The sequence below is a fragment of the Typha latifolia genome, chromosome 12 (assembly GCF_019914945.1).
Source record: "Typha latifolia isolate L0001 chromosome 12, TyphaL0001v2, whole genome shotgun sequence".
Classification (NCBI taxonomy): domain Eukaryota; kingdom Viridiplantae; phylum Streptophyta; class Magnoliopsida; order Poales; family Typhaceae; genus Typha; species Typha latifolia.
The window spans coordinates 232,944-300,117 of record NC_133097.1 but is presented as its reverse complement, the minus strand read 5'-3'; the positions used below and the strand labels follow the sequence as shown (position 1 = coordinate 300,117).

Here is a 67,174-nt window from a genome sequence, read left to right as displayed (position 1 = left end):
TTCTTTACTCTTTTCCATTTAAGTTTTTTTTTAATTTCAAATTATGTCTTTTGACCTGCATATGATGAAACCTATTTGTTGTAATGAGGATTTTCAACTAAGAACTAGGGGTAACCATGCAGAATTTTAAATTTAAAGTATAGATTTGGTTAGCATGCCTCGAAGAAAGTAGGGATGCCAGAATTTGATTTCAGTTTTTAAATATTATAACTATAAATTACTTTTACTAAGACGTAGTTTTTTGTGTTAACAATTATCTAAATGGTCTAGCTGGAGTTTTAACAACAGAATGAAGAAAAAGCTTCATGTTCTTCGGCTTAGTTGAAAATATCAGCAACATGAATTAGATGGAGAAAGATATGATAATTTAAATAACATAGAAGCAGGAAAGATGGGTAAGAAGCGATCAAACACTCTAAGTTACTGAGCCTCAATTATAGGTTGTCAACTAAGACCTATTCATGCCTCATGTACAAGAAAATAAAAGGCAGATTCACTATGAATCTCATTGGAAAGTCCTCTTGTCCTTGTTTTCTTTTACCAAGTTAAAGGGAAAAAAGGACATCAAAAGAACAAAAAGGAAACGAAAGAATTTATTTGAATGATTGCTTAGAATCAAGAATTTCTCTTCTATATAAGAGCAGCATCTTTCATTGAGGAACTCCTTTGATTTTCTTTATATTCTTCATTTTGTGACAACTGACAAGATCTTGATCTTTTATATAAGGGAGGTATCTTTGGCTTTCTAATTTTAGGAGGGTCTCCCTTTGAAATTGTCCTCGGAATATGCCTGCCCTCTTGCTCTACTTTATCATAACCATGGACTTATTCCTTCTTTTTCTCTATTTACCGAATGACTAGAATGTTATTGTGTTGGAAGTTGTTAAATTGCAAAAAGCTCCTTCAAATGGAAAAGTGAATCCAATATTACATGAAAATATTTAGTGCTTTATAGTCATTTAAGAGGGTGAAGTATATACTTATTAAATCATGTCCACATCAAGCAGTAGATTTCTCCAGGAAGCAACATCAAGAGCTGATTTTGGTAGTGCAGATTTTTTGCACTTCTTTTTACTTCTTTTCTAAGTAACCCTTCAAATTGATGGACATTATATGCTTTCTTCTCATGGTTCTTAGTATCAAAATAATGCATTATGACAAATTAGCTTGTACTATTATATGCATATGTTTGTGTATAAGTCCTCTATATGCGTATGTTTGTCTATAAGTCCTTTATATCTAGCTACTCACATCTTTTTCTATGCAAGTCCATACTGACCTTCATGAATGCTTTTCATATATTTCCTTTCATTCAGGAATGATAAGATCTATGACAATGCTAGACTTATTAGATTGTTAGATTGATAGAAGTTAGAAAGCTGTATTTTTTGAACACGAGGACTTAATACAAATACAATTATGTAAATTATATAGGCAACGTGCATGAGCTATCTCTTATTGGTTCAACCAGACCAAGAAGGTTTGAGCCAATGGAGAACACCTATTGACAATTTTGAAACTTATTCTTTCCAGCACAATAGGATTGCAAGCAAAAGTCAATTGAACAAACTTACTTTTTAACCTCTGTTTCATTTTCATTTTCATTTTTTATTTACAAATGGTTTGAGTATACACATTTCGAATGACCAAAAATAAGTCTTAGAAGCTTGTAAGTGTTGGAATTTGGATTTCTTTAAGAACGCCCCTCATTATATAATCGTCCAAGAGAAAACTTTTAATTAGTAGAAGATCGTTTAATGAGTCTTTGCCTGCATCTACTGGTTGATACTGCTTCTCTTTTACTGCTTCTCTCTGTAGAACCATATTGTTAAACAAACTTCTACTATCTTTGGAGGATTACAATATGAGGCACAAGTCTTTTTCATGAATAAAGAAAGATGAATGTGCACTCTTGTTTATTTGATTTATAGGTTAATTTATATCTACTCATTATAGATTAGAGTGATGTATTTAGATGTTATTTATTTGTGCACCTCCACTTATGGCAAATTTCCAATATGATCAAGTATTTGATAGGTCTAAAGTCATAAGGTTTGCTATGTGCTATAATATTTTAGTTCCAAGACACTAGTAACATGCTCAGGAATACAAGATCATTTTGAGAACTTTTATTCTATTTGTGTGTGGAAATTATTTTTATAAAGTATGTCGTTACCTCTTTGGTGCCACTACCTACTTTCTCACAACATATTAGATTGACACATTTTCATGTTGATATAGTTCGTACTTCGTAGCACAATTCTGAATAAGTTTTATATGTCAATTCCTTTTAAGATAAATATGTTTCTACTTTTTAAATATCTATTTTTTTTAATTATGTGTGCTTCTCAGTATATACTTGTTATTGCACATATGTTATTTCTAGATAATCTGACTTTATGCCTTCTATCTTTGAACAGCATCACTGTTTTCTTCTTTGCCAAAGAAGGTTTTGATTGTAACTTGACAGCAATGAAGGAAAATTTACTTGAACCAGTCACAGTATCTTTCAAGGAAGGCCTGGGTCAAAAGTTTAGGCAACCATCTGGAACTGGAATAGATTTCTCATTGTTTGAGCCTTCTGAATTGATCAAGGAAGGAGAAATGGAGGAGTATCCTCTTGCAGTAAAAGCAGAAGCATCTCCATCCAACAATCAAGGGTTGGAAGGTGAACAGAAGATAGGAACTCCAAACTCACAAATTACACAGGCTGTGTTTGAAAAGAAAGAGTGTGGTGATTACCAAGTGCGTGTGGTAAAGCAGATTCTCTGGGTAAATGGAACTAGATATGAACTGCAAGAAATCTATGGAATAGGCAACTCTGTTGACGGCGATATCGATGGCACTGATCCTGGGAAAGAATGTGTTATTTGCCTTTCAGAACCAAGAGATACAACTGTCCTCCCATGCCGACATATGGTAAGTTTTAATTTTTATGCTTTGTTCTTATCTTACCAGTTATCCGTGTTAATATTTTGCTCGCCTGAGATGGAACAAGCCAAAACTTATTGAAAATTAAGTTTGAAACTCATTGATCAAGGCTGGAACATGCAAGATTATTGATTGTGAGTTTTGCTTCAGTCCACGATTGACTAAAACCGATCTATTCCAGCTCAAGTTTTTCATTTTTTCTAGTGGTCAAATTCAAAATTGAAACCAACTGAAACTGAAAATGAAACTTCTAACTGTTACATATGGTCAAAATTGTTTGTACTCCTTTTATACTGATCTCCGTGTTAGTAAATAGTTTTCTTATCAGTAGCTCTGTAGCTTTTAATTGTCTCATGCAATGGATTCGTTAAATTACTAAATTCATTTGTTTTAGCTACACTAGTGTATCTTTAGCTACTTAGGTTTTTATATTATATTAATGAGGGTTCACTCTTGGAATTCCAGAGAGGTGTTGTATAGTTTGACGTTAAGGCTTGCCAACATGAGCATGATGGCATATTGTAAGTCCTAAAATAAAACATCCACCTCCAAATCACATGCCTTCCATGTGGAACAATCCATGTGATTCTCACATGACTAGTCAGTACAATGTTTATCATAAAGTATCAAAGAAAGATCTAAAAAATACCATAACAGTCCAAACAAATATAATTCAAATCACAAAGTACTACAAACTTCAGCAAGCCTCCAGAGATACATGTCAATATACAAAACCCAAAACATAGAATTCCTCGCAGAAGCTAAGTCCAAATAGGAAAAAATAGAACAAATAAACTATAGTAGAGAAATAAATTAGCTATCCTCGATATCTGCATCTTCCTCCTCTAACTTTGAAATGTTTTCACCAAAGGGTGATGAACATACAACCCAGCAAATATAATCCAATAATAATTTATGAATAATGTAAATGTATTTATGAATATTCTAATGCATACTTATAATTAACAACATATTAGAATAAACATGTCCAATATAATTTGCAATGAACTTTTTACATAATCATCAGATACAAAATGCATAATAGTATCATAACTAAAATCAGCTCCTCATTTCATCAAGATAAGCTCATATAGATCGTAAATAATTATATCCCAACATACTCATACAGAACCATACTTTACATAGCAAACATATAAACGATAATGAATAGTCATCTAGCGGTAAACCATCTGTATATGCCTGACGACATTGCATATGATCGATTGTCTGTGGCTATCAAACTAAGGAATCCAGTTGTAAGCCCATATCCTATCTCCATCATATCGCTCTACTAAATTATTATGTACAACAGAATAATTACTTATAATAAAATCATCGCTCAATTAACTCTCTGACCTTATGTCATTGGGTACCGCTGGAACTATAACTCTACCTTATAATCATCTTTCTACTATCATTATAGTCTAACTTCCAAACAAGACAGTGTGATCACTTGAATGTTACACATGCTAATGACCTTAGACTGCTAATATAATAATATTATATGGTGCACTCCACTTTTAACCTCAAGCTAAGTGAGTGGATGACATTGTCTAGTCGAGACTTGACTAATAATGATATGTGCAAGTGGTGCAAATATTTTTAATCATACAATTTATGTCATAGTCATCAATGTTTACACATATATCATAGATGAATGCATAAAAGTATGTCATGCAAAAGATAAACAAAATTAATAATGAATAAGCAGTAAAATTCATGTGCAAATAACATGTTGTAATAAATATATGGAAATCATATGATTAAATATTTACACTACCCATAGATTAATATAAGAACTAACTCGCTTGAATTATATCCGAATTGCTATAAACTCTCCTCAAATATCGAGCTTCTCCAATATCTCAAGCTCCTCCTCACACGGTATCGAATCTACCAAATTTATAGAAGTAATTATGCATATGAAGTGAAATGGTAACCTAAATAATTAATTTAACCTATTACCTATCATTACAGTTTTTCAGGTTGCGTTGCTTGAAAGACTTGATATCGTATAGTCTAATAATCCTAAAGGAAAGCTCTAGAAGGATGAAAGGAAAGAAAGAATTACATAAATCATTAATAAAATATAATATTAAGAATAAAGTGAACTCAAGGTGTAACTGAATATTATTTAAATTCAATGATAACGATCTAATAATCTATTTATATTTAAATGGAAAGTAATGATGGTTGAAATCATGTAGTTAAGTTATGTAACAGTTAGATTGCTTGTGAAAAAAATAAATGTTCCAGCAGTCGAAAGAACTAATCTCGGGATTAAAAGTTCGAACGGTCCTTCAAACGTTCGAATGCCAATTCCTGAGAGTAAAAGAAGCTTTAAGGCAATCGAACACAAAATTCTTGAGAGCAGAAGAAGCTTTAAGGTGTTCGAACGGCCCCTCCAAGCGTTCAAATGGCTCCTCCAAGCGGTCGAATGCAAATTCTTGAAAGCAGAAGGAGCGTTGAGGCATTTCAACGGCCTTGCGGGTGTTCGAACGCCTGACGTTGAGGAGCCCAAGTCTAAGTTTAATTAAGTATTTTTTGCTTATGTTGGGCAGTAAAACTCAAGCTTAATCGATCCTATCGTGTCTTGTTAATGCTAGGGAGCCACCTATAAATATTCGTAGTGCACTCCTGGTTAGTCATCTTTAAATTAATCAAATCTTTGAGGCCATATTTTTCCTTCTTCCTTGCTTGACTGGACTCGGCCGTGGTAGCCCTAGCACCACTTAGAGCTATCGCCGCTACCTTTCCCTTCATCTAGCAGCACCACTTGGCTCTAAGGAACGACCCCACTTTTTTTATCCCTTTCTTATCGATTATATCGATTTCCTCCATTGCCATCTCCACCACCTTATCACAACCCTAGGCCGATCACCACCAATCCCGTTTAGCCTTCCCTTTCCACAATCCACTTTTATAGATTTGTTTTCCATTCCGAATCTATCTCAACCTAAAGCCACTCGACCATTTAACTGTTTGATCTTAACTTTGGACATCCGCGATAACACTAACTTTTTGCTCGAGAGTCAGAATCTAATTCCGTCTTCGGATTTGGGCTCGTAAAGATCGTGAAGGTAGGAAGGTGATCGTTACAAGTTAATTTATATAATAATACATTTATGTAAAAATATGATAATTAAGTAGAATATGGTTAACACTCTATTATTATTATTATTATAATAATAAGTTAGGATTAAAATAAAATAAACACAGTTTGAATATATTTACCTATATAAATTGATATGGTTAAGATACATAACACTAACATAAATTAATTTTGTGAACAAGTGAGCGGCCTAAATAGAATATAACTAAGTATTTATAATAAGAATGCATTAATTTAGTAATATAATAGAATAAGATTAGGTTAGAATTTAGATATTGCAAAATATTATATTTATAAATATTTTAATAATTTAAGTTAATCTAGTGATCACCCAACATAAAATTAAAATATAAATAATCAAGATAAATAAATAGTTTGAATTATTTTGACATAAGATATATGATTAGGTCCTAATAGAATGCTAAGAGAAAATAATCTACTACTAATTATATTTAACCATAGAGGAAGCCTTAATTGAGTTTGGCTTAACATTATTATCTTTTTGGTTTAGACCAAAGTGGCCCAACACCTAATGCGTTTCTTCTCCTTCCATAGAGGAAGGAGAGCAGATGTCAAGCTCCATGGTTAATGGCCATGGAGCTATCCTACTCATGAACCCAAGCAACGAGAACCCCTATAAGAGGTACCATTGGGTTCGGTGGAAGTTGGGAAGAATAATGACTCACCGGCAAAGAGTGAGGTTGACTTACTCTGATGAGGTTCCAATGATGTGCACATTGTGTCGAGCATCTTCCGATGAAGAGAAACAAAGAGAGGAGAGATGGTAGTGGGAGGGAGGTAGAGAAATAGAGATCGAGGAATGAGAAAGAGAAAAGTTTTGGTAAATTAGGTAAAATTTGGCTAGTAATTGATGACGGTTTCGTCGAGGTCGGTATTACGTGCCGAAAAAGCCAGTATCATGAAGGTGAGAGGAAGATGAGGGGGAGACTTGCACATGCAAGGCATGTGCACACATATTTTTTAAGAATAATTTGTGAGTGTTACATAAAAGCAGCCTGTTGAAACTACTGGGAATAAGTGCTGCATGCACCTTGCCCTCTTTCTTCCCGGACCCTGCATTAGTGGATTTTCATCTACTTGGACACACTTGGTGCTGAGAATTTATGCTTACATTAATATTAATGCTACACTGTGAGATGGTGAGTACGTGGTCCTCTTCTTTGTGAAATAGTTTGTCTTTTCTTTTTCCAGTACCAATGGATGCGGGTTAAGTAGGTATAGCAAGGTTGAGGAGTGTGTTGTAGTAGACTTAGCGCATGCAATGCACTTGATCCTGGTTATCATGACTCTTTAGTTGGGGGGTATTGTCATGCCTATCTAACACACTTCTGTTTTAATGTCGTGTTATATGTGGGAGATTTCCTTTACCATATTTGTCCCTGTAGCACTTTCTTCATTCCTTCTATCTCTAATTGTCTGTCTTCCAATTAGGTTTCTGTTACATCCTTTCAGTTCCATTTCCAACTTGTCTTTGTATTTTTTATGCTCTGCATTTAGTTTGGGTTGAATTATACATTTAAGTTCATATTTAGTAAGCAAAGTGAGTGGCAACATTTGCACCTACATGCAGCTGTGTTCTTGTTATGTGAGCCTCCCCACGATGCATTTGCAAGTTTGATTCTAACACATTCTTGTACACAAATTCACAACCATGTATGAGTAGGACGTGTGGTTGAATCCTGATACCGTGTTATTTGCATATTCTAATACCAAGTTGTTAGTAGCTTTGGTCATGAATCTAGTAATAGAGTGATGGATTACAATTGTGGAGAAAGAAAGTGGGATTGCAAGGGAAATCTATGATGACTACAATAAGATAATTGGGTTTTTGGAGGAACCCTAACCTCCTATGAGATGCTTTGAGGGATCTCTTCCTCCTGGATGATATTCTCAAATATTGCCTGCCTCATATTCATTGCAGCAGTCCATTATATAGGGATTACAGAGGAAAGAATATATAAGGTAACTTAGAAATGAGCAAGATAAGGAAAACAAAGTTAATCATACTAGGGCATAAAGAAACCCAAGGAAATCAAATAAGCAAATTATCTAGGTAATCATATTGCATGTAACATACCGATACTCCCCATATTTTAGTTGTTGAACATCATCTTGGAAATGTGATTTCCTTGTCCAACAATGTTGTCTTTGTTTGGTAATCTAATATTGTTTTATAGTACCTTTCAAATATTAGTCTTTCTAACATCTGTCTCATAGGGTAGTATGACAGTGTGACACTTATACGACACATTTGCAGCTATTATTTTTATTTCTAATGTTTTGAATCGACCACGTTGATAACCATGTTCTGACTAATTTTACATAATACTCCATATTTTGTGAATTCTCATGCAATTTGTTATTTTTCAGAATGTGACAGTTGTGTCATATGAGTACAAGTGTTGACGTATTTGCTGGTTTTGATGCAGTGTATGTGCAGTGAATGTGCGAAGGTGTTAAGGTTCCAAACCAACCGGTGCCCAATATGCCGGCAGCCTGTGGAGCGGCTATTGGAAATCAAGGTCAACAACAAAGCTGAGGAGCATCAAGAGGCATAGCGGTGGTCAAAACGTGTGCCTCTCAAGAGTTAATACTTACTCTTCTGAAGGCTGTCTTAACTCTTAATAAGCAGACGGTGGTGACACATGATTCATTATATAAAGTTTATGATTGTATTAGCGTTGGCCATAATTGTTTGCTACTTTGGGCAGTGTTACATGCTGAGAGAGCTTTCTGCAACCTGGATGTATATTCTGCACATCAGTTAGCAATTGGCAGATTCTTCCGTTTAGAAAACCTTGTAAAACAAAACAAGTATATAGTTTCCTCTCTCAGTTGGTGGTAGTTCTTCATCATGTGTGCAGGTCTCAAGCATCAACTGCAACTTTGTGTATAAAACATTGCTGACGATGGTTGCTACTATCAAAAGGCTTTATGTAGTCTCTTCATCGCGATAAGGTTTAAGTACACCTCTACTCATTTCACAGACATCGTACTGCTATTGTAATTGACTCCTTTTATTAGGTGTTTCTTCGTTCACAAGGTAATATTCTGATTGTATTCTATTTCTTTTACTAAATTTTTTTTTTTAATTTTTAATTTTAGGTGAGCATGAGCATCCTCGATAATTGACTTTGTATTTAAAAGTAGGTTCTGCTGACCTCGAGACTTTCTCAAAAGAAAATTCAATGACGAGAGAAAAATAGGTTTTGCTTAAAATTAATTTCTTGATAATATGTGTGTGTATATATATATATATATATATTTATATTCTTTTTCGAAAAAAAGGTCCAGGTTTTGAGACCTAAAATTTTCGACTTGATGCTGTATCTACGTGTGAGGATATCGAATTGGGTCAGAGCCCAATTCGAAATCCGTGGCGGTTTTGTGAATTCCCCCTCTCTTGCCCTCTATAGCCTCTAGCCTCCAGGCTTTAGGCTCTAGTGGGGTTAATCCGACCCGTTATCGTTACTGATCCGGTGGTTTGGATACGGATGAAGAAACCCCACCCCCCCCCCAAAATCCGACCCTGATATGGATGCGGGTTTAATCTGACCTGACTCGTTAATCGTTATCCACCCAGATCGATTAAGAATGGAATAAAAAGAAGAAGAAACCCTTACCCAACTAGACCTGACTACGAATCTACGAATACGGATGCAGAAAGGGATCTTAGATACGGGTCGGGTAGATTTTATCGGATACAGCTTGACCCGCATGCTATGTACATAGTAAATATTATAAACCTTACCCCCCGCCCACCTCGACCCATTAACCCGTCTCTCTCGAGTCTCGACCCCCCCCCCCCCCCCCCCGCGGGACCCTCCCTCTCACTTCTTCAGTCCATCTTCCATCTCTCTCGACCCTCGCTCTCTCCGACTCCCTCTTCAGTCTTCACCCGCCGCCTCCATCTCTCTCCGACGACTACCCCTGCAGCCCTGCAGTACAGGAACCGTGATAGGGTATCTTGGCAGCGAAGTGATTCTTCTAGTTCATCTTCTTGACAAAATTATATAGAACAATGAATACGAAGAATAGGTTTAGACTTCTAAAATGATAAGTGATGGTCATTTTCTTACAATTGAGTTTTTTGCTATGTTAATTCTTTCTGCATATCAAGATAATTCTTATGAAATGGTGATACGTGAGTAACGATGATGATAATTATAAATTTTTGTGCGACAAATGTTATCTCATTTAGGCGTGCATTTTTAACAACTTTTCTAGAGTATCATTAGCAATTTTTCTACCTATGCTTTCAATCAGATCTACCGGTTTGATTATTTGAAAAAAAACAAACTTTTGTTCTTCTGTTTTAGTTTCCTGCCTTACTTCATGTTCTAATTTTTAACATCCATATAGCAAGTAATTATTGAGGGGCTTAGCAACAATGAACCAATCAATATGTTTGTAGTTATTTCTGTGCACTCATAATCTGCAAGCTTACTATGTAAAATGTTGATTCATTCATATTCACGTAATTCTGAATCAAATGGATGTGGGATTAAATTATTTAGCAGAGCACCTCCTGGCATAACGTTTAATACTGTAGATTTGTTATCCAAATGCAATTACCTTATCCATCACTGCCTATAAATCAGATTTGTTTCTGACTTGATCAATTGATTTAAGCTTGACTATATTAACAGATTAAAATTCTCTACCCCAAAAGAAGCTGGGAATTCTACCTGGGGAGGATATTGGTGAGAAATCAAAGAACGTTCATGATTCTGTTTCACATTCACATTCTACAAGCCCATCCAATAAGAGTGTGGTCCTGAAAATTGGTATAACTTCATTGACCATGTTCATCACAATCCGGATTGTAGTTTAGACACCAACTTCGATCGGTTGTGATAGATGCGAATGATTTCGTTGGTTTTGCAAGAGGAGCAAGCGAACACAGCAGCTAAGAGAGAATAAGAAACTAAGAAGAAGTTCTGGAACTGAAAAGGACCAGGGGGAGAGAAATAACTTCCTTCACTTTCTAGAGTAATGCAGGTTAGTCTAGAGTTATTTGGTACTTCCATATTTATATTTATATTTTCTTTTATTTTACTAGAAGATTAGGGCTCATTTGTCCAAATATTTTTGTAATGGTTGATTGTGTGGTGTATGATGCAATATTCTTTTTAAGTATGTATTTGTTTGACGATTCTAGATTTCATGAAGGATGCAATTACTCAAGACTATGTGGTGTAATTTGTAAAACCTCTTAATGATCATCAAACAATTGTGTGCATTTGCCCCTTTATCCTTTTATGACCAGAAATTTGTTTAGAACACTAATCGAGTAATCGGTTAAGATATGATTTGTATTCATATCCGGTTAAGATCCGATCGATATACGGGAATTATCCATATCCGTTTAGTTATGATATGGTTTTAGTTTTTATTATCCATCCAATATCCATATCCAAATTCATACCTGGAGCAAAAAAATATGTATCTAGATGTGGGTTGCGCTCTATTTGATCAGTATTTGATCCGTTTTCACCTCTATCTCTTCCTCTTCTCAACCTTCTCTGGCCACCATTGGGGCTGCATCTCTTCCCTTCTTCTCCAATGCTGACCTTTCCTTCCAAATTTTCTTTATTTATCAAGAAGATTCTGACACGTCTCTTAAAATCCCGTTGGTTTTACCTAAATTAAGCAACTCATTTCATGATTCGCAGTTAAGATGCTATTCATGGCAGAAAAAATGTTTGTTTTCTGTTTTTTTGTTTTTTTGTTTCATTTTGTTGTTTAGTTTCTTAAAAATTGGATTTTCTTTTCCTATCCTTTCAAGGTCTGATGTCTGACAAAGTTGTGGAGCAATTATACGGCTTTCTCTCCAAACTGTCTCCTGACATTCTGAGTCGATGTTTAGAACCTGGGGCAGATTTTACGGGTATTACTAATGTTGCAAATTTGCTCTTTGGGGAATTGCAAAAGCAGTTAGAGCAATTACTTTCCCCTGCCGGTATTGTAGCATCTGCAGGGGTTGATGGGCTTTCTCCGAAGGGAGCTATTTTGCTCTTGAGATGCTGTATAAGTTTACTTCAACTTCTCATGTTTGACCTTAGCCTTGTCGTGGAGAAATGTGAGATATTGTTGGCAGTGCTCAGAAGGTTGCATTCCCGCGATCTAAGTGGAACAGGTCCGACGGGTAATACCATGCTACCTCCCTTTTCTACTGCTGTTCTTGAGGTAATTTTCTTGTTTTGTTTTCTCTTTCATCGGTCAGCAAATTGTAAAATCTGGCATTATTTCTATGATCTTTGTAAGTCTCATTATTATTTAACTTTATAAATAGACTAGTATGATTATGAATATGGTTCACTAATCATATGAGGTCAACTAAGAAAGAAAGATGAAAAGAAAGACATAATGTGCATACTTATGTTATATATTTCTCCTTAGGTTTTGAAAGGACTTTAGTGAACACAACATACTTGCTAGAAAAGAAATGAGAATATGTTCTTTTTTCTTTTTCCCTCAGTGATTTCTCCCTAATGAAGCGAACTATTTATTTTCTCATATCACTTAATGTTGTTGGACATGGCTGGGAATAAACCCGGATACAAACAAAAGCTTCATTTGCGGTGTAATACATACGGTTGGACTGAATCCTTGTTTGGGGGATACTGTCATGCCTATCTAACATACTTCTGCTTCAAGTCGAGTTCTATAGCTTGCACCATATTTTTTAGCCTTCGTGTCTAGGCTTAAGCTGAGAAGCTTTGAGGGGGCAAGAGGCTATTTAAATTTTGAAATGGAGAAGGAGATCCTATGTAGGCTTAAGCTGGGTGATTAGACCATGTAGAGTCCTTGAAACTATGCAAAAACATCTCTGTCCACTGGCCAAGAAAGGAAAGAATACAGAAGAAAAATCACTATTTGCAGTATATAGCGTCTTTCCTTTTTCCTCCGTGAAGGGGTTGTTGAGGATGGGATGTACTCATTGGTGACTATATAGCGGAGAGTCGGCGATTAATACTATTGCGATTGCATGCTATATGTACATGCTTATAGCATGGGTATTTCATATTTGCAGAGTTTTAATTAATTTTGAAATTCTTATGAGTTATGAATGAAACCTCTTTCAGGTTTTCATTGAGGGATTTTTGGTGCATCCTCAATTGCAAAGGTTATTTATGGTGACTGATAAAGTCTCTTGTACAACAGAGAAGCTTTTTGCATCTTCTGGATCTGATGGTGATCTTTATGTCATTCAGGAGATAATTTCAAGTTATTTTCTTTTATCAGTCTATAATGATTGGACATTCAACAGATTTATCAATTCACTTTTTTGGTCAAAGGAGGCTAATAGTGAAATCCCTGAAATTAGTATGGACGCAGCCTTGACATTGCTTGGTGCTGGCATCATGTTTTCATTACCAAGTATTCTCCAAGCACATCTAATTTTATTAGCTTCTAGATGCATTGGTATCCAAAGTCCTAAAAACAGTTGGAGATTAGACAAAGTCGCCCTCAGTCGTTCTATTTTGGCATTTGAATGTTCAGTTAATCTCTATTTAGGCTATTTGTCAACTTTAGATTCTGTTGATAATTTCACTGGAGGCAAGGGCCATTCAACTTATTGTGCAAAGCAATTACCTTTTGGTTCTTGTATCCAAGTAGTTGCTTGTAGCAAGCTCGATTACCAGATTGAGAAATTAGTTTCTTTTTGTCAGTCACACTCTCATGATGAGCTATCTGGAAATGAAGCAGATGTCTTAAGCAATTCTGTTGCTTACATAAAAGAGAATCAACATATTATACATGAAAAGTTCAGGCAGGAGACCTCTTTTATTTTGGAGTGCATGATATCGAGCTTTCTATCTCAGGAAATTGGAAACAGCAAATTACATGAAAATGGGGATGCAATTCCTCAAGAGATGATTTGTCTTGCTGCTGCACTGAAGCTAATGAGTGCCTCTCTGCTGCAAATTTTATCTGACTTGAGGGAAATTAGATGCTTAAGAGGAAGGAAAACATCAAAAGATGGTGACCTTTTCAAGGCATTTGATTTTATATCAGGAATTGTTCGTCGTTTTGAAAAATATGAATCAAAGCAAATAGTCCAAAAGAATTTCATCGATGTGTTGGGAAAAGGACCTTTTAGGCATAAGGAATCAATGCTAATGTTATCACATTTTGCAAGTCTGCTAGTATATAGTTTCAGAATGAGGCTTGGGTTTCTACAGAAAGGCTGCATTTTTATGATGATGACATTGATGAATCTTATTATTTTTGAAGAAAACAGTTTAGATGCATTTAGTCTGTTCCTTAGCAATTGGAAATACACTGTACACTGTGCGAGTCCCCAACAGGAAAATCCAATGGTAACATGCTCATTTTTTAAAGTGTGATTTCTATCTTTTATCTTGTTTTTATAATAAATTTATGGTTTTCCCGTTGACCTAGAAACTTTCTATACAGGGTTTATTTACAAGATCTAGTGTCATAATAGCATCAAACATGCAAAAATTACAAAAGCTTTATTTGAGAGATGAATTTAAATGCCTCATCTATGAGGATCAAAGGTATGAAACTTTGAATGCAAAATCTTTTGTGCCATATTATATGGATTGACTCAACTATCGTGCTCTACTTCTTTTACCTATTTAATAAGCATGGCTTATATATAAGCTTTTAGTACTTCCTTTTTTTGAAATGCTTTAACTTTATTGGACATCGTAACTTAGCTTTCTTCTTTCTTTACTCCTTAATTTAAGGTGCTGTCTCGTATTCAGTTATTACTGGTGAATAAGTGACTCTGTTTATTCTTCTCTGCAGATGGGGTATCCTATATTTTGGTTAGTGCTGTTGGATAAGTTATACCATATATGTAGGTGTCTATATACATTTCCATGTCTATAACACACACACAGATATATATTCACATGCATATATTTTCCACATGTAAAATATATAGATATATGGTTGCAAGGTTGGGTTTGGGTGAGTCTGGAAGAGTCTTATTGACAGATAAAATATTCCTATTGGCAAATTGGTGTTAGGGTTTGAGATCAAGCAATCGGATCTTTAAGAGTTATCTGCTTCATCTAAAATATCTATTTAAGAAAAAGAATTCTCCTTGGAACTCTTTTGTCCAAGAGAAGTTTAGGTGGTTTATTGGTTCCAATGCAAACGATTTATTTTTGGGGGCATTGGAAAGTTCTACTTTTTACTTGTATATTTTATATAAAATCATAATAATCAGTTTCTCTAATTTACATGTCATACTACCATACATTTTAGTCAACTTATTGGTATTTTTGTTTCGAGTTTAATTGATAAATAATAAGACACTTTAGAACATATAGTTGTTAATATCTGAATAATGAAATCTATTTACTGGTGTGGAGGTTTAACCTTACTGATAACACTCTAGAACCTTAATACTTGTTAATTATCATCATCCTTTTTTCTCTTCTGTTAATTTTTGTTGCTTTCTTTCTTTTTATCAGGCACCTAAAATTGTGTTACGAGTTGTCTTGCAACATTGATAATTTTGATATATATATTTAGATCATGAGTTAGTAAAGAAACCTATAATTACATTACTTTACCATAAGAATCATCCTGCCAGGTGTAATATTCAAAAGAAAAAAAAAAGAGGAGAAAGGCCGCACGTGCCTGCACTGTTCACTTGCTTCTCCTTTTTGGAGATGGAAAGGGAGCAATTTCCCCCAATCCTTTTGTCGGTGAGAAATTGCCATAAAATCCGGCTTCTTCCCCTATTTAATACTTACAAATTCTCTCTTCGAGAATGATCTTTCCCTTCTTTTTTTTTTTTTTTTTTCTCTTCTCCCTCGTTCTTTTTTTACCTTGCTGAGTGTTACCACTGACAAAGGCAATCATTGAGGCACCGTTGGAGTGAGCAAATAACACCAAAAAAAATGTAGGTGAATCTTCTTCCGCTCCTTATGATTAATTTCAATTTAATGAGTAATTTGTGGTGTACCTCGCCTCATCGTCATTCTGGCCAACGGCCCGTTGTTGTTGTCTATCGTTTGCAACCCTCTGATGAGGTTGCCCTCTTCGTGGGGAGTCCGTAGATGCCTATGGTTGTTATTTTAGTATCCTTGTTGGATGGAATAAACTTCACCAAGGCCAATGATCGTTGAGGGTGGGCTTCTCATGCCGGTCATTTCAATTGGCAAACCTCCACCTCGTGTGAGATACGTCGAGCCTATGGATTCCTCTGATGTGGACTTGGTGGGTCGTCGATGAAGGAGATCACCGACATCCTCTTCCTTTGCCCAATGAGGTTAGGGATGACGACATGATTGGGATCTAAAGATCCCAACTTATAAGTAGTCTCACCTAAACCCAACTTTGGGTTTAGGTTAACCAAGTCTGGGTCAGGGTAGGCCCGACACGTATTTTAGTTAGGTTTGGGCCTTTGCCCAACTTGATTTTTGATTTAGGTGGCTTGCAGGCTTGCAATCCATGTTTATGTCTTTGGGCTTTAGTTTTGGTCCATATTCTTTTTAGTATTAAATCCAGAATTTTGGTTTATTGATGACTTTAAGTATGTATTTATTAGAGTAAAGGTCGAAGGTTTTTGGATTGGAATTTTTAAATAAATTTTGAGTTTCATTATATTATAAAGTTGGATAATTAGTTAAGGTTTTGTGTATCTCAAGCCTATTGGGATACATGGTTGGTAATAATTTTTATTTCGGATCGTGGCACCAGGGCTTGCCTATATATATTGATACTTAGCCATCAACTGTGATAAATATTGCTTTTCCTCAAAGATGATAGGAAGTGAAGACCTACAAAGAATTTGGTCATACAACTTTATTACATGTAAATATGTACTTGTGGATGCTTGATGTTGATGGGAGGTAGGCACTGAGTCAATATTTTTGTTACGATCTGACTATGTGGTTTAAGTTGAGTTAAATCGAGTCGAGTCAAGTTAGTTAATTAGATTTGATTATTATTTTGAATTTCAAATAAAGTAGATAATCTACATATAGATTTGATCTACTAGGAGTTTACTCCAATAAATTGGAGTGGTCATGTGTTGATTATTATTGTGGAACGAAAATTGAGTTTAGTTATTTTATTATCTCATCTTTATCATTTATCGTTGTTGTTAGATTGTTTTTATCTTTCTAAAAATAGATCGTAAATGTAGAACTCATCTAAGCTTCCAAACCTTGGCTACCATCCTCCACTACGAGCTATTCTATTATACGGCCGTCCGCCATCACCCTTGGTCATCTGTCACATTTCGATGACGACCGTAATATCGGATATTTACCGATCTGTCCCATTCTTACTTAGTTCCATTATTTTATTTTTAACTTTTCATTATAATAATTTTTGATTTATGTGAAATTAGAACCATTAAATTTGCAACTCATGAGATTACCATCACAAAAATTCTTATAATTTTCTGACGTCCATATCGGTCTAGATCTGGTTCATAACGATTTTACTAAAAAATAAATTATGGAAATAAACACATAGATAAAGTTAAACCACATATAGAGAGCATTGCCTTTGGAGCGTCCTTTTAGCTAGTTTTTTTCTCAATGGAATCATTGTGAGTAAGAATGAAAGTGTACAACACTATAACCTCATTTTTGATCATCATGAAGTTGTTCTTAGTACTCAGTGATTATATGATATACTTTCTCAAAAGAGCAGTGCTCTCAAGATTAAGATCTTAACCTGAATTATAATTTTAAAGGACATTACTCCCTGTAATCATTGGAGAACTATGCCTAATCACCTTTGGAATTTGTACAATGGGTCTAATAGCTATAAGCTATTTGCCCGAATACAAGAAAGAGATCCAGCTAAGCATCTTTTTTATGATAATAGGTCAAATTTATTGTCCAAGTTAATGACACTTAAATATTATGCTCTACATTATTTTCTTAGATACCATTCTAGGTTTGTAACTCCTTGTTTCTGATCTCTGCTTTGTTGGTGAATGGCAAATGAACTGGTAAAATTGTTGAAGATTTTGAAATTTTAAGTATCTTATGGGTCAGTAAGATGTCAATATCTCTTTCTGTCTACTAGATTATTAGATTAACAATCTTGGGTTATAATAAATGTGTTTCCATACTGACAGAAAATTTTATAGGGAAATGCATGAGGATACTTTTGGACTGCTTTTCTATTTGAAAATTTCATGTGGTGCATTGCTAGTCTTAGACATACAATTAAATTTGCAGGATAGAAGTACAATCTCGGGAGTCGACACTCTCTTTAGCTGCTGCTGAGGATGTAGAGATGCATCCGTCCTGCACAAATGAAGCTGAAATTTGCAACGGTCAGGTTCTTATTGAGTGCTTTCCAGAATTTAACAGAGATCCTTCAGAGTGGGATGATGTAGTGGACTTCATTGAATGCAAACGTGGGAAGGATTATTCAAGTTGGCTGAAGAAGAAACAGAGATTCAGGCAGTGGCATAAGAAAAAAAAGCTTGAGAAGGACAAGGGTAAAAGGAAGTGGAAGCAGGTTCATCTAAATTGAGGTCCGCTAAGAAAATGGGCCAATAAAAGTTACATTGAGACTGACATCATGTATGTCTATCAATTTCTGCTAAACCTTTTCTAGTGGCTTTGTTGGTTATCTGGTGTAATATTCACGACTCTGATGAAATCACTTATATTTGGGGAATTTGAAAAGTTGAATCTGAAATGAGTTTCAGAAGAGGTGGAAAGAGGCAATCTGAGTCACAGTATTATTTGCATACAGCATAACACTGGAAGCTATAGATTCTCTTCCTGTCTTGTACTTGATGGCAGATTCTCTCATAGGAGCATATCCTATTGGACGGAACAGTTGATGATTGGCTGTGAGTTCTATATTTGTAAATGTTTCACTTGAGATACATGCTTGTAATTTGGTATATGTGTTATTCTTTCTGCTTTCACTAGTCTAGGAGAGAGTTTTATCCGAGTATGGGAGAAGAATGTAGTTCCTTGTGTATGGCTGGGCTCAACAATTGGGAGTTGGAATTGCTTTCTATCTCATATAAATGTGCCAAATTTGTTCCATTGTGAAATAAATTGCAGTTCCATGGCGTACATTACGTTCCACAAAAGTATTTCAATCTCCCATTTCTTACATCTCAAATAATTATTTGTTTGCAATCCCTTAAAATAAGTTAGTTATTTGTTTTGCTTTTTCTCACTGTTGAAGCTCTCTTGTCTTTTTCTTTGAGAGGTCTTTACCAACCTCCACTTTCCATGAAGTAATGGAGACCGCTACTAACTATGAAGTCTGGGATGTTGACACCCTACCATCAATCGTCTCTACCAACATCTCACCAACCATTCCTCCTTGGCATTTAGACATTTTGTGTATGAATGTATTATGAAAATTTAAATTATATACAGAGATAGCTATGCTCATTTGTTATATCGGTATAATTTATTATAAATATTTCTTTGTAAATCAATACAGTGTTTAATAATTATAAGTTGAAAAGAAAGGTTAGAAAATAATTAAAATATTCTTTATAGTTAAAAAATGAGGAGAAAAGAGAGAAGAGAGGGTGTTCCTTAGTCCTGGGTCGTTTTGTAGGCCAATTTCCTTAGTTTAGATGACATCTGCGTCTTTTAAGGATCATGATCAAATCTGATAAGATGCCTAATGTCACTTAATCATTGAGTTACTTTAGTTCTCGATTGGAGAGGGACTTAACAAAGTTTCTGTTCGCTTATTTATTTTTTTAAATTAAGTTAGCCGAGAGGCCAGAATCTATAGGTCATTGTAGAAAGCAAAAGGAACAACACATTGATATAAAGATGAGATGTGGTGAATTTTATTTTATTATTCTTTTTCTATAAAGAGGAATGTAGCTTTACGTACAAAATTATCAAACATATATAGACCTCTATATTTTTTATTTTTAAATGACTTAACTATATATACAAAATATTTATAGGTGGGTTGTATAGATTGAGAGGAGATCCGCAGTGAAATTATTGGCATGCACATGAATAGAAATAAATAAATAAATAACTAAAATAATTGATGGAGACTTGACAAGTAAACCTTATCGTCATGTGCACACTAAGGACTTCTTTATTAATTAATTAATTAATTTTAATATATCTATGTTTGTAATTTGCTGAGAGAGTCGATGTTGACTCTTGAATGGTTCGGTGAGATCTATTGAGTTTTGAATGTGTTAGAAAATATGGTAAAATTATTTTCAGAATAGTGTTAAGATATTATTTTGAGAGCATTCTTTATTCCTAGCATTTGGTGATACTATCTCTTATTTACTCTCTCATATTTCACACGTAAATTTGTCGGTAATAATTAGGATCGATTCTTGTTATAATGTTGCATGATCACTTATATTTATATATATAATAGATAGGAAATTTAATTGGAACAATTATACTTAGATCCTCCTAATATATATGTTATGAACCGACGTGATTTGATCCGAAACAGTTCTAGACTCGATTAGGCTTGTAACTTTCGAGGGGATCTACAAAAAATCTAACTAATGGATCTTTTTGAATTTGAGATATGTTGTCGCTTTTGAAAAGAACTTTCCAACGAATTTAAGATCATGGGATTTGGACAATTAGATCTTGAGATATCGATCAAATAGTGGTCGAAGGTCAATTAGACCCTAGCTTGATAGCTCTTTAATGGCTAGATAGATGCTAAGTTAATTCCCTAGTGTGAAAGATAAGAAGTTGTACACTAGATCACTACATAATCTAACAGGACCCACACATGCCACAATAAACCATCAAGATACAACTAAAACGACTAATACAAGAGTACACTATGATTCAACCTGTATTATACAATTTATCGTCTAATACAAAAGAGTACAAATATCAAATACTGATACAACTTAATTCCTATATAAACTATCATCTATACCGTCTCGCATCTATAGCTTACCTCATCATCGCTCTAAAATATCTTCTCAAGATATCTCAAGTTGCTATCACAGACCACATATCTGAAAAGGTTAGAAAAGAAATAAAGAGAGTCATGAGCAAAAGCCTCAGTGAATATACCTTACCCCGAATCAGTGATGCCAAACAGAGAGTAAATCATGTACTGGATAATATGAATCAGAAAGAGCATCATGTCATGAATGAGTATATGAATGTTCCTCAATAATACATAAATAAAAAATAGATAACATGTCATGTCATAACTAATAAAATATATAATTATCGACAATGTATAAATAAATCTCTATGTCATACCATTATCATAACTCTCTCTCAAATATAACACATATGATGCATGTCGATCATGATCATGCTATGATATCAAATGCAACCACTTATGATGCATATTAACTATTCGATAATCAGGTATAACAGATGATAATAAAATCATATGCATTTTTCAACATCACGATTATCACCGACATCTCGGTATAATATCATCATACTAGACTACTACTGTGTACAGTCAACACCCGGTACCCGATCTCAACATCATGTCCGAAGGCTCAAAGCATATTCCACGACCCGCAAGAGTATCTCAAATATAATCATACCTCGCCACTCGCTAGGGTATCAACATCCATCCAGACCGGGCACCCACATAGTTGATAAAAACCTCGTGAGGATAACTCGCTACATATGCCCTAGCAAACGGCATGTGTCCGATTGTCTGTGCGCATAGACTCTACTGACCTCGGACATGGGCCACGAGATATCGCATATCAACGACCATAAATCATCACTCTAGGCACCCCTAACCCTGGCGCCTATTCGGGTATCCTCATGCTTTCTATCAACTATCCTATCAATCACATTTTATGTTTTTCTTCTAAATGCCAGATCACATGCATATATATAGTACGATAACAAGTCAATGCATAACATGAATTTAGGTGGAACATGAATCAAGAGGAAAATGATGCAATGTAGACTCCAACCATGTATCTAACACATGCATACTCCTACTAGTCTACCACATGCACACTCATACTAGAAGATCATCTTCATATAAAATCACAACAGTATAATTATCTCTAATCATCTCTATTTATCATCATCATACTCATATTCAAGATCAGCCTAATTCTATGCATGATAAAAATATGCTCGACTGTAATCATCTCTAGATAAAGTCATATAATCATGCTGGAGGCCAAAACATGCATGTACATAATATATAATATAATCTAATTTGAGAAAGGTGTTTATGGGATACACTCCAATCAGAAGACGCAAACCACGTATCCCTTACATTTGCCAATCAATCGAGTGACACTCATCGCTAGCAAAATCCATGGGGTATCAAATAAGGGGGTTTTGGGATCTAAAAATATTTAAATAGCAAAAAGTTAGTCGTTCATCTAATTAAAATTCGTTCATGTAAAATATGATGATTTATTAGATTTTAAAATTTCGACTTATCTTTATAACTAGCTAGATTTTTAATTATAAATAAAAATAGAAGTATAGATAAGAGTCTAATTATAATTAAATTATATCTTGATTAATTAGGGACTATGTAGTCATTACTTTATAAAATAATAAATAAATACTTAAGCCTATTATTTTATTTGTTACAAAATAATAATGTATAATAAATTATTAGAATTATTTAAAATGTATCTCATGAGAATATTAGTATATAAATTTGATAATTATAATTTACAAATATATATATATATATATATTAATCTAATAGAGATATAAATAAATAAATAAATATGAGTATTACCTATATTTATACCTAATTAACCATTGATTATACAAATTATAATTAATACTAATCTTATTGAAGAATATATATTATTATTAAAATAATTAATGTCTAAATAATCTATTCGCATTAATTAAGACAAAAATACTTAAATAAATAAATAAAAATAATGATGATGGGCTTGGTCCAGCACTGGCCTGCTACAGTGCTGGGTCGAGCCTAGTACTATTGCAAGAAAAAGAAGAGAAGAAGCAACTAAGGAAGAAGAAGAAGAAGAGAAGAGAAGAGAAGAAGAGACGAAGAGAAGGAGGAGGAGGGAGGGAAGTGCGGACCCGGGCCGAGGGGAAGGGCACTGGTCGTTGGTGGCCATCCAGCGGCTGGCCTCTCGTCGGCGGCTTGGCTCCGGCGAGTTCGAGCCCAAGGGCAAGAGAAAGGGAACTAGAGAGAGAGAGAGAGAGGAAGAGAGAGAGAGAGGGGGAGAGAGAGGCGGTGGGAGGGGTTGGCGGTGGCTGCGGCGGCGCTAGGGCCCGCCGCAGTCAGTTGGCCACAGCCGGTTGGCTGCGGCGACATGAGGGGCCAGCCACGTTGTGCCCATGCAAAGATTAATATTTTTATTTTTATTTACTTTTAAGGATAGGTTGTTACAAAAAGGACGACAATAGCCAGAGATAGTTAAGAAGAACATAATGGTACAACGCCAATTTTAATTATCAGATTCTACCTCAGTTATGATTTCCTCCATATATATTTATAGTGACTAATTCTAAGGACTCATCAACTAAGTTAAATAATTCTAACAAACCAACAATTTTTGTCACGGTACGTTTGAATGCACCCGATCGCATTTGAACGCATAAATATAGTTCTTTGTTGTTGCGAATGCGTGTAGGTGTTCGAATGATTGCGTTCGAACGCAGTTCTTAGCGTTCAAATGCCCCTTTGGTAAAAGGCCTTATTCTCTCAAGCAAACATAAACTAGATAAATAGGTTAATCTCAATTAATGTAACGCCGCGAGTGGATCTAATTTAACCGAATTATATCGGTGTCAAAATACCATCCCAAGAAGATAATAGTATTTTGATAAAAATAAAATTAATCTCTTTTTCCTTTTTAAGGGTAAAGAGGTTGCTGATGTGATTTGCGCACAATAATTTATAAATAAAAAAATAATAAAAATCAATGAGTGCTTAAGATATTTTCAGTAGACACGTGGTGAAAGATAGTAATTCACGAGGTCTAAATGTAATTAATCTAAATTTATTTTTAGCTTTAGGTGAAGTTGACCCCGCTTGCCACTTGGGCATGGGTTTGGGTTATCCCATTCCCAGCCCCCATCTCAAACTCGGCGTCGTTTACTTTTTACCTCCTAAGACGCCGCCGACATCGGCGTGAAAGAGAAAAAAAGAAAAAGAAAAGGACATGTGACAGTAAGTAAGTAATAAAAGTACGCGGATTTAATTGGAGGGCAGGCGCCCACGACAACCCATGATTTTGTCTCATCATTTGACCTTTCGAACAGAAAAGAGAAGAGAAGAGAAGAGAAGAGAAGAGGAGAAAAAAGGGTAAGAAACCTCCTTTTCTGATCTCGGAGACAGGAAAAGGAGGAAGGATGATGGATAGTAGCACGGCTTCCTCCGCCGAGCAGCAACCTCTGCAACAAACTCCAGCTCCTGTGAGTAAGCTATCTCGATTTCTGTTTTTTTTTTCCTCTCTAAAGTCCAATCTTTCTGGATCTGGCTTTGGATTCCTTCTTGACAATTTCGAGTTGGGTTGCTCTTGGTTTCTTCATTTTTAATATTTGGGTCTTTGTTTTTGGTCCTGAATTTTGCGTTGACCTTGCCTTCTTATTTCCGTCTGTTGTCAGATCTTTTAGTATGGCTTTGGCTTTGGATAACCCATGGACTGGGTTGGAGTGATTGCGATGCTTGTTTCTAATGCCAATCGTTCCTTGTATTCTTGTGTGCTACTGGGCCTGAATTTGTTGTTGTGTTTGAAGTGGTTGAAGTGAAATTGAGCTTCCTAGCTTGTTGAACAATTTTAATTTGACGGTTTCTTAAATTCTTCACACTTTAAGCGTGCAGGAAATTGTTACCTTAGACGAGCTGAGGCAGATTGTGCATTACAAAGGAACTCATGTTCTACTCGTTTCTTGCTTTTGACTTTAATAAGAAAAGGATCTGCGTTCTTCTATGACAGATCTCTCGACAAAATCATATAGTTTTGTCATTAGGAGGGGTAAAACTTGAAATGCAAAGACTTATTCTGATTCATAACTTACGGGAGTTTATGTCAAGTGGTGGATCTGTTTTCCTATTAGTTCCCTTTGCAGAGGTTCTTTTGTCTATAGACCTGATCAAATACTTACAGTTTTCGAATCTTGTTCGATGCTTGATGCCATACTCAATGAACTCTCTCCCTATCTCGATTCCAAGGCAAACTTGTCAATCTGCATCTTAAGATAAAATCATAATTATCCTGGCCATATATTTCTTTTCTTTTCTTTCTTTGGTCTCTCAAATCAGATTGCACCACATTCCTTGGGAGTTCCTTCTCAGTTCTGAAAGTATATGATGGTATATCATGTGTTAAATTTTGAATTATAACATAACTATAATAATCAACCTCATTCCAATATTGTGTCTTGACCGAGTTTATGAGTTATTACTTTCCAATCAGCAGTTAAAGATTTCCATCGCTAAATTTTAGGGAGTTTTGTTGCAAAAGAAGTGGATATAAGCAGTAAATGACGACCCATAGATAAGCCAGTTTGATAAAGCCTTCTAGATGCATTTCGTTCTCTGTTTTTTTCCTGGCTAATTTAATAAAGCTCACCCAGAAAGGTCAACTCCTACTACACAATCAGAATGACTGGCTATTAAACAAATGCAACTAAGCTTGCCGAGCCCTTTCCTGAATTAATAAATCTGATTTTATCTCCGTCAAATTTTCTTTCTGGTTTTCTTTTCCTTTATCATCATGACTTGCAAAAATTGATCTTTTGAATTAATCCAGATCTCTGATTGAATTCATAACTGGGTTCTTATCTAAATGTTTGGTTCAATCTAGAGCCTGAGCTTAAGGTTTGGCTGGCCAAGTCTATAACCCAGTTTTAGGTTTTTCATCGCTCTTATGTGGTTTTTGTCTTTCATTTGATGAACTTTAATAGTGTGACACCCATCCTGGTTTAGATTGAATTTGGGCAGCAGATTTATGGCTGGTTGATTTCTTGCTTGGAGTGGTGATCAGCCCATAGGAAGGAAACATTGGGCTTACCTCATTGCATGGTTTGCATCTATTGAGAAACATTAGAATTGTGACCAGTCCAAACAGAGAATCAGTACCTCACCTCCTATTTACCTCATTGTGTCTTTCTTGTCTAACGCTTTTTCAAGCCTTCTCATCCTTTATTTCATTATCAAATCAAGGTCTTACATTGGTTGCTTTTATAAAGAACACATTTCAGATCCAACAATGTCTAAATTTAGCTTTCCATATGTAGTGCATGGCATCAGATTTTTATGGGTCAGTATTTTCGAAACAAAATATTCTACTAAATCAACAAGTAAATAATGATTGACATTATGCTATAATCATCTATTAATTAACTTTCGGGCAATCTTATCATGTATACTTCAATGTAGACAAGGACCTCACATATGTAAAAGTTAAACATTACAGCTGTGGAAGGTATTTGGTATCAATGAAACTCTTTTGATGTTCTTGTTGATAACGACTTTGTCTGATCCTTAACTGTAGGTTGCTCCTGGAAAAGGATTTACTAAAACCTGCAAATGCCTTGCTGTGGTTCTTGTTGGAGGATATGCTTTGCTCCAAGTTTCTCCTTCAGCTATCAATTATCTTGCACTTATCCCTGCAAGGTAGCCTTCGGAGCTTCATTTATTTTTCTTTATTTAAAGAGTAGAGGCCATGTGTAAACACACTACATGTTATTTATATGTATCTCTTTGTATGTATAGAGAAGTTAATAGAAAAGGGGACATACAGAACCCATGCATACTCACTGCAAGATAAATCTACATGGATGCTCCTCAATTAAACATATATAGAAGGGGACAAATATATAGAAAGATCATTTATCCAGTGACACCTAAAGAAGCAAACATACGATGCTCTTTAAGTCTATAAAATGATATTTCTTTCATTCAGATGCAAGTACTGTGAGCATAATAGTAATTACGGAGTTTGCAACTTGGCACTTATTGGAGTTCTGTTGATCCTGTAGGACTATTCCATTCGTGTGGAATCTCATCACTGCTGGCTACCTTGAGCAAGTTCTTCCAGGGGTTGGTTATATTCTTATTAATTAGTAGCTTACTATTCTCTAATATCAGTACATTGAAAATGTTTTTCAGTCTCTTTTTAAAATTGCATGTCCTGTGTATAATATTGCTCTCGTATGTGGTTTTTAAGTAGATTTCTTGTTGTACATTATTATGGTTACCATTTTAATATCCTTTAAGAATAGGAAGAAACAAGATTAAGAAATTTATTGGGGCTTTCCATAGACATTACAAATGGAATCTTATATAACATGCTCACCGTCCCTAATTATTATTTTGTTCCACATTTTATATCCTTAAGGTTTTCTTTGACCATCTTTAGTTGGTCCTTCATAATTATCTATGAAAGTGATGAAGATAGACAGACCTTTGACGAGTGGTTACTCTTGGCTATGCCGATGGCACAATGTCAGTGCAACTGGCACTTTTGAGTTTTGACCATTGTTGTCTTTTGAACCCTATTAGATTAAAAAGGGTACATTGAAGTTAAATATACGATCTCTTAATTACTATATCTGGCAAATGAAACTATTTTGTGGATTCATCTCTTACAGCATTATGTTGACTATTTCTCCATGCAGTATTGGTGTAAACTGCTGCGGTAATGTTTTAACTGCAACCTATTCATTTGAACTTTTATGAATTCAAAGGTGAAATTGGTAGATTCATTTGAGATAAATCATTGATGTATAAATTTTCATGATCTTTCTGGATTAGCCACCAAACAGAAGAGCTGTCAAGAAGATATTACATTACTTCCAACATGAGCAACAAAACTATTGTTGACCACTATGATTACTGATCACCAATCAATTGGTTGATAGATGCTGGCATAGTCCTCGGTCCTTTATATAGGTAGGGACAGTAATGGACAATATGGGAAGAATTCAAAATTGTCCATAATAGCTCAAATAAAGCTTTTGATAAGATATGTTGGCAACAAGGCTCATTTAGTAGTAGACAAGACTTATATAATTTTTTGTGGGCTTATTTCCAACCTACATATACAATCAGAACTCAGAAGAGCTTCTCAAAGAGATCAAGTTATAGAGGTGATAGTTTTCCCACGATGCCACATGCCTCTCTCAAAATGATTCAATTAGAAGCCCTAAAGCTTGTACATGTTTAGGCCATACTGAAATTCTAGGCCTCTTTGGGCTTGACTTTCTCATGTAAATACAACACACTAACATTACCATATAAAGGAAGCATAGATTCCCTTGGTTAAATAGTAAATACAACACACTAACATTAGCATATAAAGGAAGCATAGATTCCCTTGGTTAAATAGTAAATACAACACACTAATATTACCATATAAAGGAAGCATAGATTCCCTTGGTTATCTCTTTCAGTTTAGTTCATTTACTTTATGGTGTATTCTTATTCTGCTTGTTCTATGTGTGTGTGTGTAGTGTCATGAGGTGATAGTAATAGTACCTTTGAAATTGCAGGCTATTGGCAGCTCGCTTGGTCTTCTTTTCTGTGGAAAAGATCTGGAACCAGTATGGGGTCGCAGAGAGTTCTTGAAGTTTGTTATATTGACCAATTTTCTTACTTCGATATGCGCCTTTTCTACTGCAATAGCACTGTACTACATAACAAGGAAGGAGAGCTTCCTGTAAGTAATGAAGTTGTTCAATCTATTAACTGTTGCAGCATATTCCTTCTTCACCAAGTTATTGGATCTGACTTATGACTTGTTTTTTTTTAATTCTGTGATGTCATCTGGATCTGATATTGAGATGCTGGATATCGAACAGTTAAATTAACATGGCATGATATTTGAAAATGGATATTTCAGTACTGAGTATCAGAGTACATATTTGATCAGTATTTTGTTTGTAAGGACACAATAGTTCAACTGATGGACAAGAGTGCCCACTGCATGAGGCTCCTGCCAATGCAGGGTATGAGGACCGATAGATATATGCAGCCTTAACCCCATCAGTGGGGAGTTTGTTGCCATGGCTTGAATCCTAATCACCTGTTTCCACTTGGATGTAAGGTGGAAAGTGAAACCCTTGGTGCACTCTACTTAGGTTCAAGTGCTCAGCTGATATGGAATCAAGCTTCTAAGTTCTAATCCTTTATTGCATACATAGGTGAAAAGAATTTCTTGCAAGTGACATGCAAAATTTAACAGTTGCTACAATTGCATCATGTGATTATAGTACCGTTTTTGATATGGAAGGTTCTTTATAATGTTAAGCCTTATCTCAGTCTTGATTTTCTTCTCTAGATCTCTCTGTGACTACTACAGTAAAATAAAAATATCTCTCAAGATATTGCTGCTGAATAATTTAAACAAGACTTTTTATATATTTTTTTCTTTGAATTGTGTTATACTTTTTCACTTAATGCTCTTAGAGATTGACTGTACATCAGAAGAAGTAACTGTATACTCATCCAGATTTCCTTTTGCTTTATTCTTTTTTGACAGATATACACCTCTTTCTGGCTTCCATGGGGTTCTTGCAGGACTTCTGGTGGGCCTGAAGCAAGTACTACCAAATCTTGAGCTGCCAATGTGTTTTTTCTGGAAGATCAAAGCAAAGGTATGTGTTCATTATAAGCATGAGGATTTGCATTGTTATCTAAAGAATTTGGTGATGTTGGAATCTTGTTTTGCCCTTTTCCAGTGGATGCCACTTTTTGTCGGAGTGTTCTCGTTAGTTATGGCCTTCATTGTACCAGATTCCATAAATTTTCTTCCAACTTTACTATCTGGCATGTATGTAAGTTGGATTTACTTGCGTTTCTTTCAAAGAAATCCGAGAACTGATCTTAAGGGAGATCCAAGTGATGAGTTCTCCTTTGCTAGCTTCTTCCCTGAATTTATGAGGTGATATTTTCCCATCGTTCTGCAATAATAAAGCACATTTGAAACTGGTAAGTTGAATCATGCTAACTTAGTTAAAATTGCAGGCCAGTCATGGAACCCATCGCCTCAGTGTTTCACCGTATTCTATGTGGAAGATCTACAGCTTCTACCGAATTTGGCCATCTTAAGTTGCCTGTTTCAGATCCTCTTGTAGCATCTAAGGAGAGGTACATCCCTTTGTTTTCTTTTATTCGTTGATGTCATTCTTCCGCAGAACTGCAGAAAACATTCTGATCTTAATCACTTTGAACTTTATTATGGCTTTCTGACCATGAATGGTCAATAAGTTCTTATTGCTATCAAACATAATTTTTGTATTTCCTAGGGGTTGGCAATTTTTTTTCTTGTCTTACCTAATATTAGAATAACTGCAATCATGCCAAGTGTGTAGCGCAATCATAATTTTTTTGTTCATCCTAGGGCTGTAATCGAGCCAAGATCTGTTCAAGCTTCGTTCGAACTAATTTCAAGGTCAAGTTATATGATCAAGCTTGCTTGTTTTTTCTCATTTTGAGCTTACTAAAGTTCAAGCCTAAATGAGCTGCTCGGTGAACAAAATCACATATATTTCAAGCGAAGCCTAATTCAAGCCCAAGTTAGATCAAGCTTGATGTCAGGAGAGATGGATATCTAGATCTTGATCTAATGGTTCTATACTATGAATAGCCTTATTGAGTTGATCCTGCTTGTGATCATGCTCGGCTTGAAATTAGTTTCAAGCATACACTAATGACTCAAGCTTGGCTCATTTACAAACAAACTGACCTTGATCGCTGACGTCGAGCTGGCTTGGTAGACTCGACATGTGAAAAGAGGACTTGTAGACATGTTTAGCAGCATAGGATGATTTAGGCAGAATTATTTAACAATACGTATAAGTGGGGACAAAATAATTAGGTAGTTTTGTGGTACATCTTACTGGAAAACCTATGCATCCATCAGGTGGGATGATGTGTTATAATAAAAGGCTAATTACCCTGGAATAAACATCTTCCTGTTGTTTAACTTTAATCGGATGCTCTTGTTAATTTTCTCCTGCCATTATGATGTTATTTATCTGTTCTTCTTCAACTATTGCAGTGAGATGGAACAAAGATCAGCAGCTGAGAAATCTGCTGCCACAGGAAGCATGGAAGCTATGTCACGCGGGGATGCTGCAACTGATGTTTGAAGCTCTTCAAGATCTGAAAATTACAACATTCATGATGATAGCATTCATTCAGTTACTGTGCAATGACCTAGTCAATATGCACTAGCAAATTTGTTGGACTGCTTTTGTTTCATAACTAAATTATAGGCTTGAGATGAGATTGAAACCAGCACTTCATATATAGTGCAGAAAATGTTGTCGTGGTACAATTTTTTAATTTTTATGTAACTTTCTATGAATGAAATCATGTACGACTTCTTTCATAAAAAAGAAAAGAAAAGAAAAGAAATCATGTACGACAAATCCCTGTGTTCATTGTAACAAAAAATGGTATCAATTTTGGCCAAGCACCACTTTGAACTCAGTTTCGGTACACTTACCATCTCTAGTTGGTGCTTTCTGGTGAGTTGCTGCTTCTACTGAGGTCAGATCCTTTTCTTGCTTTTGTTAACGACTCTTTATCGATGTGACTAGCAAACCTCTTATGCCCTGTCCTCTTAGGCCATATGATGTACATATTTTATATGGATTTTTAGTATTATGTTAAAAGAGTTATCCATATTTTATTACTAACGAGTCAAAACAGTATAGTGATTTAAAATTAGATAGTGTTTGGATGACCTTTGAAAATTATATAAATTTTCGTCCAATAAATTAAATATATATATAAATTAGCTTTTAAAAAACTAGTTTTCGGCAAATTATTACTTACGAAACTAGACTATGCAAAAAACTTTTCAATTTACTCTCACTGTTTGTCATTCGTATCACCAATCATTTTTAAAAAAGAACATTCACTTCTTTCTCAATATATATATATATATATATATATATATATATTATTTTGGATTTGGTTCATTGGAGACGAATAAATCAAAAGGATGATCACAGGATGTTCGCAATTTTATCAATTTATTTGATTATCAATCAGATAAATATCCTTGCCATACATCGATTCTAATAGGTACATCATATGTTAAAGAAAAATTCTTGAAGGTCATGAAAGTCAGTGCAAATGTCAGTTTCCAATAGACGCTCACATTTTCCATGCCCTTGTGATTTTTTTAAAAGAGAAATATTCTTCTAGAGGTGTTGTAATTGAACAGCAAGTTGCAATATTTTTTAAAAGAGAAATATTCTTCATAATATTAGGGGTGTGTTGTACAAGAAATGCTTCAATGTAGTGGTGAGAAGCAATTACTAAAATGGCATAAGATTATGTGCGGAGGCCAATAATCACTGCACAAATATTTTTCATATTTTAATGTAAAAATTACTTTAAAAAATCTTTATCCTTTTGAATACATTAAAAAGTGTAAATTTATTTATTTTTACTGTAGGATTGTATTGATGATACACGTGTCCCTATATCAATATCACCAGAAGACTAAAAACTTTTTCATTATAAAAGAACACTATCACAAAATATAATTGTAACATATCATTTTAATCTATGCTTTGTTTATTTAAGAGCTGGATGGGAGGGTTCTGCATCTAATGCTAAAAGTTTACAACTTCATTGGATCAAGATTTTAGTGTTCCACGAGACAAATATTATCTAGTTAATGCAGATTATAATAACACACTAAATTTTATTACTTTATATAGAGAAGTGTGCTATCATTTGCAAGAACAAGGAAGAACTCAAGCAAAACCTAGAGACTACAAATAATTATTCAATCTTTGGCATGCATCTCTTCATAACCATCTTGAACGCATTATTAGTATCTTAAACATATGCCTTCCAATACTAAAAGTGGCTACCTTTCACCAAATTAATTAAACAAAGAGATATTACTACTACAGTCTATGTGTTATACAATTTTATTAGAATTTTTAATGAGGATATGAGATGACTAAATAATTTTATTACTCAAATGAATGAACACAAGATCATTGATGTTATAAAAGGTGATGAAAACTATGGAGAAGATGCTGATAGCATGAATAATCAACCGCACTATAGGGGCAATCAAAAGAAATAAAATAGTTCATCAAATGTGGAATGGATATTGTAATTTAAGAAAAACTCGTATTACAATATAAACAATGTAATCACATGTACATATGCTTGTGTTTAGCTTTTCCTAATTCAACAAATTTTACTATATATGCCTATGCACGAGTGTAATTTATCTAATAGGAAAATTTGTATATAATACCCTGCCTTTTAGCTAAATTTGTATTTACACCCTACGTTTTTAATATTTGTAGATCGAGCCCTATGGTTTATTGTTTTCCTCACTAGATCTTCCATTAGATTTGGGAAAAGTAATAGTGTAAAGCATTTGGTTTTATACTACGCAGATAGGGAAAAGTAATGTTGTAAAGCATCTTTCCTACTATCATATTTTTTTTATATAGTTCCTACATACTATATTTAAGGATGACATATTTCTTGCTGTCAAGTTGTAGAGCATTTGATTTTATATGATTCTTTTATTAATTGTATTTCTTGTATGATCCCCATAGAGTAATTAAATATTTATTTCTGTTATCTCTGTAGTCTATATACAGTAAATAATTTGTTAATTGTATTTCATATGTGGTCTCTCTACAGAAGTTTGTTAATTGTATTTCTTGTATGATCCCCATAGAGCAATTAAATATCTATTTCTATTAAATATTTCTTTGTGATCCCTATAAAGTAAAGTAGTTTGTTAATTGTATTTCATGTGTAGTCCCAACACAACACAATAAATTATTCTCTTACTATTAAATAGTTTGCTTATTCTTGGTCATGAGTTTCATTTCAAATGGAAAATGATGTTTCGACTATACGGCTCCACTATGGTGGATCATGGAAAATAAATCGAAGTACTTTACAATTTAAATATGTTAATGGGAGACAAATGACATTCATTGTAGAGCGAGACTACATAAATTTCATAGATCTATTGGATTATATTTTTAATTAAACAAAGATGGATAGGCAAGTTGCCTTACGTATATGTTATAGGAGATCGGGTCCAAGGGAAGCATATAATGCTATATTTTCAGACCATGATGTTCTTAAAATGATTAATTTATATAAATCTGAAGATCATATTGATATGTTTGTAGTTGGTATTGAGGTCCGTGACACAAATTCATCAAAAGCTAGATGATGTTAGAGATAATGCTGGAGATAATATTGAAGATAATGTTAGAGAAACAAATATTGCAGGTATTTTGGGAGATGATGTTGAATTTCCCACAAGTGCTTCACAATGCTCTACTAGTAGTGATAGTGATGAAAATGCTGCTATAAATGAGGAAGAAGTTGATAATATTTTATCTTCTAAGGATGATGTTGAACAATTTAGAATCCATGTAACAACCCAATCCCAAAAAAAAAAAAAAATTCATGGGCACGACGCGACCGGCCACACTGTGGCCGGCCTCGTGCCCATGCCAGCTGCTCATGCAGCTTGGTGGGGCGCCACGCGCCTGCGGCCGCTGCCGCAGCCAACCGGCTGCGGCCAGCTGGCGACGGTGGGCCCCGGCGTCGCCACTACTCCTCCACCGCCTCTCTCTCTCTCTCTCTCTCTCTCTCTCTCTCTCTCTCTCTCTCTCCCACCCTCTCACTCTACTCTCTCTCTCTATACCGGCACCTTCCCTAGAGCCGCCGCCGCTGCCGGTGAGATCTCTCACTCCCCTTCTCTTTCCTTCTCTCTCTCTCTCTCTCTCTCTCTCTCTCTCTCTCTCTCTCTCTCTCTCTCTCTCTCTCCCGAGGTTGGGATCGTCGGAGCCGAGCCGCCGGCGAGAGGTCGGCCGCTGGCTGGTCAGCAACGGCCGGTGCCCTCCCCGCCGGCCCGGGCCCGCAACCTCCTCCCTCACCTCCTCTCTTTCTTCTCTTCCTCTTCTCTTCTTCTTCTTCTTCTTCTTCTTTCTTTCTTTCTTTCTTTCTTTCTTTTTCTCCTTCTTCCTCAGCTCCACTCTTTCCTTCTGCACAGTGTTGGGCTCGGCCCAGCACTGATGGTAGATGTAATTAATTTATTAATTAATTATTTTATTTATGTTATTTATTTAGGTATTTTTCTTCTTAATTAATGCAAATAGATTATTTAGACATTAACTATTTTAATAATATTATATATATCCTTCAATATAATTTTATTAATGATAATTTTTATAATTAATGATTAATTAGGTATAAATATAGGTAATACTTATATTTATTTATTTATTTACATATCTATTAGATTAATAGATAGATTTGTAAATTATAATTATTAGATTTATATTCTAATACCCTCATCATATATATTTTAAGTATTTCTATTAATTTTATGATTATTCTGCAACAAATAAAATACTAAGTTTATTTAGTTATTTATTTATTATTTTATTGAGTAAAGACTGCGTTGTCCCTAATTAATCAAGATAGGGTATGAATTATAAAATTAATTAAAATTAGACCACCTCTATACTTATTTAGCCTTTTATTTTATTTTTTAATTATATATTTAGAAATACTCTTATATAAAAGGAAACAGACCTCTTCTCCTTATATTATAACTAATATTTTATAATAATAAAGAATTATAATATTTGAATCGTATCTATATTATAGACCTAGTTATGTAATCAAAAATAAAGAAAAATGATTCTAAATCTAATAAACCTTTATATTTTAACTGAATTAATTCTAATTAGATAAACGGCTAACATCATACTACTTAAATATTTCAGATCCCGAACCCCCTTATTTGAGACCCTGTGGACCTTGCTAGCGATGAGTGTCACTTGGTTACCTAACGGACGTGAGAGATGCGTGGTTTGTATCTTCTAATCAAACGGTGAGTAGTCTTATCCCCTAGATCTCTTTCTCAAATTAGGATATATTACATATTATGTACATGCATAATTTGGCTTCCAGCATGATTATATGACTTTATATAGAGATGATTTCAGTCAAGCATATTTTACCATGCATTTGATTAGACTAATCTGGGATATGAGTACATTGGTGATATATAGAGATGATTGGAGATGATTATGTTGTTATGGTTTTATGTCGGGATGATCTCTATCATGAGTATGCATGTGATAGATTAGCATGAGTATGCATGTGTTAGATACATGGTTGGAGTCTGCATTACATCATTTTTCTCTCGACTTCTTTACCACCTAAATTTCTGAGTTGCATGATCTGTTGTCGTACTGGATATATGCATATAATTTATCATGTATAGGAAATCATAAAAATATATGTGTATGTGATGTGATGTGATATGATATGATGTGATGTGATAGCTGGAACGGTATCTGGTCCGGATTGGTACTGGACATACTCTTAGCGTATGGCAGAGTATGGTGATGGCTGATAGTTGTACTCTTAGCGTATGACAGGGTACAACTATCATTGATATACCCTTAGCGTATGGCAGGGTATGATTACTTTCTTCTAAGATACCCTTAGCGTATGGCAGGGTATGACTTATCTACAGAGATACTCTTAGCGTATGACAGGGTATGCTCTGAGCTTGTGACATGATGCGTATCAAGTTTGGGGTCGGGTACCGTAGTCCAGCATGGTGGATGATATTCAGAGTTTAGACGGATGATTATGATAGTGAGAGATATGTGGATTATATCTGGCTCTGACATATACGATTATCTAGTGGTTGGCATGCATCATGCATCATGCATCATCGTTGATGTGACTAGTATCATTGGATCATAATTTTTATACATGATATGGTGTTATATTCGGTGATGTTATATGGTAATTTCATCATGTTATATAATTTCGGTTGAGGATATAATATGGTCATTCATGAGATTTGATTTCATTCATATATATGTCATTGAGGATACATATATATATGTTCATACATGGCATCATACTGCCTTTCGATTCATATTATCCAGTATATGATTTACTCTTTGTTTGGCATTACTGATTCGGGGTAAAGTCTATTCACTGAGCCCTTTGCTCATGACTCTCTTTATTTCTTTTCTAACCCCTCAGATTTGTAGTACGTGATAGCGACCTGAGATACCTTAAGAAGATATTTTAGAGTGATGATGATGTGAGTTATTGATGCGAGACGGTATAAAAGATAGTTTAACCAGACATTGAGTTGTATCGTTGTTTGTTATATTTGTGCCTTATTGTATCGAATGATGATTTGTATAGTATATATCGGAATTTATAGCACTCGTGTATCAGTTGTTTAGTTGTATCTTGATGGTTTGTTGTGGCCTGTGTGGGCGCTGCTAGATTATGTAGTGGTCTAGTGTATATTATTATGAACTTGGATATTCATATGTTAACAAGTTTATTTGGTTGATAGTATGATGTATTTGGTGATGGATTATGTGATCATGGATAGGTTAACAGGTTTTATTTAATGATGTCATGATTATATGTGCACAGGAGAGTATTTGTGTGGGACGGGCCCCGCCCGACCTGTCGCGTGCGCCGCGCGTGCCGTGTGGGCGCGTAGGCGTGCACGTGCCGTGCCGGGCGGGGGCGTTACAATCCACACATATGAGTGAGAGGCGGAGGATTCATCACTTGCAGTAGGGAGCATATTTGATAATGTTTATATGTTTTGGGATGCCCTTGGAGACTATGCAATCAAACACCATTTTCAGACAATCTATCTTCATAATGAGAAGTGTAGGGTAACTGTTAAATGTGTCAAAAAAGAGTGTTCTTGGAGATTGCATGCTTCAACTGTACATGGTGACACACTAATCCAGGTGAAAATATTGAAAGGGGAGCATACATGTGAGGTGTCAATATTTGTGTAAATAAGATGGGCAAAACTAGTTGGATATGCAATAAGATAGTTGATTAGATTTGGGTTGAGCCAAACATTTCTACTAAAGTTATCAAGGCTTATTTAACGGATGCATATCAAGTTGAGCTCGAGTATTGAAAAGTATGGAGGAGAAGAGAGATAGCTTTGGAGAAAATATATAGAAATATAAAAAAAATTATTTCAGTTTTTTATAGCACTACAAAAAGAGTTAAATGAGAGAAACCCGGGCAATATGATTAAACTTGATGTTGATAATTTAGACGGATCATTTGTCAATTTTTTTGTGTGTTTCAAGGCATGTTCAGATGGGTTTAAGGCAGGTAGCAGGCCATATCTTGGACTTGATGGTTGCCACTTAAAAGGAAAGTATTTTGATGATTTATTAGCTGCAATAGCATGGGATGCAAACTATGAGATATTTTCAGTGACATTTGCAGTAGTAAATGTTGAAAAGTGGGTATACAGGTGGTTTTTGGAATGCTTGAAAGAGGGTATTGAAAATATAGAGAATCTCACATTCATGTCGGATCGTCAAAAAAGATTAGATATTGCTATTAGTGGGGTGTTTTCAGGAGTGGAGCATAGAGTGTGTTTTAAATATTTTTATGAGAACTTTATGTAAAAGTTCACTAATAAGGTGTACAAGAAGCCTATGTGTGAGGCTGTTAAAGCTTATGTCTCTCTAGTTTGGGAGGATTGCATGAAATCACTAGAAGATTTACCAGCTAGAGATTGGGTGAAAGCTCAAAATGAGAAGGTATATTGCATGTGAAGCCAAAGTTTAGTGATGTATTGACATTATTTTATTACTATTATAATGTATTAACATTTTCAGAAGTTTACTTCAGTCACTATTATGATGTATCGAACCTCTTCATTTTATTGTAGACTTAAACAAGGAGCGAGTATCAAGATGGTACCAAAGTCCACTACTATACTAACTGTGGTGTGAAGTTATTCAATAAGTTTATTTTAGAGGATCAAGCAAAGCCATATATTGATATTATAGACAGTATCAGATGGACCACCGCAGAAGGCAAACTAACACCAATATTAGCTAAATATGTTCAATGGGTGAGTAAAGAGGCTGGTGGTGTTAGTAGCATCTTTCGATCTGAAAATGAGGAAGCAAAAGTGCAAGGGGCAAATGAGAGATGCACTATTAAATTGGATGAACAAACATGCACTTGTAGAAGGTGGTAATTATGTGAGTTTCCTTATATTCATGTTGCTACAGTCATCCTATCTTTTCTTCGAAGAGTGGCTGACTATGTCAACGACTATTTCACTATTGAAAGATATATGCTAACTTATGTAGGAAAAATAGCAGCATTGCCAGATAAAATGTATTGAAAAAGACCCACAAATGATTTAATTGTCAATGCTTCTAAAAGAGGTTGACCTAGGGAAGACAAAAAAAAAGAGAGTATATGAGGTGTTAATGAGGAGCGGATGCCAAATGGGGGTGATGAAGCCAATCAAAAATTATGGACGTTGTGTTGGGAAAGACCACAATAAGTGAAGTTGTAATGAGCCAATAGGACAAGGGCAAGTGGCTGAAAATTCTAGAAATATTAATATTAGACAGAGCAGAAGGAGATGTACAAATAAAACTTCAGCTACTAAGTTGGGGTCATCCATAGCTATGAGAACAAGTAGTAATTCAGTCATTAGAGCTATGTATGATTTTGCACGTAGCACCCAATATGTATTATTAAATATTACTTATTTTAGAATACACATACCTCAATAATTACTCATGTCTCACAAAGTGAGAACTATACTTATCTTGTCTATTTTTTATGCAGGTCATTAGTATTGTTGTGGTCCTTAGCTGTTGGATTTTTGGAGTTAATATTTACTCATTTTGTTATTTAAACTTGGAGTTACTATTTAATTCTTTTTGTAATTTAAACTTGGGGTTACTATTTAATTCAGCCACTATGTAATTGTACTAAAATTTGGTGTTAATCTTTTGGATCTTATGGATAATCTGTAAATCTAGGTTGTTATAAACTTAGCTTTGTATAGTTGTTGTAAAGTTTAGTTTTGTTTTGTATATTTAGTTATTGTAAATGTGGATAATCTGTAAATTCAGGTTGTTGTATGTTTAGTTGTTGTATATTTAGTTGTTAAAAACTTAGCTTTGTACAGTTATTGCAAAGTTCAAATTTAGTTGTTGTAAAGTTCAGTTTAGTTTTATATGTTTAGTTTAGTTTGATAGAGTTTAGATTTTTGCAGGCAACTACTATCAATAGTTAGCTTTGCAACAACAACAATAACTACTATTAATAGTTAGCTTTACAACAGCAACAACTACTATCAATTTACAAATTTTATTCCGAACACAAAAGTTTTCAAATTGATACATAACACAATCATCAGTTGATTTCACTAAGATTGCCATTAATACATCACTCATTAATTATTTACACCAAGGCAAATGCACATAAAGAGCCATCCCATATTCTTCTCTAGCATATTCTATCTTCAACTCAATTCTAGTTAGCTGGTATTTCAATCTATCGGGCGAAAATTGACATCGTCGCACCATGCGAAATAATTGCAATGATCATCCTGCATTGAGACTGTTAATATTTCAATACTAGTAGAGTATCAATTAAATTGCAAATCATACCTTATGTCCAGGGTAAGAATAAAATCTTCTATTTTTGTTCTTCTTCGTATTAGAAACTCAAATTTTGCAAACACCCCTACCACAAGGGCAATTAAAATTTTCGCCTATATCATTACAACTCAAATTTGAGCTCATTGATGATGACATTAATCCTCTTGGGAGCTACATAAAAAGTAAATTTGAGCTTATTAATTAGCTAATAGCTATACATTTTCTGAAATCCATACTTTAATATTTCGAATAGGATGTATGTTCAGGATTTGATCAGTGAAATTGTTGTAAAAACTAAAACCCAAGCTGTGTCATTTCCAAAAATCGAAGCTATACCATTTCCCAAATTTAAAGCTAAATCTAAAGAAAATATCAAACCCAAGATAGAGGAGGAGAAAAGAGAGTTGTTAGAAGAGAAAATCCTACCTTTTCTTGATCGAAAGAAGCTATAGGGTTCTGCCCTAAAAGAGAGGAAGAGAGAAGAAGAAAAAGAAGTATAAGGGTATTTTCGTCATTTAAGAAAATTAATTGTAAATTTGACGAAATATTCCCATCTGCCCAAACGGTGTTAGTTAAAATCTAACCCATGTTGTTTTCTACAAATATTAATTAAATCATAAGGTCAAATAGTGAAAACATAGGGTGTAAATATAAATTTAGCTAAAAGGTAGGGTGTTATATATAAATTTCTTTATCTAATATTAACAAATTGGTTACTCACTTATATAAGATTTGCATAAAATTTTCTTATATAACAAAATTTTATTTGTCACTATAAAATAAATTTAAAGAAAATTTATCTTTATATTTGTGAGTTTAAAAGAGATCATCCTAAGGGAAAATAAAATTTTAAAAGTCATAAAAAAATAGAAATAAAAATGAAGTATCATGCAACTCCAAGGTGGCTAATGCAACTAACTCCTAAGCCAAGTTATCATTATATTACCTTTGAGAGTCATGAATGTTTTACGATTATCCTTATCTTTAAATAGTACAATTGCTTTCAACATATCTTCATCGGAGACAAATTTTTTCATTTCATTGGAAATCTTCAATATATTTGGTGATAGAGAATGTTTATAAGATATTTAAGTAGATGACGGGTCTAAAATTGTAGCATTGGCTTCTTCACATTCCTCTTCCTAATCAAAGCAATAAGGTGGCACTTTAGGAGCAGAAATAGTATGGTTAGGTAACAATTAAATGACACAGGAATAACTCAATGAGATGTTATATGTCTTTGTGATTGCATACTAGTTCCAACTCCATAGTCCCTAGGTCCTCGAGATCATTTACTTTCAACATATCCTCGTACAAATATTTATTTTATAGTATGTTAAAAAGCCAATAGGTAAACATTACATTATGAAGTTTAATACTAAAAAAAAAAATACATACCCTCATATAGGTCATGACATGCTAGATAAAAATGAAAACTTTTTTTCTTTGATTTTTCAACTATATCATCAATCCAATACGTTTGACCATGCCATTATGATATTAATATTACAAACTTTTAAATAAAAATAATATTGAATAACGTCACTAAGAGAATCCACGAAACAAATCTAATTATTTAACTTAATGTTAATTGCATAGCATCATAAAGAGAATTCGCGCAAGTATCTCCTATTTTTTTGAAGTCTCAATACACGACTGAGATTGATATTATTTGATTTAGCCTTATATAAGTATTAGTACAAAAAAAAACTATAAAATTGAATCATCCAACTATTAACATCAGTAATAGAGCAAAAGATTTTGTAAATCTATTCTGGTATTTTTACCATAATAGCTTTATATAACTATTAAGATTCATATATCTTGACCTGCTATCGTCAACTATAAAGCAAAAGAAAGAAACAATTATAATATTTGAAAACACTCGTTAGAGATAAAATTGTAGATGACTAAATAAGTTTTCCAATGCTTAAATAACATTGATTAGAGTTCCTATGAAAAAAATATGAGCAAAATAGTGAATAAAAGTTACCACAGTGAAGAGATAAACGAAGACTTTATTGAATTTTTGTAGTGCCTTTTACCCCCAAAATAATTCAGTATAATTTTCTTTTTAAAATGAGAGGGAGAAAATGGGAATGAAAACAAATAGCTTAAAGAGATTTGTCAGAAATATTTCTCTGTACTTAATAAAGAAGAGTTTCTTTTCAAAATACTCTGTGTTTTCCGTATAAATGGAGAACATGTCTTATCATTTCTCTGTACTTAATTAAATAAAAAGTAGAGTTGTCAGAAACATTTAAAGGTAAGGCAAGGGAAAATTGTTCAAAGTTAACAGATATATTTAAGATTCTAAATGTCAAAATAGCCTTCTTTTGAAAATTAAAAGTTTTATATTTGCTACTAAAAATATGAAAAAAATATCATGGCAGTAGGATCCAAATCTATGAACCTTTTATACCATGATACTAGGTAGATTTAGTCTTTTAGTAGAATCGGCCATCGTTCAAACTAACAATTATAATATCTTAATCAGCTGCTTCTGAAAGACGCTTAAGAACAAGCAAGAGGGAAACCTAACGATTTTCCACAAAGGGTGACAAAATGTACGTAAGAACAAAATGCATTTTGATCCGTCTCCGTTCTCAAGCATTTCGTTTCCCTCAATACAAGGAACAGCAATGGGGAATCTTGGACAATGGGTGAAAGCCCGACTAAGGGTATAATTAACGGTATACTACTAGTGATACAGTGTCTTTTCCTTTTGTTGACGTCTCACTCTCCTCCTAAGTAAAGGTTATCTCCATTATTCAATAGTCTATTCTCCACTTTTCTAATCTATAGAGTCAAAAGAACTTTGTCAAAACCTAGTTGAACCCCCGGGTTGCAGAATAGCTGAATAAGGGATGCCCCCACCGGGTTAGTAGGTTGGGACTGCCTAGCTCTTTGAGCAATCAGTCAACCAACTATAAGGTCATTTGTAAAGATTTGTTACTGATGTCCCAAATACTTATAAGTCACACTTCAAGGATCATGATGAATGACTTTGGCAAAATAGACTTAACAACATAGGCAATTAAACAATGGTGAGGTTGACCAATGTTTTCAGATTAATGCAAGTTATTTGGTTAAAACCTTAAAATCATGTTCCTATTAAACTCACTCGAAAGCCCAAGCCCATTTTGTAAATTGACCCATTAACTGCAAACTTGGCAGGCTTCACCCATTCACAAGCTCAGTTTTACCCCCAAAAACCCATGGGCTAGTAGGTGATAATAGGCTAGAATATTTCAAAGCCAACCTAATCCGGCTCGAAAATTCCGGCTGCCCAATCTAAACTCAATATCATATTCTGCCTTCCTACTTAAATTTTTCTTCCTGCATCATATTCTGATGGCAGAGTAACTAAAAGTTTGGTTACTCAAAGTATTATCGTTTAGTAAAGGAGATAATTCTTAAAGAAAAAGGAAGATACAAGGTTCTCTTCTCTACATTTCAAGAAACAAAAATAGGTCCTCATAGTTTTAGAGAATGGATAGAGAAACTAATAGAGAAGGTGTTGTAAGAAAAAAGAAATGGTCATTTCATCCCTAAATTTTAGAGTAGGGAATGGAATAGTGAAAGACATGTGAATGCTCTACGGCATGCAGAAAGAAGTCATCTATAAAACTAGGCGAGAAGCCAGAGACTGTCAAACACACATATATATGATCAAATAATATATAGTTCATCATCTAAGCCCATTTATGCAGCAATAAAATCACAGACATGAGCTATACGGGATTCTCGAAATGACTGCTAAGGTTCAAAACCAGTGACAGGGTTTTCAACAATTCAGACCTGATTAAAATGTTACATACCTTTAGCCTACTGTCCCGTGAGTGCCCCTATGTGCACACCTCCAATAGAGAGTTGAATATAGCTGTATATGTATGTATTGTCCCGTGAATGAATAGCACGCAAGCATGGCTAGACCCTCAGAAAACAAAATTTAGTAGTACATTCGTAATGAAGATATAATTGGTAAAAATATCTACTGAAAGATGTATGATCTATGAGCAGACAATCTTAAGTATGAACTTCTACGTGAATAAAATTCTATTTATATTTTTCTGAGAAAATATTCACAGAAATGAACATATTTAGGTATATCAAGTTATCAACCATCTACAATTAAACTTGAACTAATAAAAGTGAAATAAGCACCATAAGACTGATACCAGCATTTACAATACTGAAGTATAATTGCCTTCTACAAAGGGTTATGATTTATAATATAATTTCAGTTCTGCACTTTTGGTCCAATCATAAATCAAAGGATCAAATAGAACAATTGACATCATTGGATAGACCAAATTATAATTTGAGTTCTGTTAGAATATTATACAATAACTAAACAATATATATATATATATATTAACTGGTAGCATGAGATGATATATTAAATTATTAATTAGCCTTGCAATAACCAAATCCTAAAGTAGCAACTAGACATATTAAACAACTTGATATTTTCCAACCAATTCATTCAGGTAGATGGGATATCCAGACTTGCCAAACAATGACAAGGCTAATGCCTAATAGATGACTAATGACAAGTATAGCCTGCAAAGCTAGTGAAGGACAAACAACTTAGTGCACCATACCTACTTCAACAACTTGAATGAAGTAACTAACTTGCATTTGTCCAAATCAAATCCTGGCCAACTCCACTGTTACATGAATACATTCATTATGTACTAAACCTGTATCTCCACATTCTGCAAAATCAATCTTATCTTGGCCATTCTGACTCATGAAATAAGTGGTGCAGCAGGACATTTCAAGTAATAATAGCAACATCTATATTCAAGTAATGCGCCAAAATCAAGGAAACATTGGCAAGAAAAAGAAGAGAAAATATAAAGATTTTCTATATAGATGAGGAAGCATTTTACAGTGGGTGCATAAACTGACTGTACATAATTTAGCACATGAAAGAAACTAATATGTTTCTTTTTTGTATCAAGTTGAAGAAGAAGTCAAGTTTAGATCAACTAATATCGCGGCCAAAATTTGAGATGACTTCACATCAAGTACAATGGATTTATGCAGTCCATCATTTGCAAATCATCTATAATTATATATAGACTTCATGTTCGTTGTGAAAACGATAAATTCTTCAGGACGCTCTGTGACATCAAGCCTACCAAGTTCAGGACATCGGATATAAGGAGGAAGAATGTACAACAATGATCCAAAAAGTTGATTCACCTAGTATAAACAAGCATAGAAAAATAAGAAACAATAATTCAAAGAGCTAATGCAGACAAAGGTAAGGAACTAAGGATGTAAGATGAACTAACATTATAGCTGAAGCTTTTATGCTGATCATTGCACCAAACAGACTTTGTTCTTTTACATCTGTGCAAAATGATAAACAAGTTAAAATAGAAAAAGAGAATACATTTCACTTCAGAACTTCATAAAGAAAAAAAATTAGAAAAGGTATCCTACATGTGTGCCAGGTCCCAAAAAATAATTATTCCGTTGCACATTCAATTTCTTATTTGTGTTGTCCACAACATTATTGCTCTGACTAATGAGCCTTTTATTTGGGAGAATCATGGGATGCACTTGCATGAAATCAGTTGGAGCCATAGGCAATGAATCAGTTTCCAGGTTCACATTTACCACATTATAAGAGTGGCCACCAGACATAGTACCACTGAACGCCATGTTAACATCAACTATTCTGTCTTCCCGTGATTCCTCATACCTAATTACTTTGTCTCTTGCTTCCTTCATGACTGATAAAACAAATTCCTTCAGATCAGATTCCATTGCTCCTATATCCACAACATCTGCAAAGTATTGGTGACCTTGCAAATATAGTTCATCATAGCTTCTCAGATCCTGTGCTGGCGTCGCATTCGAAGCAATTAAAGATGCATGCAGCCGCTTGAAATCCTTCTTCCAGCGCTCAAGTATGTACTTTGAAGGCAATGTCATAACATATTCTTGTCTCAGTACAGCCAGTGCATGGCAGCATAAAATACCTCTGAATTGAAAAGACCGGCAAATACACCAGACATCTTTCTCAGAATTGTTGTAAACAACTGTATAGTCTACTTTTCTACCATCTGCTACCTCACTGGCAATATATGTAACTACAGCCCCACTCCTGTTGGCTTCATTACAAATAACATGCATCAATTGTTTCACCTCATCTTGAAACTTCTGGAAGATGTTTATTGTGTATAGCTCTGCAATCTGCTCTTCAAACTGCAATCCTGATAACAGTTGTGGCCGGGAATAGGATGAACGAAGATCTTCAGAACTCTCTTTCTCCAACTTATTTTTCAGAACAGATTCATACTGTTCAAAGAACACTTGAAGCGAGGTTTTGGTTGACACATGCCCATCAAAGAAGGATTCAGCCTTTTCACTCCTCTGGGTGGTAGACAGACCTGCCCAGAATGTGTGGTTCACAAATGTAGGTGCCCACTGCTTCCTATGGTCATACAGCGAAGATAACCACACATTCTCTCCAAGATGATATTGCGCAACCACTTCCCTCCATTCGTTTTCAAAATCAGTTACAGTAAGGCTATCATATACAGCCTTCTTAAATCTTAAAAATATCTCTTCCCGTTCCTCCATAGTCGCAATTGCTTCTTGGAGCTTCTTCGTGATATGCCAGAGGCAAAAACGATGTCGAGCATTTGGAAGTACCTCCAAAACAGCTTTGAATATGACATCACAATAATTAGTGATTATTGCATCAGGTGGTTTATCAGACATACATCTTAGCCATTTTCTAACAAGCCAAGTATAAGTTTCTTTGGTTTCCTCTGAAAGAAGACCACACCCCAACAAGACAAGTTGACCATGATTATTCACTCCAAGGAATGCAGCAAAAGGGATGGCAGACTGACCAGCCACGTGCATTGTCTCTAATATAATAACATCATTAAAATACTGGTATGCAAATCTAGATCTAGGATCAGCCCAAAAAGCAGTCCTGAGTCGGCCTTCTTCATCAAAATCACAATTGTAGAAGAAATTTGGATATTTAGCTTGCATACGATCAAAGAACTTCATTAGAGCATCAATATCTCTTTCTCCAATCCGTCGTCCTACTTCATTTCTGCTACCCTTTCTAGGGCGACTTGTGCATCTCCTACCTTCTGTAGCTGCGTTAATGGACTTCTCAAGATATTCACCCAGCTCGTCACTGATCTTATGCTGGATCTTCACCGATTCAGGCAGCTCCCGGAAGCACTTCATAAACCTCACCATGTCCGGATTACATGGATGATTGTGCTCCAGCTCTAGAAAATCCACCTTCCACCGGTTCATGAGCTTGGTATCTTTAATGACCATCATAGCCTTGCACTCCGTCCTCTCTGCTGGTGTTCTTCGAGACCGAGTTTGCGGACTGAACATGGTGGCTGGAGCTAATCCGGGCTTCCCACCTTTACGACATGTGAAAGTAGAGCGGGTTGGGCTCCCCTCAAAGTTACGACTAGTCCTTCGCACAGCTGAGAATCCTGTTCGATAAGCGTATGTTTTGTAGAAGCTGAATGCCTCATTGATTGACTCAAATACCATTCCGCACCTAGGTGTCAATGCATCATCCGTATCCTTGGGCATATACTCTTCTCCCCCCTCCTCGTTGCTTTCACTCTCATTAGCAACCTGCTCTGCGGTGGATGGGTTATCATTACCTTGGTTTGCAGCCTCATTTGCTTCCTCGCATCCTTCAATCTTCGGCTCAAGTGGTCTATCCAAGGAATCACTCACTTCATCACGGATCTTGATCTTATCAACTACATGAACAACCGTGGAATTATTGTTGTCCCCGCCACTCCAATCCTTATTCTCCTCTGCACGGCCTTCGTCACCATCTTGACCGGTGCAGTCAGGCAAAGAAGTTTCAACCAAGGGATCACTCTCATTCGTTTCCGCAAGGACTCCAATTCCATCGCCAGCATGCTCTTCCGAAGCATCACCAGGACGATCGTTCACAGGAGGTAGCTGTTCCATCTATCATACAGTTACCAATTTTCCTTTCTATCAATCTTGAATCCAGCAAACAAGTGGTTAGGGTTCAAGGAGGGTGAGAAGAACCCTACAGAAGCATAATTGAAGTAAAGCCCCAAAAGATATCCCACGAATTGGATTCAATAAAGAAAAAAAAAATTACGAACTTTTAATGTCTAGAAATAGGAACAGGGAGAGAAAGAGACGCACCGGAGGCGGAGTGGAGGATCGCAGCCGCCGCGCCGCCAATCTCCAGAAGCCCCGCCGCAAAGGCGGGAGGGGGGAGATTGCAGGGAATGAGAAAGGAAAGAGGCAAGTTCTAGGTCACCAAGATCAGCACACAAAATTTCGACATGGATGAGAGAGGAGAGATAAATGGTATGGTGGGTAAGGGTTTGTATTTGCGAATTTTACATTTTCGTCCTTCTGGTACCCGAAATGATCACCGCGGGTTGGCTGATCTCAACTTTTTCTGTTTCCTGTACCCCAAAAACTGAATCTATCTTTTTCTTCCTTATTTCTTTCTTTCTTTCTTTCTTTCTTTATTTTAACCCCCAAGGAATTGATTAATTTGATACATACCCCTGTGCAATAAAATATGCGGCATGGCCCAAACTTATTATTAAGTCCTTACAAAAATAATATTTGCGAGAGAATTCTATTTACCACACCTTGTGAGTCTGAAATAGTTGCGTCATCCTTAGCTTAATTATTCTAAAGTCCTTTTTTTCTTCTTTTTTTATCGTTATGAATTTAATATTGCCTTGGCTAGGACGTGTAACAAACTAATACTCTTTAAACCACTACACATATACAACTTAATTATAACTAATAACCGAAATCAAACACATACAAGACAATATGTTATAAGGATAATTCTCTTTTTACTCTGTGAACTATCATTCATTTCCACGATGATCTCCTTAAACTACAAAAAATATCTCGCCCCCTGACGTCGTTGATAAAATTGATAAATTAATAAATTAATTAAATTGCCTCTTAAAGTGGGATAGTTAAGTGACTTAGTTAATATTAAATATTTTATTTTATTCTTTAATTCCTGCATTGCCCTCGTGCCCTTTCACTTCTCGTCCTCTCCTCGCTCCCTAAGCAAATCTCACCCTAATCTCTCCTCTCTCAATCCATCCTCTCTTGAACTCTCCTTGCTAAAAAAAAAATCATTCCCTTATCTTTCTAACTCCCTCTACCCAAACACCACCATCTTTCAATTTTCTCTATTTACTTTGCGCCAATTTATAAGATTATGATTTCGACATAATCCTTAATCTCTTTAACCCCTATGTTCTCCATCGACAGCTCTAAGCTCTAGAAGCACTACAAGCATCGATGACCATGGCAAGGGCAAGATGGAGGATTTGATTACCAACATCGTTTCCTCCAGATCCCTCTACCAAACACCACCACCTTTCAATTTTCTCTATTTGCTTTGCGCCAATTTATAGGATTATGATTTCGACATAATCCTTAGTCTCTTTGACCCCTATGTTCTCCATCGAAAGCTCTAGAAGCACTACAAGCATCGATGACCATGGCAAGGGCAAGATGGAGGATTTGATTACCAACATCATTTCCTCCAGATGGCTGATTGAGCCTAATAGCCAACACCATCTCCTCGCCGACTCCATCCACTCATGGTCCTAGTCGCTGTTGATGGCAAAGAAGTTTTAGGTGAAGCTGGTGGTGGAGAGAATGGAAGAGGTTAGGGTGGAGGAGTCGGCGGCGAGGGTGACGATGGAGGTGAGGTGGAAAGGGGCAAAGGTGGCGTTGAGCTAGCTAAGGAGGCACTTACTTTCTGGAGAAGTGACAAAAACGAGGTAGACACTATGAAGCAAAATGGCTATTAGGAGCAGCACAACTAGCCTTTTCTTTGTCTCCATTTTTCACTGAAACACAAGGACTAATGGCGTAACGCCCCCGCCTGGCATGGGCACGTGCATGCCCATGCACCCACACGGCACATGTGGCTCATACAATAGGATGGGCGAGGCCCGTCATGTACAGATATACTCATGTGCACATAAAGTCATGACATCATCAAATAATACATGTTAATATATCCATGCTCACATATTCCAACACCAAATAAATCATACTATCAGCCAAATAAACTTGTTAACATATGAATATTCAAATCCACAATAATATACACTAGACCACTACATAATCTGGTAGGATCCACACAGGCCACGAGAAACCATCAAGATACAACTAAACAATTGATACACGAGTATACTATAATCTGACATGTATTATACAAATCATCGTCTAATTACAAAAGAGTATAAATATCAAATACTAGTACAACTCAATTTTTATATAAACTATCATCTATACCGTCTCGCATCTATAGCTCACTTCATCATCGCTCTAAAATATCTTCTCAAAATATCTCAAGTCGCTATCACGTACCACATATCTAAGGGGGTTAGAAAATTTATAAAGAGAGTCATGAGCAAAAGGCTCAATGAATAGATCTTACCCTGAATTAGTGATGTCAAACAAAGAGTAAATTATGTACTGAATAATATAAATTAGAAAGAGCATCATGTCATGAATGAGTATATAAATGTATTTTTAATAATATATAAATAAAAAGTAGATAACATGTCATAACTAATAAAAGTATATAATCCTCGATAATGAATAAATAAATCTCCAAGTCATACTATCATCATAACTCTCTTTCAAATATGACACATGATGCATGCCGACTATGACCATGCTATGATATCAAATACAACAATATATCATGTATATTGACCACTCGATAATTAGGTAATCAAATGATAATAAAATCATATACATTTCTCAACATCTTAGTCATCAATATCAGCTCTATTTGTCATCATCATACTAGACCACTGTGTATAGTTAACACCTGGTACCCGATCTCAACATCATGTCCAAAGGCTTAGAGCATACTTTGCCACCTGCAAAGAGTATATCAAATATAACTATACCCTGCCACCTGCTAGGATATCAACATCCATCCAGACCGGGCACCCTTTTAGTTGATAGAAATCTCGTGAGGATAACTCGCCATATATGCCCTAGCGAACGACATGTGGCCGAATGTCTACTGCGCACACGGACTAACGACCTTGGACGTAAGGCCAACAGGATCATAACTATGTCAAGCGATCAATCATCCACCAAGCGCGTCCTAACCCTCGTGCCCACTCGGGTATCCTCACGCTTTCTATCAACTATCCTATTAATCACATTTCATACTTTCTATTTAAATGACATATTATATGCATATATCTAGTACTGCAACAGATCATGCAACGTAGGAATTTAAGTGGTAAAGAAGCTAAGAGAAAAATGATGTAATGTAGTCTCCAACCATGTAGTCAACACATGCATAACTATGCTAATCTATTACATGCATACTCATGCTACAGATCAACTAGACATAAAATTATAATAGTATAATCATTTCTCCTCATCTCTATTTATTATCATCATACTTATATTCGAGATCAGCCTAATTATATGCATGATAAAAATATGCTCGACTAAAATTATCTCTAGATAAAGTCATATAATCATGCTGGAGGCCAAAATATGCATGTACATAATATATAATATAACATAATTTGAGAAAGGTGTCTAGGGGATAAGACTACTCACATCTAATCAGAAGACCCAAACCACGTATCCCTCACATCCGTTAATCAAATGTCAACTCATCGACAGGGTCCACAAGATCTCAAATAAGGGGTTCGGGATCTGAAAATATTTAAGTAGCATGAAGTTAGTCATTTATCTAATTAGAATTTCAAGTAAAATATAATTGTTTATTAGGTTTAGAATCACTTCTCTTTTATTTTTGATTACATAACTAAGTCTATATTATAGATACGATTCAAATACTATAATTATATTATTATCATAAAGTGCTAGTTATAACATAAGGAGAAATGTTTATTTCTTTTTATTTATAATATTCTAAATATATAATTATAAAGTAAAAGCTAAATAATTATAAATAAGATATAAGTATAGATAAGATCTATTTTATAATAAATTTATAATTCTTAGTCTATTTTGATTAATCAAAAATTATATATAGTATTTACTTAATTATGCAAAATAATAAATAAATTAATTAATTAACAAGACTAAGTATCTTATTCTACACACAATAGTATACAATAAATTGTTAAAATTACTTAAAATGCATAAATCTAATATAAATAAATAAATAAAAGTATTACCTATATTTATGTGTAATAGTTATAACCTAATTAATCATTAATTATACTAATTAAAATTAATAATCATCCTGTTGAAGAATATATATATTATTATGAACATAATTAATATATAAATAATTTATCTGCATTAATTAAGAAAGTAATACCTAATTAAATAAATAAATAAACATAAAATAAAGTAGATAATAAAAGCAATGCCACTAGTGCTGCAGTGCTGGGCCGAGCCCAGCACTGTTGCAGAAGCAAAAGAAGGAGCTAAGAGAGAAGAAGAATGGAAGAAGAAGGAAGAAAGAAAAAGAAGAAAGAAGGAAGAAGAAGAAAGAAGGAAGAAGAAGAAGAGGAGAGGAAGATAGGAAGGGAGGGGATCGAGCTGGCGAGGAGGGGCTCGGCCGTTGCTGGCCAGCCAGCGGCTGACCTCTCGCCGAGGGATCTATTTCGACGAACCCGAGAGAGAGATAGAGAGAAAGGGAGAGAGAGAGAGAGAGGAGGAGGAGGAGGAGGAAAGAGGCTCACCGCGCTTGCGGAGGTGGCGGCGGTGGTTTCCAAGGACGGCGACTGTGGGGGTAGGTCGGCCTCGGCGAGAGAGAGAGAGAGAGAGAGAGAGAGAGAGAGAGAGAGAGAGAGAGAGAGAGAGAGAGAGGCAGTAGAGGGGAAAAAGGCGACGACACCGGGGCCCACCGCGGCCAATTGACCGAAGCCGGTTGGCTGCAGCTGCGACAGTGGGCACGTAGCGCCTCACCACACAAGAAGTGCGGCCGGCCATGTCGTGCCCCTTTTTTTTAAAGTTGGGTTGTTACAAATGACAAACACCTAGAAGAGCAAAAGATTGTAAGAATTGAGAGAGACCCACTTGGATTCGCTTCTTGGGTGGCCGATTAGATGATGAGATGGAAGGAGACTAACAACTCTCTCTCTCTCTCTCTCTCTCTCTCTCTCTCTCTCTCTCCCTTGATGCGATCTCTCCTTTAGGGCTAAAGATCGATCTTTTCTAATTCTCAGATCTGGACTAGATCTTGCACGGAACTTTGAAATAAGATCCCTAAATATTCCGCCGTCAGATCGATGTGAAATTTTTATATGTTGTAGGCCCGGAAAAGATCTTTCCAAAAAATCAAGTTTCAGGCGAATCGGAGTTGGGGATCTCGAGATATCATTCGTTTAGTGGACGAATATCAGGATGCTTTATTTTGGATCCGTAGATGGAGGCACGAGATCCTAGGTAATGGTGGATAGTGGAGGACCGGCGTTAATGGGGTGGCACCGGTGAAAAAGTGGTGGTCGAAGGGTTATGGTTGATGGAAGAGTTAGGGCAAGTGTTGGATAGATTGGACGAAGGGGGAGAAGAGGGCCACCCCTAAGGGACTAGGGTGATTAGCCGGACAAGGAAGGTTAGAAGCGGTGTCGCCGGGGATTGAGAGAACAGGAGCAAAGAAGATGGAGGCGAGGCAAAACTCAATCTCAATAATCAATAATCAATTTGGTTGCCTACCACATCCTTTTATAGGCTAACCAACAACTCAAATTAACCCTAAAAACATAATTTTCGTCGACTGCGTTCGAACTCGCCCAACCGCGTTCGAACGCACCGAGTTCGCTCTTCTGGATTTGCGAACACGATGCAGGCATTCGAACGCGTTTGTCGGTATTTGCGAACGCGATGCAGGCGTTCATAGTGCGTTTGAACGCACCGCGTTCGAACGGACAGTACATTCTCTTCACCACGTTCACAACCCCGTTCGCAAACCGCGTTCGAACTCACTCCATCCGCGTTCGAACGCGACTTATAGAAAACTTATTTTAATGGAAATTAAACACTAAAACATGAAATAAAAACACTCCTAAAGTGAATCCATGCTCGAGACGACGTCGGTGAAGTCCGAATCGTATCAATCCACCACGCTTCCGCAACCTTGTCCTCAAGGTTTGAAGTTTGTGAAGCGATCTTTGAACTCTAACTTAAGTTCCTCCATGGTATGATCTTCTGCATCGGTTCCCCATATATCTGAAGATATAGGAAATGCTGGTGCTGAAAGAGAGGCAAGCTCACTTGTGTCCGGTTGGCGCGAAAGAGCATCAGCGACTCGATTTTCAATCCTCTTTTTGTAGACTAATTCGTAGTCATAACCAAGGAGTTTCGTGACCCACCGTTGTTGGGCTGGGGTGTGCACACGTTGCTCCATGAAATAGGGTAAGCTACGTTGGTCCGTGCGGATAGTAAACCGTTGGCCAATCAAGTAGGGTCGCCATTTGGTGACGGCGTGTAGAATCGCTAGCATTTCGCGCTCGTAGGTAGATAGCTGTCGCAACTGACTTGACAATGCTTTGCTCATATATGACACGGGTCTGCCCTCTTGCATCAAAACTGCTCCAATGCCCTCACCCGAAGCGTCGCACTCCACCACAAAGGGCTTGCCGAAATGCGTAGTGCTAGAACCGGAGTCAGACATAGCTGTCTTCAAGGCTTCGAAGGCCTCCGTTACTTTGCCCGTCCATTGAAACCCACCTTTTCTGAGTAAGGAGGTTAGCGGGGCAGCAATTTTGCCATAGTTGGCAACAAATCGCCGGTAGTACCCTGTCAATCCAAGGAATCCCCTCAATTCCCTCTGATTAGTAGGAATCGGCCAATCCACCATATTCTTGATCTTGCTTGGGTCGGCTTCCACTCCTTTTACAGAGATTATATGCCCAAAGTACTCCACTCTTGACTCTCCCCAAAGACACTTGCTCATCTTAACTTTTAGCTGGTATTGTCGCAAGATATTTAATACCTCCCGCACGTGTCGCAAGTGCTCACTCCAATTCCTGCTGTATACTAGAATATCGTCAAAGAAGACGAGCATGTACCGACACAAGAGTGGGCGGAAGATCAACAAGCTCCACTAAGTTAATTTGCTCTTGAAAAGTCTAGATTCGGACGAACTTGCACGCATACCACCCTTCTTCTCCTAGGAGAAGTGAATAGCATTGAAATCTCCTACACAGCAAATAAGAGAGTCAAGTGAAGAAAAGTGATATATTCTGTCCCAAAGGAGAGAGTTATCTACATATTTGGATCACCATAGGCACTAGAGAGAGTCTAAGAGCTTTCAGGGTTGAGCTCTTCAATTTTAGCAAAGATGTAACGATCGCTAGCTTTTAAGGATCATAACCCAGACTTCATCTCCCTAGTGAAGCTAAAGGCCTTCGGCAAGACCAGAAGAGCTAATCACTTGTCTATTTTGGAGGGATAGGGAGTCAATGATTGAGTTGCCCTTGCTCTTATTGCATTTCATATTTGAGATAAAAGCGACAAAGGAGTTGGTGCTGAGGAGGATGTTTCTCAAGTTCCAAACTATCATTAGGCCTCCTCCCCCACGATAGTTCCAGGCGATTAAATTCATTGCAGTTTAGGCAGTGAGATATCTTTCGCCGCCTTTGGTTGAGTTGGACATGTATGATGCTCGATTCCTTGCTGCTAGAACTAACTAAAAGTTTAACTTCGGTAGCATATGGAGAGTACCATTTGCCACTGGAGCCGGACGAAAGGGAAGACTTGAATTTAGAGGGAGCATATTTCGGCTTTGAGGCTTGGTCTTCTATTTTTTATGAGAGATCTTTGAGTTGAGAAGAGGGTTTTTGATTTTTGGTTTGGGCTACATGTTCATGCAGTGGGGTGAGAGGTTGAGGTGGGAGGTGGAGGCTTGACTTTCTTGATGGAAGAGCATTATTGAGAGGGATGTGAGGTGGTGGAGGTTGGGTTTTCTCGAAGGATGTGGAATGAAGTATGGGGAGATATCTACGTCCCATGCATGCATGGGAACGAGAATCACAATGGTGAAGGACGTAGGGGATCTTGGGATAAGGGTGGAGTTGGGAGAGTCTATAGAGTTAGAGGGGAAATTGAAGTTGATTTGATCGATGGGAACCGAGATAAGGCATAGACCCTTGGCATTCGTCAGACTAGCAGCTAAGGGTCCCAGAGCCTTAACAGATTGACACGGGGGCTCCCGATGTAAAAGGATAGCCTCTTTAGTCTTGTTAGAGGGGGTGATGATTTGACTCAGTGAGACTACCACAACTAGCTCCAAACCGAGGATCGATAGCTCACAAGTACCAAGTGGAATCATCGGCGGAGGGCACGGCCCCTCCGTATGCATCTTCCTTCTCCAGGGTGAAATGTAATGGCGCAACTCCGAGCTCTTCACGATGCTAGCTGAGATCCTGACCGATCCTTCTAATGAGGAGGAGGGGGTGGACATGTTGTCAAATCTAGGTTTTAGAAGATTCAGTGACTTGCTCCTTATCCTTGGGGGGAAGGAGGTATTGATTGCCAATCTTCGCTTCTAGATAAGCTGTAGCACCTAATCAGCCTTTCATATAAGACCTTCATTTTAAGCGTGACTTTATTTACTAGGATAACTGAGAGAGTATTTTTTTTAGCGGATTTGTAATATCCACTGGGATAAGTAGCTCAAATCCAATAAGAAAGACATTTTTTACTAGACTCTAATATCTCCTTAGAACCTTCAGTGTTTCAAGCGTTTGAGAGGGCATTCTTGAGATCACCTACATTGGAAAGGTGGAACGAGACACAAGGTTGGTTTCTATTCATGATCACATGTTTATTCTTGAGGGGGGATGATTGAGTCCATTGAAGAGTCTTTTAAAATAGCTGAGATTTTTATGAGCAAGTTCACTTAAGTGTTTTCCATATTCCATAGTGGGAAGTCAGAGAAGGACGTGGAGGAAACGACGGGGGCTAGGAGTGAAGTGGAGGAGGAACGAGAGAGGAACTCGGAGTGGGGGGGAGACCGAAGGGGAAATCGGAATTTTTTGCGGTGAGCATTGGTTAGAAGTATATCCTATTCAATGATCGGAGAGATCCAACTCACTAACCTCTTTATTACACGCGGTCAAACACGAGCTCGAGCTGGTTTAGCAAACAAGTCAACCTGGAGGTGACGGGAAGAGAGCGCGATACACTCACAGCCAGCCCTTCGATAACGTTCATATGCCAAGTGACACGCATCACGAGGTGCTTCCCTCATGTGGACCCCATCAACCCACTCATTCACACCACATCGTCAAGTCGTGACCTCCCCCACTTTTTCTTTTATCGAGATCTCCACCTCGATGCCAACCTCGACCGTCCATTCTCTCTCCTCCTCCTCCACCTCTCTCTCTCTCTCTCTCTCTCTCTCTCTCTCTCCTCCCTTTTGGGAGATCTCTTCTCCACTCTTCTCTTACACTTCTTCGATCGAATCCGCAAACCCCATTAATTCCTTCCCCAACTCCTCTCTCCCCTCATTTCTGATCTCACAGAGTGCTCGATTCCCCTTTTTGGGTCCCCGAAGATGACGTATCCGTAGTTCGGCCGACTAGGGTTCTTCCCGTTTGAGCGGATGGATTAGTCTCGTACGTCGTTCTTGAGGTAATTCGTTTTTCGTTTTCATTTTCGTTTCTTTCTGATCTAAAAATTTAATCGTGTTTTTCATTAATCTTATTTTTCCGGCTCTAAAGTACGATTAAGGTTGTTAATTTTCTCGCGGAAAAAGATGGTAGCTTTTTTCTTTTCTGTTTGGTGTTAAAGGAGGTTGCTTTTCTGTCGGCAAATTTTTCCTCGGTTGAGTGTAGATGGTGGTAACGGTTTTATGGGTTGTCATTTATGGTACGTCCTTCCAAAAATTAGGGCTGTCTATACTGTTCCTTTTTTGGTTAATGATGTTAGAATTAAGTCTTAATTAGTGTCCGGTTCTGTGGGCTGATCGCGACATGTGGCATGTCTTACCGTACATCCATGTGCTCTGTACGTGGTCTGACTTGCTTTAAGAATTAAGATCAATAAAGATGGTTCATTTGAGCCATGGAGGTAATTACGATCAGAGATGTATGCACTTGGTGAGATGGATGTTGCTTTTATCCTGAACCAGGTTTCTGTACTATTTATGCTCTGTCCTAAACTATGAGAATTTTATGGCAGTGGGTGTTGAAAGATGGAAGGAGAACTAATGGAACTCCCTACTGTGTCCAAAGCCGATTTTGAGTCAGAAGATGCTAAAACAGAAGTTTCCATTGTGTCCATGGAAATTGAGCCTTCAATGTCAGAGAATCTCGACGAAGGAAAGCTGGTTGCATCCCGAGATGACATGGTCATGGAGCCATATGAAGGGATGGAGTTTGGATCGGAAGAAGCGGCAAGGGCATTCTATACTGAATATGCAAGACGAATTGGATTTCGCATCCGCATCAGTAGGTACACTCGGTCTAGGCGTGACAATTCTATCATTTCTCGGAGAATCGTGTGTTCCAAAGAGGGATTTCGTGAAGCCCGTGGTAATGAAGGCCTGTTCAGTGAACAAAGACAACGGCAACGAGCAGTTACGAGGATTGGTTGCAAGGCCATGATTAAGGTTAAAAAGTTTGGCCCAAGCAAATGGATAGTTACCAAGTTTGTAAAGGAACATAACCATGGAGCAGTGCCTCCAAGAAAAAATGAGGTTAGATCAGTCCATCAGGATTACAATTTGAAAGACAAGTCATGTACGATCAATGGAGATATGATTAGAGAACCATTTGTAGGTATGGAATTTGAATCTGAAGAGACTGCAAAATTGTTCTACATAAATTATGCAAGCCAGAAGGGTTTCCGTGCACGTATTAGTAAGTATTGTCGTTCAAGACGCGATAATTCAATTATCTCTAGACAAATTGTTTGTTCAAAAGAAGGCTTTCGTGAAGTCCGAGTGAAGAGGGAGATAATAGATGAAGGGAAATCCAAGCGTCCAAGGGTGATAACGAGAATAGGTTGTAAAGCTATGATTATTGTTAAGAAGTCAAACTCTGGAAAATGGGTAGTTACTAAGTTCGAAAAGGAGCATAATCATGCTTTACAAACTTCAAAGGAGGTTCCCTTTTTTCAATCAGATATTGGTTCTGGAGAACTAGTTAATTCACCAGGCTGGAGTGTGGTACCTACTGAAGTAAAGGTTGAAGGATGTGCTGGAACTCAAGGTAATCCTCGAGAATCCCTAACAGTTCTTTACAATCAGTTATGCTATGAAGCCATTAAATATGCACAAGAAGGTTCAGTAACCGAGGAAATATACAATGTGGCAATATCTGCCCTGAGAGAGGCTGTGGAGAAAGTTTCTGCAGCCAAAAGAGGCATGATGGTTGCACAACCTGTAAGTAAACAAGCATTTATTGTTGCTCAAGGAAGTAACATTAGTACATTGGCCCAAGTGAAAGATTTGCATGATTTCCAATGTTCTGATGAGGTGAAACAGGCAGTGACATCTCAGCAGATCAAGCTTCTGCAACAGCCTGTTGGTCTTGTGCTTGTTTCATCTAATGTTTTGACTGACTTGAGCTCATCTAATTCTTCTGCCAAAGTCCCAGTGACCCTCAATATTCCTACCAATGGTACATGCAGAGCCCATACTAGTCAAAGAATTGACCACACTAGCTTTGCTACGGAGATAATTATGAACACACAATCTACCGCAAGGCAAGCTGAAGATGGACCAGAAGGTTCTGATTTGAATGAAGAAAACAAAAAGGAAGTGCAGTCAATGGATAGGGACATTGAGATCAATGGACCTTTCCTTAATTCTCAGGTTAACTTTCTCATGTAGCACTACTTATATCCTCATACCTGTTATTTCTTGGATCTCGATAAATTTTGAATATTAAGGCTTACCAAGTGACCCTAATTATTGTAGTTTCAAGATATAACAAGAAAAAGTATGGTTTGATGAATCCTAAAATGAATAAAAATTTTAACTGAGATTGGAGGGTATAAAAAATGACCATAATTCAAATTGAGACAATTGAAGTTCCAAGATAAGCAAGGCTTGAGAAACAAAGTTGTAGCTTTATTTTGCTTTGAGAAGGAATCCTCTTTCATTGCAATATCATATTGTCTCTATTTCAGTATTTAGTTCCTTAATAGCTGTTGGAACTTTGTCGTATAATTGCATTAGAAACTTCTCTTAATAATACTAAATGATCATGCATCAAGTTCCCATCTATAGATGCTGCCAATAATGCTAATAAGCTAATAAACCATAGATACATGCAAAAGGATACTATTGATCATGGCCTACATGTCTCGGAATATGCTGCGGAGAGAAATTTGTTTATTGGATCATATTATGGATAATGGCATTCAGATTACCGAACCTTATCCATTTGGTGCATTTGATCCCTAGATAGTTCAAAAATTTTGGACAAGATTTTTTCCTATTTTATCGATTTCTAATTAATGGTATTCTCCAATTCGAGTGACATTTTTGGCAGTGAATTCTGCCCATATTTGTGTATCCACTGTGTACTTGCAAATGATCTGAAATTTTTGTGGTGCTATTCAAAATTTTGTTACGGAATGATTTAGTTTGCTTTTTCAATGGAAGCCCATCTGGCCATCAATTCTTATGAACATAAGTTGAACTTTGTCTTTAATTGCAAGTTTTACCAGAAAACTCCTATAACCTTCCTACTTCAAGTTCTAGTTTTAAACTTCTTGGAATGTTGTTGTTACCTTCTTAAATATTATGCCTTTCCGACTGTGCAATATTATTTGCATCTATGATCACTACCTGCAAGGGCACATTTTGAATTTGCAGAATTCTGGGTCAGGGCAAACTAACACAATCCAGAGAATTAACAGAAGTATTTCTGTGCAGTCCGAGGCCCATTTGCTGGCTTCCCCTGCTCTCCCAGTTGCGCTATATATGCCTGTAACGGGAAGTTTACCAGCAGCTTGCTCAGGTTCTCATCATTATCCTTTTCTATTTCCAAATTTCAGCTTGTTTATTGCACCGTCGTTGAAGGGCATAATAACTCTATCAAGGCACATGTACCAATTCTTTAAATGTCAATTTTATATTTTACTTGCATTGAGATAGTTCGCGCAGAATATTCTATTTTTAATAAATGACTTTATTGGGTGGAACTTCTGTTATCTGTGTCTTTTTATTAAATTATATTTCTGTTGGTCCTCTCTTAATCATCAAAATGATCTCAAAATTCCAAGTATAAAGGAATCAGATTACTTTCACTACTGTAGGAATTGTTGTTGCCATCACTGGATTTTGACAAGCTTATGTAATAAAATATCTGGGTGAATTGGACAGAGAAGTAATTCTTGTGTCTGATGTTGTTTCTAGTTTTCTGGTTACATATATTATTAGATTTGCAAGACATCCTAGGTAACTCATTGCCTTGTTATATGGAATGAAAGTAGCACCTTCGCATTCTGATTTTTAACATAATTAATATTTTATTTAAATTATCTTGAGCGTGAAACAATACTGAAAGCTGTTGATTGCTGCATTACTCAATTTCCAGCTGATATGTTTTATATAAGTTTTTTATAATCTCATAAACAGCTGCTTCGTAGTTCATAATCCGTAAATTGTTTCCTTGGTTACCTGATTCATTTCTTCACTTGGCTTTGCCTGTCATCTTCAATTCACTCATTGTTGATGAACCTTAAAGTTGTGTATGGGATATCTCAGTTTCTGATTTTTGAAATATGCAATTGTATTATGGGCTACATAAAGTAGAGGTAAATAACTGGATGTTATCATTAAGGTTTGCTCCATTTTTTTAACGGTGTGTGCATCCTGACAGTGTCTCATTTATGGGGTTAAGGCTGCATTTATATTCCATAAACAAATTCATTGATGGGAGCCTCATGCAGTGCATTGTATTATGAATTACTTAATCCAAATTCATGAAGACCAACAAAAATATGTAGGCTTATAACAACAAACCACAAGGCCAAAGGAGTGAACATAGCTGGGACTTGAAGTTCCTTGGGATACGGATACAAGGGAGAGCAGATTTGGAAGTTTATTTAATTACCAAGTCTTTGTTTTGATGTATATGTTCTAACCCTAGCAAAAATTTGTTGCAATTTGCTAATGTGCGGATAGTTAAAGTGATCACTGATCGTGAGTTTCCAATCAAAGCAGAATATGAGTTGCCTTATAGATATGAGAGTATCTAAACAATAGCTCAGTAATCAATTTCCTTCTTCCCTAATTTGTATTATGTCATCATGTATCCATGTCTATCTTGGAGGAGTTCTTTTCATATTGGATTTCATATAGTGATTTATCTATAAAATTATGATGTCTTCAATTTCTCTGGATTGAACAGTTGCGACCCCAGGTATACCAGGTGGTTCTTATGCCTTTATGGCGTCTCCTATTGAAGCGTTGCCTCTGTCTGCTCGTCCTGCGGGATCCAGCTTCTTGTCTCAGAATACACTGCTTCAGACCACTGGGTCATCACTGCAGAGTGGTTCGATGGCCCTAGTTCCATCTTTGGGAACTCAATCTGATCAGTGCAAGCAACAAGTAGGACCAAACCCTCGAGTGCATGCTACAGCCATTGCTTGTGGTGCCCGTGTTGTATCACCAAAGGCAGCTGCTCCGTTAATCAAGGCCATTGAGGCCAAGATCAAATTTGGAGGAGCTACCATAGCTAGAACAGCTCTTCCTACTGATTCTAAACCTTTGGCTGCTGAGGTCGCAAGCATGCCTTCCCCTAACATAGAGGAAGACCAGAAAGAAACTGCATTGTTAACTGCCATTCCCAATGGGCAGTGTCCAAGTTCAGAGGAGACGAGACCGCATGAACCTGCTGAGGCATTGAAGCAGATAGAGGTTGGAATTGCAAGTTCTCTGAACGGGGGTGCAGGGGAAAGGCAATCTCTTTTTGAGAGGCAGATGGACCTACTCGAATCTGGAGAATCTTCTGAGGGTCTAGCTATGTTTGAGAAGAGAGCCTGGGCAGAAGTCAAATTGTGATTAACCAGTAGATTGACTTACCTAACATTTCTTTTCTTTTCCTTGATAGGATCCTAATGTACTTCAATGTGAAATATTTAGTGCCCGGGGTTGTTATAAGAAGAACTGTCTTTCCAATGCTAGTGTTGATATTTTGCTCAGACAACAGTCTAACTTGATATTGATGAAGTGCTAGTCACAATATTGATTTAGGAGTTGCTGGAGAGGATCTGATGGGAGAGGGTTTCCGAGAAGAGCATATAACTTTTAATTATTATTATTTATGCGGGACATTGTCTTGTAGAGTACCTAGACAGTGATTGGAGTAGCAACTTATTTTAAAGGAGAAGATTCGCTCTGAATGTAATCAGACACTCTGTAACAACATATCTATTTAAAAAAACACACTAATAGACCTAAAAAGATAGATCAAGTCTGGAGACTTGATAGATCCCTGTACATTGGAGGCACGGTGACATCCTCAGAGAAGATTGGAACCAGCAAAGGAATGGAGTAGGCAGCTAAAGATGGCAGAGGAGCACAATGCTGGAATTATACGAACCAACATTCAGTAAGTACCCATGGAAGGCTGGCATTGTTAATTAACTTCTCTGCTAGTAAATAAGCCTAATCTGAAACACAAGACTCTTTACTAATTTCCATCCCAGAATTGGGAAGGAATCAGACGCTCGGTAAACAGACTCCCACTTTATCACCAACCACAGTAAGAAACAATGCAATTAATGCTCTAAGCAAATTAAGCAGCACACAGCTGTATCCATACCATTCTCACAGCAGTTTAATAACACGATACCACAAGTCAATTGCAGCTATTCAATTGTACAGACGAACGAGTTGATGCGATAAAATAACTCTTTAGTACGAAGTGTAGAAATATAAATATCTGCTGTTATTAAGGTCACGAACTACATCAGACCTTGTTTATACACCACTCGCTACCATAGGCACCCAAGAACGAACATCAGACTCCACGCAGACCTCTCAATAGCCCCAACGACCGTAAACGAAAAAGGATTTGTATGATTCATCTAAAAAATATATGACATTGGCGTAACTACGCCTCATCTTATCCTAATTATTTCCTTTTTATTATCTTGTTCTTTTTTGCTACACTGAATTGATTCAGAAGTTGGGACCAGCAGCAAGGATTTCATCAGTAAGCTTGCTGTCCTTTCCAATCTTGTAATTGGCGAAGACCTCAAAGTTATTCTTGAACAGACCAGCCAGCTTCAAAAGTGTCTCCTGATAGGCTGCTTTGTCTGCCCACTGTACAAGAAGCAACATCAACACATTTGTAGCACATAGGATTGGTGAAAAGCAATTCAATATTTCATTTGTAGCACATAAGATTTGAACAATGAAGCAATGAAAAGAGAGATATTGCCAGCTTACAGTGTTTATCGGGTCCAGGATCTCTGACGGCACACCTTCAATTTCAGTAGGTATCTCCAGCCCAAAGACCTCAGTCTTTTCGTAATTGGCTTTCAGAAGCTCACCGGAGTGTATGGCGTCGATGATTTTCCTAGTATACTGCAGCCTGATACGCTTGCCAACACCGTACCTGGACAAAGAAACAAGAATGAAGTCATGAAGTAAATATCTCGTGAGGATGAAAATTATTAATGTTCTCATAAGTTTTTGAGTAATAATCTCATACCTTCCTCCCGACCAACCTGTGTTTACAAGCCATCCAGTGGCACCATACTTCTGCATCTTGTCGGCGAGCATTGCGGCATATTTAGTGGGATGGAGCATAATGAATGCTGCACCAAAGCAAGCTGAAAATGTAGCCTGTGGCTCCTTTATACCATCCTCTGTCCCAGCCACCTATTTAAAAGGCAAGCAATATAAAGATCAATAAGACGCTACCAACTTATTAAGGTGATAAGAGGCAATTTTCATGTCGACATATAATATAATATATATATATATATATATATATATACCAGAGCAGTGTAGCCACTGATGAAATGGTACATAGTCTGAGCAAGGTTCAGCTTGCTAACAGGAGGTAGGACACCAAATGCATCACATGCCAATAGAATAACGTTCTTCGGATGAGGCCCAACACAGGGTATCTTTGCATTAGGGATATACTCTATAGGGTAAGCTGCCCTTGTATTCTCTGTTGGTAAATATCGAGGGAAATTAAATCTCACAGAGCTTCTCTTCTGAATAACAAGATCGTCTGAAGATGTTACCTGTCACAGATTTATCTGTGTAATCCACTTCTCGAGTATGCTCGTCAAATACCACATTCTCCAAAACTGCAAGACAGACCCAACTAAGTTGAAATCATTTGACCAAAGTAATTAACATTACACAATCACAATATCAACTTATTAATTACCAGTTCCAAATTTAATGGCATTCCAGATATCAGGTTCCTTTTCCTTGGATAAGTCTATGCACTTTGCGTAACAACCACCCTCAATGTTTGAAACACCACTCTCACTCCAGCAGTGCTCATCATCACCAATTAAGAGCCTATTATGATCAGTAGACAATGTGGTCTTTCCAGTACCTAGAATGAAAAGAGAGATTGAAGGGAAAGAATTAGAGATCAGCAAAGCCAGTGAGTAATAATATATTGCATGCGCATCATCATTCACATGTTGGACATATAGATTCCAGAGTGCAAAGCGTGGATGCTTGTGGGCAGGTGACGGCACCACATTCCGTTGATCTATCGATCCCTTACCTGATAGTCCAAAGAAGAGGGCGACGTCACCATCTTTGCCCACATTGCAGCCAGAATGCAAGGAGAGGATTTGTCTTTTAGGCATGAGATAGTGCATCAAACTGAAAAGACCCTTCTTCATCTCCCCGGCATATTGCGTGCCGAGGATGACCATTTCCCTCCTAGCAAGATTAACGTCTATGCTGGTCGAGGATGTCATATAGTGTGTATAACGATTACATGGAAACTGCCCAGCATTATATATTGTGAAGTCCGGAGTACCGAAATTCTCCAGTTCTTCAGGCGTGGGCCGGATACACCTGCCACCATCCAGTTATTGTATGTACGATAGCTATACCTACTATTTAGGAATTCTTACACCAAGTCCCCCCCACCATTGTCTCACAAGGCAAGGCAAGAGGAGTAGAAAATATGTGGCCTTATAGCTAGTAACAAAAATAATTCTAATACAAAAGTAGGCAATGCCAAGATGTTGGACCACTTATCTGTGAAGCCGTAGCAGGGGGCTGCAAACTAGAGAGAGTACAGCAAGAACAAATTGCATCCTAATTTGCAGTTTTACTACATGTACTTACATGTTATGCATGAAGAGTGAATGGTAGGCCCTTGCAGAGACGATACGGACTTTGATCCTATTCTCAGGATCCCAGTTCAGGAACTGGTCATTCACAAAAACCTGCAAACATAATTATCAAGGATAAGATTTCTTCTTCTTTTCTGTGGGACCAATGAACACAAATTGACGCACCACAAAATATTATTTGAAAATCTGCCGGTTCACGTAAGAGTGCCAAGGCTATCTATAACGAAATATCAGGAGAAGCTTCACTACACTTAAACTGCAATTCTGGTTGCTAGAAAGATCTAATAATTTGAAAGGAGAAAGAGAGGTAATTGTCTACATCCATAGAATTTGCATTTCAAGGAACAGTTAGTATAAAAAGAAGAGCAAACAGGGAGAATTGTGCAGATTGGTAAAGTTTTGGTGGATGATCAGAGGA

The 67,174-nt window shown here is 36.4% G+C and overlaps 6 protein-coding genes across 14 annotated transcripts in view; 4 read left to right on the top strand and 2 right to left on the bottom strand.

The window, feature by feature from the left end:
• LOC140799078 (probable E3 ubiquitin-protein ligase LUL2) overlaps window positions 1–9,111 on the top strand; it is an 11,403-nt gene extending 2,292 nt beyond the window's left edge. The window contains exons 2-3 of the mRNA XM_073153222.1: window positions 2,421–2,919; window positions 8,494–9,111. Coding sequence (XP_073009323.1) covers window positions 2,421–2,919; window positions 8,494–8,622 — 628 coding nt within the window. The 3' untranslated portion in view covers window positions 8,623–9,111. The remainder of the gene's footprint in view (window positions 1–2,420; window positions 2,920–8,493) is intronic.
• A 766-nt stretch (window positions 9,112–9,877) lies between these two features.
• LOC140799175 (uncharacterized) lies at window positions 9,878–19,110 on the top strand. 4 transcript variants are annotated; one of them, XM_073153347.1, is made up of 7 exons: window positions 9,878–10,026; window positions 10,714–10,767; window positions 10,894–11,065; window positions 11,853–12,253; window positions 13,153–14,391; window positions 14,489–14,592; window positions 18,253–19,110. In XM_073153347.1, the coding sequence occupies exons 4-7, from the start codon at window positions 11,858–11,860 to the stop codon at window positions 18,551–18,553; spliced, it is 2,040 nt and encodes a 679-aa protein (XP_073009448.1). In that variant the 5' UTR covers window positions 9,878–10,026; window positions 10,714–10,767; window positions 10,894–11,065; window positions 11,853–11,857; the 3' UTR covers window positions 18,554–19,110. The 4 variants fall into 4 exon arrangements, with proteins under 4 accessions (XP_073009448.1, XP_073009447.1, XP_073009449.1 ...); XM_073153346.1 differs by having other exon boundaries at window positions 10,714–10,851; window positions 10,953–11,065; XM_073153348.1 differs by having other exon boundaries at window positions 10,714–11,065; window positions 11,853–11,954; window positions 12,036–12,253.
• Window positions 19,111–24,190: 5,080 nt separating this feature from the next.
• LOC140799376 (rhomboid-like protein 19) lies at window positions 24,191–31,368 on the top strand. Its single transcript, XM_073153690.1, has 8 exons — window positions 24,191–24,402; window positions 26,487–26,608; window positions 26,974–27,034; window positions 28,486–28,652; window positions 29,475–29,589; window positions 29,674–29,876; window positions 29,960–30,082; window positions 30,996–31,368. Exons 1-8 carry the CDS (start codon window positions 24,340–24,342, stop codon window positions 31,084–31,086), a joined length of 945 nt encoding a protein of 314 aa, XP_073009791.1. The 5' UTR covers window positions 24,191–24,339; the 3' UTR covers window positions 31,087–31,368.
• An 8,858-nt stretch (window positions 31,369–40,226) lies between these two features.
• On the bottom strand, window positions 40,227–48,904 carry LOC140799320 (protein FAR1-RELATED SEQUENCE 6-like). 4 transcript variants are annotated; one of them, XM_073153607.1, is made up of 5 exons: window positions 48,646–48,904; window positions 45,907–48,523; window positions 45,756–45,813; window positions 44,271–44,379; window positions 40,227–40,408 (listed from the first exon to the last, which is right to left on the bottom strand). In XM_073153607.1, the coding sequence occupies exons 2-3, from the start codon at window positions 48,436–48,438 to the stop codon at window positions 45,808–45,810; spliced, it is 2,538 nt and encodes an 845-aa protein (XP_073009708.1). In that variant the 5' UTR covers window positions 48,439–48,523; window positions 48,646–48,904; the 3' UTR covers window positions 40,227–40,408; window positions 44,271–44,379; window positions 45,756–45,807. The 4 variants fall into 4 exon arrangements, with proteins under 4 accessions (XP_073009708.1, XP_073009709.1, XP_073009710.1 ...); XM_073153608.1 differs by having other exon boundaries at window positions 40,227–40,397; XM_073153609.1 differs by lacking the exon at window positions 40,227–40,408 and having other exon boundaries at window positions 44,195–44,379.
• Window positions 48,905–57,799: 8,895 nt separating this feature from the next.
• On the top strand, window positions 57,800–63,589 carry LOC140798887 (uncharacterized). Of its 2 annotated transcripts, none has more exons than XM_073152971.1 (4): window positions 57,800–58,086; window positions 58,636–60,271; window positions 61,340–61,424; window positions 62,820–63,589. In XM_073152971.1, the coding sequence occupies exons 2-4, from the start codon at window positions 58,649–58,651 to the stop codon at window positions 63,470–63,472; spliced, it is 2,361 nt and encodes a 786-aa protein (XP_073009072.1). In that variant the 5' UTR covers window positions 57,800–58,086; window positions 58,636–58,648; the 3' UTR covers window positions 63,473–63,589. The 2 variants fall into 2 exon arrangements, with proteins under 2 accessions (XP_073009072.1, XP_073009071.1); XM_073152970.1 differs by having other exon boundaries at window positions 61,280–61,424.
• A 700-nt stretch (window positions 63,590–64,289) lies between these two features.
• LOC140798902 (phosphoenolpyruvate carboxykinase (ATP) 1-like) overlaps window positions 64,290–67,174 on the bottom strand; it is a 5,253-nt gene continuing 2,368 nt past the window's right edge. Inside the window, exons 5-12 of one of the 2 annotated variants that reach the window (XM_073152988.1) lie at window positions 66,749–66,849; window positions 66,174–66,472; window positions 65,823–65,996; window positions 65,674–65,739; window positions 65,419–65,597; window positions 65,130–65,299; window positions 64,865–65,033; window positions 64,290–64,738 (exon numbers count right to left, since the gene is read on the bottom strand). In XM_073152988.1, coding sequence (XP_073009089.1) covers window positions 64,595–64,738; window positions 64,865–65,033; window positions 65,130–65,299; window positions 65,419–65,597; window positions 65,674–65,739; window positions 65,823–65,996; window positions 66,174–66,472; window positions 66,749–66,849 — 1,302 coding nt within the window. In that variant the 3' untranslated portion in view covers window positions 64,290–64,594. Of the gene's footprint in view, window positions 65,034–65,129; window positions 65,300–65,418; window positions 65,598–65,673; window positions 65,740–65,822; window positions 65,997–66,173; window positions 66,473–66,748; window positions 66,850–67,174 lie in introns of both variants that reach the window. The other variant, XM_073152987.1, reaches the window with a different exon arrangement.

Coding starts and splice junctions, on each gene's coding strand:
- LOC140799175 (XM_073153347.1), top strand. CDS start 11,858: ATGTCTGACAAAGTTGTGGAGCAATTATACGGCTTTCTCTCCAAACTG. Junction 14,392..14,488: donor CCCAACAGGAAAATCCAATG/GTAACATGCTCA, acceptor CTTTCTATACAG/GGTTTATTTACAAGATCTAG. Junction 14,593..18,252: donor CTCATCTATGAGGATCAAAG/GTATGAAACTTT, acceptor TTAAATTTGCAG/GATAGAAGTACAATCTCGGG.
- LOC140799376 (XM_073153690.1), top strand. CDS start 24,340: ATGATGGATAGTAGCACGGCTTCCTCCGCCGAGCAGCAACCTCTGCAA. Junction 26,609..26,973: donor CTTGCACTTATCCCTGCAAG/GTAGCCTTCGGA, acceptor TTGATCCTGTAG/GACTATTCCATTCGTGTGGA. Junction 28,653..29,474: donor ACAAGGAAGGAGAGCTTCCT/GTAAGTAATGAA, acceptor CTTTTTTGACAG/ATATACACCTCTTTCTGGCT.
- LOC140799320 (XM_073153607.1), bottom strand. CDS start 48,438: ATGGAACAGCTACCTCCTGTGAACGATCGTCCTGGTGATGCTTCGGAA.
- LOC140798887 (XM_073152970.1), top strand. CDS start 58,649: ATGGAAGGAGAACTAATGGAACTCCCTACTGTGTCCAAAGCCGATTTT. Junction 60,272..61,279: donor GACCTTTCCTTAATTCTCAG/GTTAACTTTCTC, acceptor TTGAATTTGCAG/AATTCTGGGTCAGGGCAAAC. Junction 61,425..62,819: donor TTTACCAGCAGCTTGCTCAG/GTTCTCATCATT, acceptor TGGATTGAACAG/TTGCGACCCCAGGTATACCA.